Genomic DNA, 60,948 nt, shown 5'->3' with positions numbered 1-60,948 from the left:
TTCAGTAAATTAAACATTTTTAATCAGTCAATCATGGATGACAGCTTGAGAACCAATGTGCTAATGCCAAAGAAATTACACACTTAGTTCACTTTCAAATAAAATGTTCCTGATAATGTACTCACCCCCATGTCATCCAAGATGTTCATTTCTTTCTTCAATCGAAAAGAAATTAAGGTTTTTGATGAAAACATTCCAGGATTATTCTCCTTATAGTGGAATTCAATGGCCTCCAGACGGTTGAAGGTCAAAATTAGTTTCAGTGCAGCTTCACAGGGCTTTAAACGATACCAGACGAGGAATAAGGGTCTTATCTAGCAAAACGATCGTCATTTTCGAAAAAATGGAAAAAACAAACTGGCGCCACGTTCGTTCCGTAAGTTGAATAGGGAAAGCCGCGTAGGACATACAGCGCAAGCTTTTTGAAGAATACGGAAAGCGGAAGCACATGCAAGGCGATAATTTGTGGTTATAAAGCATATACATTTGTATTTTTTTTTTATTTTTTATTTTTTTAATGACCGATCGCTTCGCTAGATAAGACCTTTATTCCTCGTCTGGTATCGTTAAAAGCCCTTTGAAGCTGCACTGAAACTAATTTTGACCTTCAACCGTTTGGAAGCCATTGAAGTCCATTGTAAGAATAATCCCGGAATGTTTTCATCAAAAACCTTAATTTCTTTTCAAATGATGAAAGAAAGACATGAACAACTTGGATGACAAGGGGGTGAATAAATTATCAGGAAAAATTTTATTTGAAAGTGGACTAATACTTTAAGCTTTAACGGTTGAGAGATCTTTACATCATGCTACTTATTTTAAAATAAAATAATAATAAAAAAAGTACAAAGACCGTTGGGCTATTTAACACAATTTATTTAATGCAAATGAAAATTAAGCTGTGAAGATTAGCTGTACAGTCATCAATATATACAACAAGTTGTACTGTCTGTAAACTGAAAAATCCCATTCATCATAAAACTCAAGGAATCTTGTATTGTAATCAGATATAAATTACATTAAATCAAATAAAATACATTAAGACTGCACAACTTGTTGAATGGACTGTGTACTTCTATTAAACACACATTAACATTGACCAAAGAGATTTACAAAAAATAAAAATAAGCCAAAAATATCACAAACAAATCATTAAATAAATGCATCAAACATTCAATAGGAAAAACACTAAGTATTTTACTGAATTTGATTTTAATTTGTTATATTCACGAGTGCCATGCCCAGCAATCAACTACAGAATATGCAAATCTCAAGTTCATAAGATGCAGGTGAGAATGTTCTGCAGGCCCCTGCGAGTGGTCACAGTGCACTCCTCTTCACCTCCATCACGCTGTGTTCCAAAGTCTCCCCAGCCGCACGCAGCTCGTCTCTTCGCCGAGCAAGATTGCCACGTTCCTCTTGCAATCGCTCATGCAGCTCTATGTAGCGTCTGCTCTGCTGGTATCTTACCTCCACGTCACTGTTGCTGGAACTGGACTTCAAATCTGAAAGATGACACCTAAAATCAGTGGCCAAGGCCAAACGTTACAATCATGCATGCAAAGGTGCAGTTGCACTAGCAAATACCCAGTGAACGCAGTGCAGAGCTTCCATGTTTACGTCAGACTGTTGGCTCGTTAATGATCTCAAGGCAGTTGGGACAACAGTCACCGAGCAAACCATTGGTAGCACACTATGCTGCAATGGACTGAAATCCTGCAGTGCCCGCAAGGTCCCCCTGCTCAAGAAGGCCATCTGAAGTATGCCAATGAACATCTAAATGATTCAGAGAAGGCTTGGGAGAAAGTGCTTTGGTCAGATGAGAAAATTTAGCTATTTGGCATCAACTTGCCTTGTTTGGAGGGAGAGAAATGCTGACTTTGACCCCCAGAACATCATCCCTACAGTCAAGCATGGAGGCTAAAACATTATTTTGGGCTGAAAAACAGCTTTGGGGCTGTTTCTCTGCTAGGGGTACAGGAGGACTCACTGCATCGATGGACGGGGCCATGTACTGTAAAATTCTGGATGAGAACCTCCTTCCCTCAGCCAGAACACTGAAAATGGGTCATGGATGGGTCTTCCAGCATGACAATGACCCAAAACATACCACCAAGGCAACAAAGGAGTGGCTCAAGAAGAAGCACATTAAAGGTCATGGAGTGGCCTAGCCAGTCTCCAGACCTTAATTCTATAGAAAATCAGTAGAGAGAGCTGCGACTTCAAGACAGCCAAGAAACCTTAAAGGGAACCCTTGGTGTTAAGACTTGTATGGCTTAATATAATGTAAATGATGTCTCTTACTGAAATATGTAGTAGAAAACCCATGAAAGATTTACGTTATTTAAAAAATCCATGACATAGTTGGACAATAGGACATTTTGTTTGCGTTCTATGTTGGTGACGTCAAATGGTTGCACTCTGACACTGTCCTATTGCTATTTTTAACACAACGCAACTCAGAATACAATATACGATGCCACATTGTGCAGCTTTTGGTTGTAATTTTCAGTTGATGAGCCACAAGAAAAGCAATTTAAGTCTTTACTGCTTTAGTGATAAGAGGAGAAAAGAATGGGAAGTTGTGAAGAATGTGGACGAATAAAACTTCCTAAAGATCCGTGTTTTTGTTCTCTTCACAAGCCCTGGTGCCTTTGAGGCTTTTAGAACACCACAGCCGAAAGAGCTTACAGTTGCCGATGGATATAAGTGTATGCTTTAACCAAATGCCGTTATGGTCTGGGAGAATGCACAGTGTATGCAGGGGGTGTGGCCTCAATAGCCCTGCAGTAAGCAGGGTGCTGTGTGAATGTCAGGGTAAAAATTCAACTAAAATTGCATTAAATATGGTTGTTTTAACTAAAATTATGCTGCAAAATGTTATTTTCAACTACATTTAAGTACCCTATTATAGGCTAACCTGTAATTTTGCAAATTCCCTGTTTATTCTCATTAATTCCCATATATTCCTGCTAATTCACATATATTCCCGTTTATTTCCATGGAAAGTTTCCAGCTTTGAATATTCCTGGAATTTTGCAACCCTATTCACAACTTCCTATTCTTTTCTCCTCTTAATGCTAATAAAGCAGTAAAGACTTACATCGCTTCTCTTGTGGCTCATTGACTGAAAATTACAACCAAAAGCTGCACAATGTGGCATCGTATGTTATATTCCGAGTTGTGCATTAAAAATAGCAATAGGACAGTGTCAGTAGAGCAGTGAGTGCAACCATTTGACGTCACCGACATAGAACACAAACAAAATGCCGCCGCCCATTGTCCAAATCAGTCCAAATATGTCATGGAACGTAATTCTTTCATGGGTTTTTTACTACGTATTTCAATAAAAGACATCATTTACGTTATATTAAGCCACACAAGTCTTAACACCAGCGGTTCCCTTTAAGGATTTAGAGAGGATCTATAAAGAGGAATGTGCCAAAATCCCTCCTGAGATGTGTGCAAACCTGGTGACTAACTTCAAGAAACATCTTACCTCTGTGCTTGCCAAAATGGGTTTCTCCACCAAGTTCTAAGTTATGTTTTGCTTGGGGACCAAATACTTATTTCGCTCACTGAAATGCAAATCAATTTATAACCTTTATATAATGTGTTTTGTTTTGTCTGGATTTTTTGGTTGATTTTCTGTCTCTATCCGTTAAAATAAAACTACCATAAAATATTATAGACCTTTTGTTTCTTTGTAAGTGGCAAACTTACAAAATCAGCAGGGGGTCAAATAATTATTTCCCCCACTGTATATATATATAACTCTTATATATATAATGCTCTTGATGTCATAAGTGAAGCCACAGCACCGCTATATTGTATTCCCACACATTCTATTGAATTAATAGGAAATCCTCTGATTTTAATAAGAAAACATTACCCAACGAGTGTTTTTATATATGAAGACTCCCTGTACATCCTTATGTCGGAAATGTCCTAAAAAAAAACATGCAAAAGGTTGTTTTTGGTTTTTTTTTAATTTGGGAATTTTCCCTGCGTGGTGCTTATTAAAAGTGCAATCAAGTTATTTTTGAAATGTGTTTTTATGTGAAGTGTCTGAAAACTAATGACAACAACTTGTTCAGGTAGATATGTTACTTTCACTGCATGTGTTGCTTTATGAAACTTTCTTTGCGCTTCCAATAGAGCATCAGCAACTTAAAGCCACTGTATTGAAATATTCTCGTCTGTCTGATAGCCTACCTTCGGCAGATTCGTGTAAAACAGTGAACACTGGATCATTGGGATAGGCTCGGTTCACATCCTCCATGATCTGTTCTACTGTCGGCGGATCGGGTCGGGTCGGCAGAACCATCCGCTTCTTGCCTTTGGAACCAAAATTCATCCTGACTGGAAACGCAGCAGCTCTAGTTTTAAACACCAAGGATATGCGTTTTATAAAGAATTAAGTGTTTATATTGATGGTGAACGAAACAAACCCTTCTAGTAAATGACTGAACAACATATTTCACATGTAAACTGTTTACTATGGCACTCTCAGTGCTGACACGTCAGAGGATGTTTCAACGAAGATCTATGTGATGATTGTCGCCATCTTTTGACTCGGAGTAAAACAGCATTTGAAGAGAAGAGAGTAGAGAAGTAAAGTTCTTGCATTTTAATATTTGAAATAAAACAGTAAAAAAGCAAATGTTCATAATAATATATAGCATTGCAGGTTGAGATAATTTGCTTTGTTCAATTAGCACCATCAAAATGAACCAAATGAAAAGTTGGCCTCAAACTTTTTATTTTCCATTTCTTTAGAATAATTCACAAACGGATAATTGTCACTTAGTTTAATTTTCGATTCTACAAGTTTTTTGTTGTTGGGTCTAAGTTTGAATTTTATACAAACAACAAAAAAACACTCATTATTCTGATTTTCCATGTATGTAATTAGCATTCACAGTTGGATCATACCAGCACCACCGGGGGATGGAGTATCTATTCAGAGCATTGTAGGCCTTTATGGCCTATGGCATGTCTGACCATGCAATAATTTATCGCCTGCCCTACACTATATGTGAGACAGTGGCAACGTGCTGAGGGATGGCAAAGACAGTTTTCAGACATGAAATTCTCCTCTTTACAGTTATTTTGAGGCAGTTTCTATCGCGTTATTTAAATAACTATTGTCAAGAGCGTATTGTAGTATGGAGCCACTAAAGGGACATGGTGGCAGAAAAAATATGGGATGGGAGGAAAAAATATTTTTCAGAATTTTGCCTTCCCCCAAGAATTTTTGCATTCTCTCGCAAAACCTGATGTGATTTCGGACAAACACTTCCTGTTTAACGTCCCTCTCAGGGGCGATTCTAGGATTTTGATTTTAGGGGGGCTCAGCCCCCAATAAGGGTATGATTACAAAAATATTATTTGACTGACTGTTGCTCATTTGCAGACCTACTCCCGCACGACAAGAAAAAATGTTGTATATCCATCTACAATGAAATATAAATTATTTTAGTTTTTTAGCTTTTTATCCTTTATAATCAACAATACGGTTGGATATTCATAAAGTCACCCCATGAAAATTGATGTCATTTTAAGTATTTTAACTAACCAGCTAATGTTCATTAAGAATATAGACAAACCATGTATTAATGTAATTGTCTATTGGCAATATGATTAATCTGTTCTATATTTATTTCTATTTTTTAAAAATAACAACATGAATTATAAATTTGCCACTTCTATAAATTAAGTACAAATCTAGTATAAATAGTATAAATCAAGAAAATCAAAAATCCCTTTACTCTATGCTTACTCTAATTTATGTATCATGACACTCCTCCTGATTCATTATTACTTAATACAAAACTATATTTAATAATACAAAACAAAATAACTCCACATTCTCTCTGTGGGCCATCTAGTGCTTTCAGACAATGATGTGTCATTTCTGTGCATGGCTGCATAATGTAATGTCAAAATACATTATAATATGTCTGTAGTTGTAAAAAGTAAATTAAAATAAATCATGATCGTTTTCTGAATCTAAAGTATGTTTTCATGGGTGTTAATCACTTAGTTGTTTTTTTATTCCTACAAAATTATCACATAAGGGCTGAAGGTGAACGCAGCGAAACGTATTTGTATTGGATGAGAAACCGAGCCGTCCCGTGTGCTCCCAATGCTCCAGTAACATTACATTATGTAAACTGCAATGCATTTATGACAAAAAACTGCACCGATGCAGATGTAATATCATAGCATTAGCAATCTATCAATAACATGCACGCACACACGACACACACCTTGTGCTCTCTGATGTTCGCTCTGCTCGGCGCCCCTGCAGATTGAAAAATGCGCTAAATCCAAGCAGACTCAGATAAGGGGAGGAGCCGAAACTTGACGCAGCTTGCCGCCGTTTCAAATTAGTTTTTTTAAAGGGGACTGAAGCGATCAAAAATTTATTAATCAAATTATTTTTTAGGGGGGCTGGGCAGAAGTTTAGGGGGGCTGAAGCCCCCCTAAAAAGGGCCTAGTGACGCCCCTGGTCCCTCTGGCAGTGTTTCAGACAGCTCTGATTCTTTCATAGAGTTTTTTGAACTTGGTCTTAAGTATACACAAGTTTACAAAAAAAATGGTGCTATATAGTACTAAAAGTGGTTCTTTGACTCGTAATCATAGGGGAACCACTTTAAGCGCTGTATAGCACCAAATGTTGGTGCTTTAGTGGTTCTTCAGCGGTTCTCCACCGTTTCTTTGGGATGACTATAGCACTGTTACTGCATACAGAATCTGTTAAAGGTGATAGAGAGGATTTTTTCGTCGACTGAGAATCCAAAGACTCTTACTGAGTTTTTAAATGAGCGCATGCGTAAGAACAACCCCCCTCCTTCACAGCTCATTTCAAAGGAACGCCTCCCAAAACTCGTGCACGAGTATTGGAACACGAGTGTTTACCACCGGCATTCGCTGTGTCGTGTTTTTTGGATTCATTATGTCGGACTCACTGCAGGTAACTCATAATCTGCAGTTGTTATTCCTGTCTCCTGACAAAAACATTGCATGCAGCGCCTGTGGAGTGTGCAAAGTTACTGGAGAGTGCAGCCGCGCTCGTCTCTCACAAGGAACGTCACGGCAGTGATTGACAAGCCAGAGGGTGTTTTTAAGGCCCTACCTCGTGCACAGATGATGTATATTAATATTATTCCTTTCAGTGCACCTAATAAATAGTCTTTTATCAGTTAGTAAAGACAGTTTCAAGTAATATTGCAAAAATTTATTAAAAAAAACATCCTTTTTTTGTGAAAATGAAAATGATTTTGCTATGATTATGTAAAAAGACATTAAATCAAACTGATAAACACTGAAAGTGTTGTGGTACAACCAGTAGGAGAGAGCATTGATGTGTGAACTGAATTTGGTGATGGTACAATGTGTTACAGTAAAGTTATTGAATATTTTTCACAATAAAAAAATAATAATACATGATGCAAAAGGATGTTTTATCAAACTAAGTGTTGTAGTATGACTAGTAAGAGAAATGAACTTAATTTGGTAAAACTACAGATGTAAAATTGAAGATATTGACTTTTTTGTGTTATTGAAATTTGTTTTTGTTTTTTGTAGTAACACTTTTCAGGTTTTTCACTTTGTCTCTCAGCCGCCTGCTCAAAGAGATCAATAAGGCTCGTATTGAGGAAAATTGGGTTGTAGCTCTTCAGTTCACCAAATTCAGTTCACACATCAATGCTCTCTCCTACTGGTTGTACAACAACACTTGGTTTGATAAAATGTCTTTTTACATAATCATAGCAAAATCATTTCCACAAAATTAGTAAGTGCTGACTTGTCTCTCAGCCGCTAGACTTTTGTCCAGTGCAGACAAAGGCTTTGAGGAAAATCATGATGTAGCTCTTTGTCTACATTACTATGATTGGAAAGAGGTATCATTTGTGTTTTTAAAAAAGTTTAGCTCATAATCCAGGAACTTTACTGAACTCCTTGAGTTAAGCACTGACCGTGAGTCCAAGTTCAAAGTAAAACTCTGAACTGCTCCATTGTGAACTGCTATTTGAAACACTGCTAGCTGGACAATCACCCAAAAATGAAAATTCAATCATCATTTACTCATCCTCAAGTTGTTCTAAATCTGTATAAATATCTTTGTTCTGTTGAACACAAAGGAAGATATTTTTAAGAAAGTTTGTAACCAGGCCATTTTGGGGCACCATTGACTTCCATAGTAGGAAAACAACTCAGTTGGAACTCAGTAAGATTTGCAAGCTCCCCCTACAGGTTCCTTCAGTGAATCACACTGTCGTAAATACTCCAAGCGCAGCTCTGGACTACACCGGCTACAACACTCACCATCGCAAATGCAGTACAAGAAATCTCGAGGTGGGTAATTTTTGAAATTGTCATAATATTTTTGAAAAAGTCATAATATATACATTGTTTTTGAATTACCTTAAAGCATTTTGTCACTCTCGCGTGAACGTGAACATGAGGCGAGATTGTGTCACGTCGGCGCATCTCAACTTGCAAGTGCTGTTTTCTGCCGTAGAAGTGCCAGAGGAGGTTAGTGCATGCCTCAAACACACCACTAAAAGTCAATTAACCATCACTTTAACACATTCTTCAAAATATCTTCCTTTGTGTTCAACAGAACAAAGAAAATTAAACAGGTTTTGAACAACTTGAGGGTGAGTAAATGATGATAGAGTTTTTTGGGGGAACGCAAAATTTTGAAAAAATGTTTTTTACTCCCATCCCATATTTTTTTCTGCCACCATGTCCCTTTAACTCTCGTACTGTTGCGGGTCAATTTCACCCATTAAGATTTTTGAATTTTGGGAAACATCAGTTAACCTATGTTTTTTTTTCTTGAAATTTTGTGACTTTCTCTCATTTAGGGTCATGAACATGCATGCAAATTTTCAACACACTGATGTGTTTTGACATACACACTAAATTTTACTTTTTACTTTTACTTTTAGCCACATATGGTAAAAAATGAGCTATCATTTATTTTTTCAATCTATCTGAATTACTATATAACCTACACTGTTTTCTTGAAATTGCATACATGTTCATGACCCTAAATGAGAAATCACACAAAGTTTCAACACGCTGATGTGTTGTGAAATGTGCATACAGAAATTTTCATACTGTTCGTGGGTCAGTTTGACCCATATATACAGCCATTCAAAAGCAACTGTAAAACAGTTGAGCCCAGAATATGAACGCAATTTGTTTAATTACATGTAGTGTTTTCCTCCCATAGACAACTGTTAAGCTTAACATCGCTTAATGTAGTCTACTTATATTAAAAGTTAATGATATTAAAAGAACAAATTCTGCACAAACCAATGTTTCTGTATAGTATGCTTTATTAGTATAGTGTTTACTAAGTTTGTTCTTTTAATGTCACTGTACATTAAGCCACGTTAAGCATTTTCTTTATTGATTACATGATGTTATTCTCACAATGGCAGTAAATTATTCAGAATTCATTGATTCTTCTTATTACTTATTTTTTATCTTTTAAATTTTCCTTTCTAAAAAAGCCTACTGCTTAAATATGTTCATCATGTCTTCCAGATTTGTGGAATTGCACACTAGTCATTTGCTTCTCACTGAAAACTGAGGCCCACACAGCATTTGATCACTGCATTTATAGAAATCATTTAACTTTTTTTCTCAACATTGCAACATATCTAATCAGCTCCAAGTGAATTATTATTTGAGTTATCATTATTTGTCTTGAAATATTATTTGATGTAATGTATATGGTAAAATTTTCTGCATACTTGGATAGTTCCATTTGCAGCTTTTATGAATCATACATTTTATTTTAAACAAATTTTAATCTTTTTTATTATTAATCAAAATTTCACAGTATCTTATAATTATTTGTATATGCTTTTTCTTATGCTTGAATATGAATATGCTTTTTTCTTTTTCTTAGAAAAAAAAATAAGCATGGAGACAATGAAAATGTCTTTTTTATTATTGCACATTTGACAAGTATTTGAGTTAACCTGTTAATCTCAAAACCTAGTTGGACATATTTCAATCAGTTTCAGATTTTAATTTGAAGTCAGTGGTACACGAGAAAAAAAAAAAATCATTCCCACAATTCTGTCTTTTCAAATGCAGAATACAAAATAAAATTTACTGAAAGTTTGAAGACTTGCTTTTTTATATAATAATATTAACAATACAAAATCCCTGACAAATGCCATAAATACATAAATTATTGCTACATTACTGTAAATACAATCATTTCTGTTGAATTGTATACATTTCTACATTTACTGTAACTGCCAAAGACTTTTAGTAGACATGTATATGAACAGTGAGCAAAGAATAACTGACATAAATGTGTTCAGGACATTTACAGTTTAGAAATATAAAGAAATATACCAGATTATTAAACTATAAAGTCCAAGCACTCCTGACAATGAGTGCCTGAAAATCATGCAAATGAAGTTGAATTACAATTTATACTGAGGCCTTTATATTGAGACTATATACTGCTGTCTTGTCAAGTCAAGTCTTCAACATGATTCTGCAACTCTTGCATCATTTGTCTCCTCAGACCACTCTAACCATCTGTATTTCTGTATGTACAAATATACATATATTTAAAAAAAAAAAAAAAAAAAAAAACATACATACACACAAACAAACACAAAATAAAAACTTACCTTTTAATCAACAGTGGGTTCAGTCTATTCACAGAGACATGCAATGAGATAGTGTATAGAGAGAGAGATTAATGTGTAGAAAACCAAAGAATGGAAAAACTTGTGTTTTGGCAAATGTTGGTTTATTAGCTATATGATGACATACAGGAGCAGAAGTGGGCAGTCTTTTGGCTTCAGGATCAGCTGGGCTAATAGTCCGGTTTCTCACCAGAGTGTGAAGGACTGCAACAAAAAGATTGATGGATAGAACAAGAGAAAACAGATGAGAAAAAATATGATGAAAACATTGAACATTTATATTCATCTAGGCAAACAATGAGCTGACTTCAATCAGGGCTGACATTTAAAGACCCCCTGTGGTGAAAATCAAGTTTTTAATGTTGTTTATATGCCTATGTAGTGTTTTTAATATGCTTTAAGACAAACCATGTGCAAATTCATAAGTCAGCACCATTGCTGAGTATTTTATGTTTGAAACTGCAGTAAACCAAAGACAGTCTAAAACCCGCGGTTTGAAATCGTTGGTGTTTGTGACATCACAGACTACCCTGTAACCAATCACAACAATGTGCCGGCAGGCTTTAGCATATCATTAACTATGACTGCTCTGAAGCAGAAAAGTATCAAGAAAAGCCAGGTTATCCCAGTAAATTTTCTGTTGATATGAAAAATTTTGTAGATTTATCAATATAGCGAGTCTATTACAATGTTATGATGAACTATATGGCTTTCTCCACTGATGTTCTGAGTTGTTCAAAGCATTTGTAAGGATACTGATTGTTAGAAGGCAGCTGTCTGACTCTGAGATAAAGAACAGAAACGGTGTGTGTAACATTAGCAACACATTATTAGCTATTTGATAACGTAGTCAAGCAAAAGGCTAATTATATTAATTCATATTAATTAATGACAGAACCGTCGCAAAGCTGTGCCAAGTGTGCGAGCGCATAGGGGCTTACACCAAAGTAAAGTGACAGCTGACTTGAAGTAAAGCCAATAAAGTTCATGTTTTTGTCCTTTGAAATATTTTAATACTATAAAACATAGCTAAAACAATATTGCTCTGAGCGTGTGCGTGTGACCATGATTCATGTGTATATTCAGTCAGTGTGGAATAGCACGTCAAGTTCTGAGAGAGCTATTCAGTTTATTATAAATTCTGATTTTGGCCACCTCTGGAATGGATCAAACCGTAGATATTAGCCTACCTGATAACTTCAAGTAAATACGCTGGAAATCCGCGCTCGTTCAATGATGTGCATTTATTTCATGGACGGAAAAGGCACGGGCGTCTGCAGGATTTCATCTGAATGTTTTTTTTTTAAATCTGAACTCCAAAAAGCAATGACACTGTCATACATCCATTTGGCGCATGTTCACAGAGGAAAACGGCTGATTGTTCTCTCAATACTGTGTGTTTTACTGAGAAATCGCTTCAGGTGATTCAGAGAGAGAGCAGTCCAAATGAATGCAAGTGGATTCAGAACGTTTTGCAAAGGCGTTTTACCAATTAATCATTTAAAACACAATTATACAACTATAGCAACACTAGACTCTCTGAGCTGGTGTGAGCAAGTGGAGGGGGGGCTAATTTCCATATTCATTGATTCTTGTGTAGAGTTACATTCAAGCTATTTTAAGGCATGAATTTGTTTTCACTTGATTTTTTTTTTAATATGTAATTTTGGTGATCAAAGATGAGTTTTAAGGGATATCAAATAATTGACTACAGGGGGACTTTAATTCACCTTTACATTGGAACTGAAACTAAGTTTTGCAGTGTGAATAAATAATGCTCCATTACTCTAACATTTATAATAAAGTAATGCTTGTTAAAATGATTCCACAATTATGTTTATATTACATAATGTATTAAATGTGTCTGGGTGATGGTTTGATCCGTCTAAATTGGTTTATTTCTCCGTCTCTATATTTGGAATGTAACCTGCAGCTTGTCTACTTGTCTACTTGCTGAAATGTGACCTCACAGAATTAATCCATGTTATCTTATGAAATACAATGCTGGCCAATCACAACTGAACAGTGGCAAAAAAAGCTGTTTATATTTGATTTCAATTTATATTAAGTTTCAATGAATGTAATATTTTACTTTTTATCATTATTGTGACAGTTTTCATTAGATGTAATCGGAAAATGCAAATGTTTCACAATTATCCCATGGCTGATATCTGTGATTTTTCAGAGATCAATAGCCAATAACCATGCCATTTAGCTGATTAACAGGAGTGTTACTGTTTCCTTGTGTCAGTTCCAAAATCTGTTTATTGCTTTCAATAAAAAAATCATTTTTTATGTGTGTGAATTTAGATTATATATTGCATAATTTGTTTCATTTGAGCAATTTTGAATTTGCTGTCATTGAGTTATGTAATTTATAAGACAGTGTCAGCATTTACCTTTATAAAATATTGGTTGACTACCAATTTACTACCAGAATGTAATATTTTTCATCTTAATTTTTTTGACAGTTTATTTGAATATTAGGTGAACAGCCAAATGGCATTGTTAGCCTGTTTTGACATGAACGAATAGACTTTCAAAGTATACTCCATTTGATAGCATGTGTGAACACAAATGTTCAACACATGTGTAATAGAACTTTTCATCCTTTTCCATGTCTGTGCTATTTTTCTCCAATAGTTATGACTGATAAAAATGCCTTTTTGCAGTTGCAGGTATATTTTACCCCCTCACACAAGTGCTCGTCAACATGGGCGTCTGTTGTTGTTGCCATCAGTAGTTTGTCATTGTTCTGTCTTTTTCAACTGCAAAACAATTTTGACTGTATACGGTCTTGTCTTGGTCTCAGACTTAGAGGACTCTGGATTTTGTCTCAAGACCACAACTGCGGGGATATTACTAAATTGGCAGTGCATTTTCTGATTTGTTTGTTAACATCTGTGATTGTCAAATACAATCAATAATTTCAATAAATTTCTAATTTGATTTCTTTTGTTATCAAAAAATGAGGGATTGTGTCAAATGTCACCAAAATTAATACAAATGGCCATGAAATGCCTGCAAAAAAGTACTTGTATGAAATCATAAAACATATTATATAATTAAGCATTATCGTAAGAGCAAAAGAGCTGTTCCCTGAGATACGGAACGAGTACTGCGTATGGGGAAAGGTCTCCTTTTTCCCCGTTACTGAAGCCTTTTTCAATAACGCAGTGTAACTGCATCGTCATTGGTTCACTCATAGACAAGTTGTTGAACCAATGACGGCGCGGCATAGCTGCGCGACCTATGGCGACAGAGCGCGCGAATATGCGGGACCACTTCTGCCCTGGCTGGCAGAGCATATACGTCCGCGGGCCAAGCTGCCTCAGCGCTGCACGCCATGGCTATTCTCCAGGTGTTTCAAGCGAAGCTCCTTCGTTCTCTGGATGAGTCTGGGTCTCAGGGTCAACTTTGCCAAGAGCTCACTGCTCCCCAGCCAGCGTATAACGTTCCTGGGTGCAGTTTTCAACTCAGTCCGTATGACGGCTGTAGTATCTCCAGAGCGCGCTCTGGCCATTCAGCAGCTCGCGGCATCGGTCAGGAACAGAGCCTATTTCCCTCTGAAGTTTTTCCAGAGGATGCTAGGGCTGATGGCTTCCGCCTCCCCGGTTCTGCAGCTCGGCCTTCTTCGGATGCGGCCTCTGCAGTACTGGTTGAAGTTCCGGGTCCCTCCTCATGCCTGGCGGCACGGCCGCCTGCGTCTCAGGGTCAATCAGGCCTGTTTGGCAGCTCTGAAACCCTGGATGAACCCTGTATGGTTCAGCCAAGGAGTACCCCTACAGGCGATGTCCAGAAGGACGGTGCTCTCAACGGATGCGTCCAACACAGGTTGGGGCGCTCTTTGCGAGGGCAGACCGGCCTTCGGCTCGTGGTCTCACGAGGAATGCCATCTGCACATCAACTGCCTCGAGATGTTGGCAGTGATTCGAGCCCTTCATGCATTCCAGGAACACCTGACAGGGCGCCATGTCTTAGTCCAGTCGGACAGCATGACAGTGGTGTCATACATAAATCACCAGGGCGGTCTTTCGTCCAGCCGCTTATGCGCTCTGGCGAAGCGTCTTCTGGAATGGGCATCACCGAGGTTTCAGTCGCTCAGGGCGACTCACATACCCGGGAGAACAAACTTGGGACCAGACATGCTATCTCGGAGCAATGTCCCCTCAGACGAGTGGATGCTCCACCCCCAGACGGTTCTCATGATCTGGGAGTTCTTCGGGAAGGCAGAGGTAGACCTCTTCGCTTCAGAAGGCAACTCTCACTGCCCAATTTATTTCTCGAAGGAGGAAGATGCGCTGGCCCATGTCTGGCCCAGCACCCTCCTTTACGCTTTTCCCCCGATCGCTCTGATCCCACAGGTCATCAGACGAATCAGGGAAGACAAGCACAGAGTCCTCCTGGTGGCCCCGCTCTGGAGGAGCCAAGTTTGGTCCTCAGAGCTGTTCAGGTTTTCCACAAAAGTTCTGTGGCCGATCCCCCTGAGACGGGACCTCTTCTGTCAGGCGAACAGGACAATTTGGCATCCCCAGCCAGAACTCTGGGCTCTGCACCTCTGGTCCCTCAACGGGAGCCTGCCAACCTCCCCGGGGACGTGCTGAATACCATTTCTCAGGCGAGAGCTCCGTCCACAAGACGCCTCTACGCCCAGAAATGGTCGGTCTTTGTTGACTGGTGTTTTACACGCAACATAGACCCAGTGGAGTGTGACGTATCCCCGATACTGTCTTTTCTCCAGGAGCGTTTGAATCTGGGTCGCACCCCTTCAACGCTCAAAGTTTACGTAGCAGCCATTGCAGCGTTTCACGCTCCTATAGCTGGCCAGTGGGACGAAACAACCTCGTGGTGCGTTTCTTGAGAGGTTAAATCCTCCTCGTCCTCTCACTGTTCCCACCTGGGACCTCTCCTTGGTCCTCAGAGCTCTTAAGGGGCCTCCCTTTGAGCCACTGCGTTCAGCTGACCTCAGGCCCCTGACGCTCAAAACCGCTCTGCTACTTGCATTAGCATCAGTTAAGCGAGTTGGTGACTTGCAGGCCCTCTCCGTGAGCCCTGCATGCCTTGAGTTCGGGCCCAACGACTCCAAAGTCGTTTTGAAACCTAGGCATGGCTACGTCCCTAAGGTGCTCTCGACTCCATTCAGAGCACAGGTTATTTCCCTCTCAGCGCTTCCTCCCTCGTCGGACGAGCGAGAGTTGGAACTACTCTGCCCTGTCAGGGCATTAAGGACCTACGTTGATCGATCACAGCCTTTTCGGCAATCTGATCAGCTCTTTATCTGCTTTGGTGGCCGCACCAAGGGGTCTTCGGTCTCAAAGCAACGTCTTTCGCATTGGATAGTCGACGCTATTGCTCTTTGTTACACCTCTATGGGCCTCGACTGCCCCATAAGAGTTAGAGCTCACTCTACTAGAGGAATGGCTTCCTCTTGGGCCTGGTCTAGTGGAGTTTCGATTAAAGACATCTGTGAGGCGGCCGGCTGGTCCTCGCCGTCTACTTTTGTCAGATTTTATCATTTGGACGTTCCGACCTTACAAGCTCGGGTCCTCTCGGTATGATCCAGCGGCCTCTATCGAGCTCCGCTTCATGCCACTCTGGGAGTTAACTCACTTTTTGTAGTGTAACGAGGGTTCGACGGCTCCGGCCTTCTCACTTGTCCTCTGGTTCCCTCACGGTGCCCAAGACAAGTCCAGTCGTTCCCTGCCGTGGCACGGCGCGGTTGAATTCGTTCCCCATACACAGTACGAGTGAAGTATCGAAAGGGAACGTACTCGGTTACTAACGTAACCTCGGTTCCCTGAGATACGGAACGAGTACTGCGTTACTTGCCGTGCCACGAGGCTGCGGCTTCAGTGTCGTTGCTTCAGTCGAATGACCTGAAATCATTCATATAAGCATGGCGAAACGCCCGCTTATATAGCCCTAAACCCCGCCCATTTCGGCGGGAATATTCGCGCGCTCTGTCGCCATAGGTCGCGCAGCTATGCCGCGCCGTCATTGGTTCAACAACTTGTCTATGAGTGAACCAATGACGATGCAGTTACACTGCGTTATTGAAAAAGGCTTCAGTAACGGGGAAAAAGGAGACCTTTCCCCATACGCAGTACTCGTTCCGTATCTCAGGGAACCGGGGTTACGTTAGTAACCGAGTACGTTTTCACGAATATGGTCTGGTCTTGGTCTTGTCTTGATCTCAGCTCCTCAAAGTCTTGATCTTGGTTTAGGTGGTCTTGACTAAAACACTACTAATTATTACAGAAAAAATTAAAGTGCTTGTGTACAAAGTATGCATGGTTAAAAAATCTGGATGCACAAGTACAGTACGTGTGTACAGTGCTGAAGATGAAATTTACATCACATACAGCACCCATACCCTAGCAAACTGAAGTATACTTCAAGCTTTAGATGTCTTTCCTTTTATAAAAATTATGGAATTTAATGGTGTTTTGAAACAACTCAAAAACCTGACAGTCTTATGTTGTATACCCTCTCTAGTGACATTCTCAGCTGCTGTCATGGCCTTCCCGCTTATATCGTTGACCATCCCGTCTACTGTGGCTTCATGCTTCAGGAAAAGTGGCCGCACCACACGGCTGTACAGAATCTGAGAACCATTCCAGGAGACCGGAGCCATGCACCATAACAGGAACAGGCACTAAACATCAACAAAGACATGAAATATTGAAACCAGAAAATCAGAAAATCAATCTAAATTAGACTGGCTAAATGATGTATTAAATGATGTATTTTTTTTACAGTTTACATTTTAGAGTCTTAGTATGCTTGTCAGCAAGGGGTTAAACAAAGGGTAAGAGTAGTTAAATAAAAGTGCTGGATCCAGTTGCGAGCATTTTTGTTTAATAATGATATCAAAATTACACTTCTTCAGGTTATCTGGAAATAACTCATGAAAAAACACAAACATACAGCAAACGTGACAATGTTCACTTAAAAAATATTTTATAAACCCATATTTGCATTTAAGCAAGTAAAAAAAAAACATTTATGTTCACATTATAAAATAAACAAGCTAATTAAAATAAAATAATATAATAAATACACACACACACACACACATACATATATACATATATATATATATATATATATATATATATATATATATATATATATATATATATATATATATATATATATGTGTGTGTGTGTGTGTGTATGTGTGTATTTATTATATTATTTTATTTTTAATTAGGTATATATATATATATATATATATATATATATATATATATATATATATATATATATATACACACAATCATCTTCAGTGAGTTGTTTGTACAAATTAAAATTTAGTGATTTAGTGTACAAATACATGCGTACATAAACATTGAACAACTTATCAGCTGTAACCAGTGTTATTTTATTATTTTTTATATACTGGTAAAATATTCTTTAAAGGGGACCTATTATGCCCCTTTTTACAAGATGAATATATAAGCCTTGGGTGTCCCCAGTATGTGTCTGTGAAGTATCATCTCAAAATACAGATCATTTATTATACCATGTTGTAAATTATGGGATTAAATTCCCACCCATAGTATTGCAGTCAAGGATCAAAAAATTATAAGCATGAAACAAAAATTTCAAAACACATGTAAAAATATATTACACAACCTGAAACAATAATGCAAAATGATCAGAATAGCAAAGAACATTACCACGTATCAAAATATAATAAGCGTGAATAGAAAAATTAAAAGCGAATTAAAAAAATGAACAAGCATGAAACAAAACTTTAAACACATTAAAAATTGTACTGAACAATTATTAAACTTGTGTTTATGTGTTCTTAAAAGTTGTTTTCCTTGGTTTTATTACTCTACTTTGTGCTCTCTTACATTTTCTGCTCATATTTTACTCTTTTGTATGCTTGTGCTATTTTTCTCTTTGCTCTTCTTTCTACGTTCTGCTCTTGCTTTTCCAAATGTTGCAGTTTGAGTTTCATGTAAATTAGGGCGGGCTTAAGCATCACCATTGGTCCACTAGTTCTAGATTGATAGCTCCTCCTCTAGCCAATCAATCGAAAAGAGGGAGATGACATCACTTCAATGCGACTCATGGCTACTGATGCTCACACTCATACAGGGGAAGATAACTGTCACAGCTGGCAATTTCCGAGCTTGCATAAAATCTTTCTGTGGCAGGACACGTTATACTGTATATACCTGCAACTCAACCTGTCACTGGCATATACGTCTACCTGGACAATCTTTTATTGTTAAATTCACCATCCTAACGACAACCTGTCACAGCTGTGCCTGTCTGACGATCTATCACTGTTATATTCACCTTTAATGCACCTACCACTGGACCTAGCACCGCGAAACGCAATTGCCACTATAAAGCGGCCTCCCAATGTCATGCTTATGTGTGCCTGACTCGTCTATATCTGTTATATTACAGTTAGTATTCATACAATAATAATAATAATAATAATATGTGCTTGCTTGTTGTCTCTTCAATTCCTGTCTTTTGCACAAGAGAATATAACATATGAAGCTTATCTTACTAATATATTTGCTTGTGAATGACAGTTAAAGTAAGATATGCCATCACAATTGTTTATATCATTATATATTGCTCGTAATTGTAAAGTGCTTGCATATTTTGTCATGTATTGTTTTCCTGTAAACAGATATATAGATTTTGTCTTCCATGTACAGTATGTAATTGACAAGGGTGTTGGTTTATGAATTTTATCACATTTTAGCACTGAGATTATAAACTTATAAAGTTAAGCAATAGCCTATCACAAAGCCACAGCAGAACAGCCTCGCTCGTCTTTGAGCAACACAGCAGTGTTTTGTAACTGAATTCCCGATCTGAACGAGACGTTTGAACGAATGACTCACTCGTAAAGACAGTAATTTGCCGCGACCTACTGGCCATTTAACTTCATATTTCTATAACATGGATGGGCATTATCGGTCTTGGAGTGCAGAGTTTAGCTTCAGCCCTAATCAAACACACCTTAACCAGCTAATCAGTGCCTTCAGAATTATTAATACTATAGATGATTGAGTTTTTTAAATCTTTTATTTATTTATTTTTTTTTATCGGGGTTGGAGCTAAACTCTGCAGGACAGCGGCACTCCGGGACTGATTTTGTGTATCCCTGATCTATAATTTTGTTTTTAAAGCTATATTTAAGACATTAATCTTATAGTATTATACAATCATGTTATGTAAATAAACACAATAAGTATGTGAATAAATCACTGCATATCAAATCCACCTGGTTTCTGTAACTATCTTCTCTGTAACACTATCATAGTCAATGCAGAAATTATTCATTCGATTTTAGAATTAATTTACTAGGTTACCTATGATCGTTTAACAACAACAATTAAGAAGTACACTGTAAAAAAAATCCTGTTGTTTCTACGGAAAAATACCGGCAGCTGTGGTTACCAGAACAATACTGTAAAAATGACATCAAACCATAAACATACTTACGGAGTAACATGTGAATTTTACATTTTAAATATGTATATTTAACATTGGATTTCATTACACTGTAAAAAAAAATCCCAGTAAAATTTACGGTAAAATAACATATTTCATTAACTGATATAATGTTAATTTACCAACCTAATGAAGTACTAATATCTGTTTTGTATCTTTATAATACACTGACAGTCACCAAACACAGTGGTGATGAGAGTCACATGATGAATCAAAGTTCATCACAAGCAGCTTTTCCACAAGCTGAGGAGGACAATACTAATATATAGAAGGAGCACACAGAGCACACAGTGTCATGTCATTCATGAGCCAAGTAATATTTTAACACCAAATACCATATATTATGAACATAAAGATTACAATTCATAAAAACAGTGCACATTAAAAAGAGTATCTCATGTACCTCAAAAAGATAAATTATTTTTCCATAGTTCAGATGACTTTACAACTTCAGAGTCCTTGTAAAGTTTCAAATTAAACTGTTATCTTCCCCTGTATGAGTGTGAGCACCATGCACATTCCCAAATTTCTATATATCCTAATTATTGTTGATGTATTTCATTTTTCCAGGAGCTCATTGCTTCTACCTTAAAATTAAATGCTAACAGTATTTGTAAATTAATTGCACAAATTATTACATTATTTGCTAACTGCATTCTTCTAATATTGTTATTTTGACATACATTCTCTGTAAAGCTGCTTTGAAACGATATGTATTGTGAAAAGCGCTATACAAATAAATGTGAATTGAATTGAAGTGAATTGTGAGCATCAGTAGCCATGAGTCGCTTTGAAGTGATGTCATCTCCCTCTTTTCGATTGATTGGCTAGAGGAGGAGCTATCAATCTAGAACTAGTGGACCAATGGTAATGCTTAAGCCCGCTCTAATTTACATGAAATTTGGAAAAGCAAGAGCAGAACGGGGAAAGAAGAGCAAAGAGAAAAACAGCACAAGCATACAAAAGAGTAAAATATGAGCAGAAAATGTAAGAAAGTACAAAGTACAGAGTAATTAATCCAAGGAAAACAACTTTAAGAACACATAAACACAAGTTTAAGATTTGTGTAATATAATTTTGTAGGGCGATAGAAAATACGGTTTATACAGTATAAAAACCATTACGCCTATGGAATGTCCCACAATAAAAAACAAACAAACGTGTGTGTGCATTGGTTTAAGAGTGTGGGGTCATTAGTTATGTCATCAGCTGCTTTTATCTTTCATCAACAGGGAAAAAAATCATTCTGAAAGTGATTCCAATGATATTCTTTCTCTGTGCCATTATCGTTATAGTTGCGGTGTGGACTCTGATATTCTTTTACATTTAGAAAGATTTTTATTTTTTTATTTTATTTTCCTTGGTGTGAATGGACCTTATCTGTTGGAATCTATGCCAAAGTTGCCAAAGAGTCAGGTATTTAAACAGCATTCACCATATCCATTCATCTCCTGTTATAAAAGAAGCTTGCAAACGATTATAAATGGCAACATTTTCACAAATATTACATTAAATGATGCTTACCATATCAGTATTTGATGTAGCCTAAATACAATGCCAACAAGTTTAGATCCATATTTCCAACTGTTGCATAAATATTATAGTTTTCATGACCACAGTGGCATATTAATCGAGACTAAATGGAATATTTATATTTTTAACTGTAATTTGTTGCATATTGCCCAACCACTTTCAATTAAAGGTGCAGTATGTAGGATTTCTGTCCGCTAGAGGCCTATGCAAAACAAAGGCGTAGCTTGATGACGCCAAAATTGAGCACGGAATCTTGGGACATGTGGTCTTTACCTCAACTGACGGTGCAAAAGAATAGGGATAGGACTTAGGAAGAAATCATGTTCATGTATAAAAACCATTACGCCTATGGAATGTCCCACAATTAAAAAAAAACAAACGTGTGTGTGCATTGGTTTAAGAGTGTGGGATCATTAGTTATGCCATCAGCTGCTTTTATCTTTCATCAACAGGGAAAAAAATCATTCTGAAAGTGATTCCAATGATATTGTTTCTCTGTGCCATTATCGTTATAGTTGCGGTTTGAACTTTGATATTCTTTTATATTTAGAAAGATTTTTATTTTTTTATTTTATTTTCCTTGGTGTGAATGGACCTTAACAATAACTATAACAGATAATTCCACTAAAAAGTTTTAAAAAGACAAAAAAAAAAAGTGCATCTATATTTGATTGATGATAAAAACAATGTTAAAACTTATAAAATCGTATGCACTTGACCAAACTGGCCAATGTCTAAAGACACAGCTGTTCTAAATTAAACTTCTTGCCAAACAACTATTTAACCTCTTATATGGGGCATGGCAAAGGAAGGCAGAAGTCTTCGTGCCAATTAGCAGAAGGAAGCTGGTAATAACTGATCCTCTTAAATCGGATATTAGTCAGAGAAAGCATCTGGCATTGTTCTACCTACCTTACATACATAGTAGAAAGGAAACCAGTGGAGAAATATGTCAGAGAAGAATTCACCCACACTGAAGAAGCCATAGATTACCCAATACGTCAGCCACTGTGTGTCATCTTCCTTACCAGGACTTTCTATGGCTTTGATACTAAAAATGTAAATGGAAAAGGAATTTTAAACATATGCCAGTTAAGACAAGTTTACTGCAACCAAACTCAAATACAGCCACACTCAAAAACATAATAAAACAATCAGTTTAGGTCAAGACAACTATTGATTTGTGAAAAAACTTAAAAGGGCAGAACTCACGAGAAATATGCGGGATAAACAAAACCAATCAGATTACAGAGCAGAGAAGCGCCATATCCAAATAATAAATATGCTCCAGTCACACCTGCAGCACCTGTTGAGAGAAAAATCATAAAACGTCCACTGAACAACTGAAACAACTGAACGATGTATAAACTGCAGAATCACAAGTAACATTACTGTAATTAAGTCACTATTCAGGGGCAATTGTGTTTGAATGAGGCCTCAAATGTAATCTTTAACGCAATGTTTTAACATAGACAGCTTTTGGAACAAAACCATTATACATAACAGCTTTATGATCGATTTAGATGTTGAGGGATGAAGGTGAATTCCCAGTATAGCCTCCTGTGTGGTTAAGGAAGGTGTACATACTTAAAGAAGAAAAATGTCCACAGACTTTAGCTAGAAACGTCATACAAAATCTCCATTTGGGGAAGTTCTCATTTAGAAAAATTACAAAAATAAATAATGTTTTTTAATATATATATATATATATATATATATATATATATATATATATATATATATATATATATATATATGAAGACTTCAGATGCAAAAGCCTCTAAGTGCCGTCTGAAATGTTCTTCTAACTTAAGCATTTTTATCAAGCTTGTATGTTTAGGTTTAGTAATTCCACTTTAATGGCAATTAATAGGTCCTTTTCATTTCCATTAAAGTGAGATAACTGAAAATAAACATACAAGCTTGATAAAAATTCTCATTTTAGAAGAAAATTTCAGATGACACTTAGAGGCTTTTGCATCTTAAGTCTTCATATATATACAAAAAGTTTTCTTACAATTAAAACAAAAGGAAACAACTGCCATAAGTGCGTGTATGCCCTTAAATATTTTATCACACATTGTGTGTGATCTATTATAAAATATAGGTGACATATGCTATTTATTATTGAAGTTGTTCAAACCAACTGAATTGTTTTAGCCTTTAATTTCTCTTAGCATTTTTGGCTTTTTGTCATTTTACACGCCAACAGCGCAGCTTCAACTGACCCGTGTCCATCTGTTACATCACTATTAGTAGCCTATTGCCCCGTCACTCTATATTGCACAAAACACTTTATATTAAACAAGAAACATACTTTAGATAAAATTAGGACTTACCGAGCACTAAGTAACGTTTCTTGATGCCTGTTTTTTCTTCGATTTTATTAAGACAGTCAGTGACTAAATTCTTCTCGTTCAAAAAAGCCTCAATGCGGTCCTTTATCTTAGTAAATATGGCAAACATCGTGGAATAATAGGAAAGCGTAACGTTATGCAATTAAATGCAGGTGTATTATTGATAACATGGATGGTTGTGTCTTCTTTCGGTAGTTTCGCTGACTGAAAAGATTCAATCCGCTTACTGTCAGACTGTCAGACTAGTGACGTGTCTGTGGGGAGGATCAAGACTCCTGACTGACAGCAGGGAGACTAATGCTGCCTTCACGTGCTCTCGGAATTATCGTAAATGCAAGTTTTCTAGGTAAAAATTGCACATGAACGCTCTCCCATTTTGAAACTAGAATACGACGAGCTCGTTATTACGACTTCAGAAGGGTGAATTATCAAATTTCCGATAGCACATGAAGGCAGCAATTACATGTGATACATCATAACAAGACAGGGGTATCTTTTAAAATTTAACTAAAATTAATTTAGAATATGATATCTGTGTGAAAGTTTGGGGGAAAAAAATGAATATGCTATTAAGAGCTAATGTTTACGTTTTTTTTTTTTGGCCACTGCATGGTTATGTAACCGCTAGGGGTCGCTGCTCACCTGGCATTGTGTCAGTTAGTTCTGCAACACAAAAATCTTGTACTGGAAAAGCATAGACAGACAGACAGGTATGTGAATACCTTGAGCTGACAAGCACTAACACGTCGTTATGGTGAAACCAGGGTGATATAACCTAACGCACTAATGCCACCGCGGGAGAGTAAAAGCTGCCTTTGCTTTTCAGTGACACAGAGATAAAATGAACACCACAAGGAAGAAATCATTCAGAGCCGTGAAATACACTTTATTTGTGTGTTGCTACATCTTTTGGGTAAGAGCATGCCTTGGAATCAATGTATTTCTGTTGATTTATTGAGCGAACATGCCAGCTATAGTGTTGTTTATATGCTGACAAGGAGGTTATTATTATTGCTTACATCTATGTGAAACATATGCATATTGAATTATATTTTAACTGTGTGCTTACTGCATGTTGTTGATCAAATTTGTCCAAATCCTGTGTTTGGCTTCGTTTTATACTTATGGAATTGTGTTTGCATTGCAGATATTTTAAATGTATGAGTTTTGTTGTGTTAAAGGTGTTCAGTGCTGTCCTAATTGCTGTTGGAATCTATGCCAAAGTTGCCAAAGAGTCAGGTATTTAAGCAGCATTCACCATATCCATTCATCTCCTGTTATAAAAGAAGCTTGCAAACGATTATAAATGGCAACATTTTCACAAATATTACATTAAATGATGCTTACCGTGTCAGTATTTAATGTAGCCTAAATAAAATGCCAACAAGTGTAGATCCATATTTCCAACTGTTGCATAAATATTATAGTTTTCATGACCACAGTGGCATATTAATTGAGACTAAATGGAATATTTATATTTTTAACTGTAATTTTTTGCATATTGCCCAACCACTTTCAATTAAAGGTGCAGTATGTAGGATTTCTGTTCGCTAGAGGTCGCTAGAGGCCTATGCAAAACAAAGGCGTAGCTTGATGACGCCAAAATTGAGTGTGGAATCTTGGGACATGTGGTCTTTACCTCAACCGACAGTGCAGAAGAATAGGGATAGGACTTAGGAAGAAATCATGTTCATGGATGCGATTATTAACGTTATTGTAGTATGAAGCAGAGCAGGACCGAGTGTTGAGGGAGCTGAACGAGGCCGCTGGAGCGATTGTGCAACACACACCTCAAGAGCAGCGGAACTTTTATTATTCCACAGTCGCCGACTCTGCTTCCGCTTTTCTGGTCATGAGTATGAGGTAACGCAGCTCTGTTTATCTTATTAGATACATTTGAGTGTTGAAAATTATGTTATAACGTTACTCTTTGCGTTCGCTCGGCGGCTGCTGCGAGACACTTGTTTGAGACGTACTGCTAGAATATCATATTAAATGCTGGATGGCTTGTGTTGATAAATTGCATGCAATTAATTTTAAAATGTATTGAATGATGGAGAAAATGCTGTGTTACTGTTACTAAAAATAAAGCTGCATCTGATTATGCTGCGTTAGTTACTTCACAAAATAGTGTTTTCTCTGAGGCATGGTAAAACATAGTACTTGCAAAAAATCTAGAAAATTAGATTTAAACAATAAGACTAAACGATTTGAGCTATATAACAATAATTAGTTTTCTGTCTATAAATGTAAAAAAAAAAAAAAAAAAAAACAGTTGTTCCCTTGTCTATTAAAACATGTAATATATTAAAGCGTCTTTGGTGTTTCCATGGTTTCTACAAAATAAAACCGGAAACCGAGGGTAACGCGGGTATGACGCAATTGACAGGCGACTCCTCACACGTCCCGGAGCCTTAGTTAAAATTGCAACTTTCTCACGATTTACAAAGTAGTTGTAGTTGGAAACATTTGGAATATTGTAAGTACTCACGTGAACAAAATATATAACACTGGCCTAGTAGTTTTTTGGATATTCTACTGCAAAAATCTTACATATTGCACTATTGTATTAAATTACATTATTTATTTTTAAGGTGGAAAAGTCTTAATCCAGTGAGATTTCTGAATACTAACATGCCTATCACAATTAATGCCAAAATGAATATTTAGAAATATAAACTTCACTACTGATACAGAAAAAGATATAAATAACTGGCTTAAAACCTTTTTTTTTTTTGTGCCTAAGACTTTTGCACAGTAGTGTATGTCAACTACCATGTACATTTACATTTTGTTACTTTATATTTCTTTACGAATGCTTAACAGATGCAGTGGACACACTGATGGCAGATCCAGCGCTGTTGTTGATCATTGTGGGTTCTCTCATGTTCACCATCACTTTCTTTGGCTGTTTCGGAGCTCTGCGCAACATCTCCTTGCTGCTCAACATGGTCAGACTCAGTTCTCACATGAGGAAGTTGTCACAAAGGCTATATCTCAGTAGCTATGGAAAAATAATTTAAATATTTCTAAATATACATTGTTAAGAGTTGATAGATTTTTTTTTTTTTTTTTTTTTACAAATAAATCATATTTGTCCAGTTTGTAGGAATTTTGCTGGTCATTCTGCTGCTGCAAGTAACAGCTGCTGTTTTGAGCCTTTTGTTCTCTGAAAAGGTAAATAATTCACACAGGTACAAGCAAAAAAAACCTTTATATTTGGACCAAATCCCTTCTTGGAGAAATTAAATGATGTTTACAAGGATTACTTTCAAAACTTTTTGGTAGATTCAAGAGAGGACAGAGCAGCTGATGATGAAGGCGATTGTGCGCTATCGTGATGACCAGGACTTGGAAAATGTTATTGATTTTGTACAGAAAAAGGTAAAAGAACTTGATTTCATGTACACTACTGTTCAAAAGTTAAGATTTTTTTATGAAAGAAGCCTCTTGCTCATCAAGGCTGCATTTATTTGTAAAAAAAAAAAAAAAAAAAAACAGTAATATTGTGAAATATTGTTACAATTTCCATTGTAATATATTTTAAAACCTAATTTGTTCCTGTGATGGCAAAGCGGAATTTTCAGCATCCTTCAGAAAACATTTTCAACAATCTTTTCTAACATTTTGTCTTTACACTCCTAAAAAAAATACTAACACCAAGCTTTTGAACGGTAGTTTATGTACTTAAACATAATAGACTGGGTGCATGAAATGGCAGAGGTCAAAGATAACACACTTGATCTCTCTCTGTCCTGTAGTTCCAGTGCTGTGGGGTGGATTCCTTTTTAGACTGGTCTAAAAACATGTACTTCAACTCATCAGACCAAAATCCCAGTCTGGAGGCCTACGGAGTGCCCTTTTCCTGCTGTATAAGGCTGAAGAATGAGGTCAGATTGTCAAATCCTGAAACGTTTAATGTAGAGGTCTTTGGTGTCTATTTTTGTTTAGATCCATTTTTGTTTTTAGTAAATGCTTTTTTTTTTTACTTATGAAACTATAAACACTTGCTTGAAAATATCCCTTTGACCAATACAAAAATGTTCAGTATTTAAAATAAAATGAACAGCTGTGATGTCAATTGAAAATTTGCATTCTGAATTTTGATTGGTCTTCTTTTGTACATATATTTGCATCCTGAATTATTGGTAACACTTAATAAGGTTGACATTGGTTAATGCATTAACTAACTTTATGTAACAATAAGCTTTATACTTGCTACATCTTTGTTAATAAAAATACAACTGTTCATCGTTAGTTCATGTCAGCTTAGGTACATTAATATTAATGGATACACTTTTGATTTTAAAAATGTATTAGTAAACATTGAAATGAACATTTACTAAAATTAATAATTGCTGTAGAAGTATTGTTCATTGTTAGTTCATGTTACTAATGTAGTTAACGAATGGAACCTTATTGTAAAGTGTTACCGCATTATTAGTAGCACAGTAAATCAAAAAGCATATTTTGTATTTAATATACAGTTATGTGGAGCAGAAGCAATGAGATTTCATGCAGGACTGCCCAGTGTAGTGTAATTCATTTGTAATCATTTTTAATAAATTAGACAAATAATTGAAAAGCTGTCTGCTTTCTACACTATTTATTCATTTATGTGTAGACTGTGTTCAACTCTATGTGCGGCTATGAGACCCAGAAGATGAAGAAAAGTGCGGCCAGTCGGCTCATCTACACCACTGGTTGTCTAGATGAGATTGTCTGGTGGGGAAAACAGAACCTTCTGCTGGTCGGAGGGATGACCCTCGTCCTACTGTTCCTTGAGGTGAGGTGCACACCACACATTTATTTTTTCTTACAGAAAGTCCTTTCAACACTATTTAAATGTAGGCTTTTGGTAATTTTTCAATTCATGAAATCAGGTCTTGTTGCGTCTTGTTTAGGGCAGGCAATGGAATTTCTGCCTCCTCAAAAATGTACTGTAAATAAACATACTTAAATTGTATAATCTAAAAGCAGTTACAATGCACTGTTGTTCCTTTTCAACTAGTTAGTTTTCAGTATCTGCTTATGGTCAACGTCAAAGGTATAAAGACAGACTTAAATACATATATTCTGTACACAGACAGCTGGAGAGAATCTTTCAAACTTGGTTAAAAAAACAAGTCAAAGCCTATTCAGTAGATCCATAGATAAATAGAAATATGCCACATTGAATGAGTGGAGGATGAAGTTCTTCCACACGTTGGTGAGTAGATGTAGGCTCTCCGTTGATTTATAGTTTATATTAGTTTGTACATATCTATAACATGGCACTGTGTAATTTAATTTGTTCCATTTATTTCCAATGTTGAGTTATAGCACATCATTAATTTTCTAAATATATTAAGGAGAGATTGTAAGTGGGAGAATAAATTTCAGCAAAACATATAGATGGTAAATCTACTACTGTTATTTATTTTTAACAATAAATAGCAAATAAATCATCAATAGCAAATTTGATCAATATTATATAACATTTAATTTCTAACATATAACTATTAATTTACTATATTTAATTCCCTCACACAAAGAAATTACACAGAAACAAATTCTTATTTTTAAAATATAGATTGTATAGATATCATTATTATTTTTCCCCCTTCTAGATATGTTATGGAATTAAAAACTACAAAGAATACAGTGGACCCAAAAATCTATTCCCTCATTACAAAAAGTCAGATTTGCATGCTTCCATTGATGCTTCTTAGAACATTCATAAAATCAGGATGATTTGGATCAGTTTTTTCCCCAAATTGTGGGGTACATATAGCTTGAGTGCCTGCTGTCAGTCCAGCAAAAGGAGGACATGTCAAAAAATCCAAAAAATCATGTAACCATTTTAAAAAAATCTGCAAAATAGAAAAAATCTTTTGGATCCCACTGTATGTATAAATGTTATTTCAGTTAAAAAATAAATTGATCTCTTCATACAGGACTCAGGACTCTCTTAAACGTATTACAATTAATTAATTAATTACACATGAGTAGCCACCCAAAGTCACATCACAGTAAAACCCATATTGAGCCACTACAATACAACCATAGAAACATTATCTCTGACTTATAGCTGATAACCTGTGGGTAGGATACACTAAATGCATGTGCAGAAAGACAAAACGAACAAGCTCTTTGCATTGAGGATGATAAATGATTTGTCTGTTCTTCAGATATGTATGATGTCCCTCGCTTCAGTACAGCTCTGTCAAATCAGAACCGTTCAACAGCAGAATGGGAATTCTAAAAGGACCCAAAACCTTTGTTGCAACAGAAAGCCTTGACTGGTTTTGTACGACCACTTTTCACCACATGCTTGCATTGGAATTTAATGATGCAGAGCCATTGAAATAAACAAGTTATAACACGTTACAAGTTAGATGCAAAGAATGTGATAATTACCTTTTTATACTGTGAGCCAAAAGCTGTGATTAAATCAGCACTAACATAAAAAAATTCTATTTTTTCAGTCCCTGTCTTTGTTTATATTATATGTAATGTTATTAAAATATATTTTACAACATGCTGACCTTTACACACTGTTTACTTTTTACACAACAATTGTACAATTGATTAAATTGCTATAAAAATGACTAAATAGTAAATTGTTTTATTATTCCTAAATAATTTCTTATGTAATTACACAGTTATTGCTATGTAATTACAGATATGCAATTACACATGATATCCTAGTGTAAAGCCTAATTCTATACAAATGTGGGTCTCTGAGGTTCATAGGAGAATTTAGGACATATTTACAGGAGAACACACGTGTTAGATGGTTTGGTTTTCATCAAACCGATGCCAATGAAATTAAACTGAGCAGGGTTATAATCTGGCAGCTCGTTGATCATGGTTTGTGGAGCATTCAGGCTTTTCTCCCTAGAGGTGACTCGGTAATGTGCTTGGAAGTTACGGAGGGGGTTGTATCCAGGTTTGAGGGTGTCTGGACACTGGAAGCCTTCCTTGATGAAAGATCCGTGCTGGGACACCGCTACAAACCCGTCCTTGTGTGGCATCATCTTTATAATTGGAGAGTAGACGTACTGGATGTATAGCAAACAACCTGTAATGAAATGACCAAAGTCAAGAAACTGAATCAGATATGAAAGACATTATTAAGACATACATTTTAATTGAAGTGAATCTTCCACAAACTTTTTAGCCATAAACATTTAGGTGTCATGTACAACACTGAACAGCCCTCACCACTAGAGACATCCCAGACTTTGATGGTTTTGTCCAGGGATCCAGTGAAGACATATTTATCATTTATCGAGAAGACGGCACAAAGGACACCTTCAAAATAGAAACCCTTAAGGATGGAAAAAAACAACACATGCCCTTTTAATGTCACACAGCATTTGTTTATTGGCAGCATTATATGTCATGATAGGCTTGATACACTTAAAAAAATAACTTGGGACTAATTAGTTCTTGTTGACTTGATTTCTAATTCAAGAGGTATCACACAGGAGATCACACAGAGTAAAATAGTACACAACCACATAAAGCAAAATGACACAGAACCAAGAACAGAGGAGTACACAGGCAGAGTAATAACGGAACTAAGAACAGGTGAGGAACTATAGAAACTAATAATGACCAGGAACACAGGCAAAACAGGAACAGGGAAAACAAAACAAAACACAATGAAACTACACAGACTTAAATATAACCCTGATATATACATTCTCTGAAAACATTTCTTATTTTATTTGCTTATTGCTTCTTTCTTAAGTTTATATTGTTTTAAGGACTTTTAGATATTCTACCTGTAAAATGACAAATATTTATTAAAAACTGGAAAAATGCATTTCAGTCAAGTTAATCACAGTGCTGATTGCCCACACAATGCTGAAACACACTAACCCCTAACCTAAACCCTAATCTTTCGTTTTAAATGTGTTTGTAGCACATCCTGATCCAGAGCATTACTGTTTGTCACAGTCAGATCCATCATTGATTTGGCTAAATTCTAAACCATAAATCCATGACGTCTAAATTTTTCTTGACAGGTGACTGTGATTGAATTGATCAATTAAATTGAATGTAGGCTGCAGCTTCGCGCTCAACTGGTTTGGGGTGGGGGCTTAAAAAATTAAATAGACAATTTTAATAACTATTTGTAATAAGTATGTACTTTGAGTACAGCGTAGCAACACGATAAAAACAAATTCCAATAAAAAAAAAATGTGAATACAGCTAAAATAGACCCAACAACAGGCAAATTATAGTTGAAAAATAGTTAAATATACTATTTTACCTAGTATTAGTGAGAAGTCTCTATTTTTATGCTTAATCAAGTATCATAGCTTGCAACAGCTTTTGTTAGCTTGCAACATGCTAGCAAAAAAAATCCTATTAAAACTAATTGTGAGCAGAGCCAAAAAAGGTCAAAATACAGGCAAATTATAGTTTCATAGACTATTTGACCTAGTATTTGTCAGTAGTACGCATTTTCTAATGCTTATTCAAGTATCACATAGCCTAGCAGCATGGTAACACTAAACTATTTAAAATATTTGTTAACAGAATAAAAATAGACCCAACTATAAGCCAATTAAATGGTTTGGCTTAATTTTAAAAAGCTCAACTTATAGCAAACTGTGAACCCTCACCTTGTACTCCATGGTGTGATTCAACAAGACAGGACTCAGATTCCACAACTTCTGAACACAGTCTTGAGAGCCAATCAAAGCTTGTGCGTCCCAGTTGCTCATGGTGATGCAGGTTATGGCTGCACCGTGGTGATCCAGCTCAGCTGCCCTGGCGCTCTTAAAGTCATAGATTACAACTTCACCACCAAAGGTCCCATAGAGCAGCCTGCAGTCGGACAGCAGAGCCATGGCGGAGATTGGAGAATGCAGTAAGCACAAGGAGTACCTCTCAAATGGGCCGTCCACACAGGGGAAACTGTCCCTCGCTGTAATCTCAAACAAACAGACCGCATCCTCATATGCCACGGCCATTCTGTCCTCCCGTGGGCTGATAGCCATGCTGCGTACCATTGGTAGGCTTTCTGGAGGTGGCAGACACAGGGTTTCTAGGGCAAAGTCCAATGGGTAAATAAGGATGGTACCAGTCCGCAGTCCACAGAAGAGTAGATGTTTCTGCTGGGCTAATTCCATGCAGCACACTTCTGAGGACACGTCCTTACTGTCTGTCTGCAGACCTGTGAAACATATGAATGTGAACTTTGGCTACCCTGTAAACCCTTACCATCGTGTTGATGAGTGAAGCGTAAGCTTAGTTTGAGAACAGATAGTATTAAATGTTCTATATTGCCGTACTCATTCAGAATTTGCTATGCTATGTTAATGCTATCAAAGCATTGTGTTACCAATTAGCAAGTTATCATTTACTGAACCAGCTAGTTAAAGGGTTGGTTCACCCAAAAATGAAAATTCTGAGCATAATGAATCAGCGTATCAAATCATGATTTGGATCGCGTGTCAAACCGCCAAACTGCTGAAATCACGTGACTTTGGTGCTCTGAACTGCGGATTCCACATGCTGATTAATTATGCTCTGAAGCTTCCTGGAGAAGTGTTTTGAAATCGGCCATCACTAAATAATTTGTTATTTTGGGTTTTTTGGGCACACCAAAAATATTCTCGTCGCTTTATAATATTAATATTGAACCACTGTACTCTCATGAACTGATTTAAATATGTTTTGGTACCTTTATGGATCTTGCTCCCTATGCAGACCTCACAGAGCCATCAGATTTCAACAAAAATATCTCAATTTGCATTCCGAAGATTAACGGAGGTCTTACGGGTATGGAATGGCATGAGCGTGAGTAATAAATTACAGAATATTCATTTTTGGGTGAACTAACCCTTTAAGCTGGCCAAGTTAAATTAATGAATTAGTTTACTCAAATTTCAAGTTGTTCAAGTACAAAATAATAATCTGCCAGTTCAGCTTCCTAAAACTTTGAATTTCTTAACTAAAACATTTTGATGTAACTTGATGTTACCTCAATTTTTTGGAGTTTTGCCACCTTATGTGTAGAGTTTACAGTGTAGAGTACCTTTTTTTGGAATTTAATACTTTTAAGATCTTGAACGTAATTACAACAATGAAACCCAATATCCTCTTATTACATGTTTCACCTTCCGAACAGCTCCAGGTGAAAACTTCTGTTTCATTTCCCTCTTTGACAAAGAATACAGTATCACCGTCTTTCGACAGGACCACTAGGGGGCAGTATGCTGGGATGAAACTCTTGCTCCTGTCTTTGGTATTGTAGTCCAGCTGCCATACTTTGAGCTGGTTGGCAATAACAGAGGCAGAGATAATAGTGCGCTGATGTACAGCCAAAGTGGACACAGCAGAATCCATCACACCGATCCAGTCCAACAGGGCTCCTGTGGTTACGCTCCACACCTTGAAGAGGTCAAGAAGATCAACTTCCATTCAAGACAATGGCAGTGAGATGAAACTGTACCTGTTTGGTAAGAAAGGGATTAAACTGACCCGTATAATCCGATCCTGGGCGCTTGTGATGATTTCGCTTCCTTCACTGCTTGAGACGGCACATAGGACAGATGCATCATGGTGAAGATCCAGAACCTTCTGCATTGAAGTCAGTGTCACAAGGAATACGCACAATGTTCTGTCACATCCTTCAACAAGAAAAAAAAGGTACATCAACAAAGTGAATTTTACACAAGTGAAGAGGTTTATCGGCAAAAATTTATGTTCTGTGAAAAGATAAAATCTTATTTAACAGAAAATCATTAAATCATCAATATTTATTATAATAATGAACTCACTTAGATTACTAACAAAGTTTCTTTTTTTGGGGGGGGGGGGGTGGGGGGGGCAGGGGTGTAGAGATCAGCACCACATTGTGTGTAAACCAAAGGAGGCTCTGATAATCAAACTTAGCTATTCAACCCTGTTACCAAAAAATGATCTAACAAGCATTTCAATTTTGTTTACAAGAAGATAAATACCAAAAATATCAAAACTTCATACTAAACTAGATAGCTGAGTGATAGCTTCAATTAGGCTAAATCTGCAACACTGTTACCCATTCATTATAATATTTATTGTTTTTTTAAATTTAATTATTCAAATATATGCTAATATAAAATAAAACGGCTAATATAATGCTTATATCCAATGGACAAGCTTTAACCGATACTTGACAGGATGGAAGAGAAAAAGAGAAACTATAAACTAACAACAATCTACATAGTGATATTAATTATTATAGGGAATTCAATCCTGTTATTTTTCTGTGGAACTCAAAAAAGTGATTTGTTTTAAAAACCTTTTCATATATGTTTTCTAGAGAAGAACGGAAGGTGTATACAAAAAAAAAAAATCACAATGTGGGGAAAAAAGTTAAGTTTCTTATAAAAAAAAGGTACGAACTTTTTCAAATCTGTAACACTCTTACCCATTCTGTAATTTTATTATAACATTTATTGAATTGTATTTAGTTGTAGCTATTTTATTTTACAAATGCATGCTAATATAAAATAAAACAGTTAATACAATATTTAGTTTGATCCACTGAGGTGGACAAACAACAAATCTGGAGGGTAAGTACTTCATCTTCATCATTTTAATTTTAAAGAATCTCAAGCCCTATTTTCCGTGCTTTAAAAAAATTGCCTATACAATACAATCTGAGAAGAAATAAAGGGAGAAAAAAGGAAAAATACATATTGCCAATTACTAAATGTAATCTGAAATTTACAGGTTCAAAAATACAGAATTTAATACCTGAAATATAAAGTCATACCTTACTACAGGTGTATCTTAATTCTACATATGTGACACATGATGTGCTTCAATATATTAAAATTTAAAACAGGAAACAAAAAAAAAAAAAAAAAAAAAAAAGGTTATTACAAATATTTAAATGATACATACGTTTGAATAGAGTTTTCACAAAAGTAACTATCAGGAGGATATTCACTCCTCTACTTATACTTATAGCTAATAAAAGAAAACCACATTTCCAAATAGGTTGTAGTGCTTTTTATTACTATGGCAGCAACATTTCCATTGCCATGTGTTCTAATTGCAAATTTAACCGATTAATGTTTAATAATTGTTTAGTTTTTCCATTGTTGAATAATAGCTTTCTTGGCAAGTATTAGAGCAATATAAACTAATTTTACGTAATGTGGTTCAGCGTCAAGCTCTGAAAGTTCTCCTAATAAACAGAGAAGGGGATAATTTAGTAAGGTATTTTAATCTTAATAACAATTCAGCCATACATATCTTGATTCCCTGACAAGTGTAAACATTGTCTTTGGGCCCTGTCCTGCAGTCTTGCAGTAGGTACAAGGGCCACCCTGTGCACAAGTCTGTTAAGTCCACAAGTCCGTAGAGTGTCCCATTGGTCATTTTCGGTTTCCGAAGGGTGCTCATGAGCGCCCCTTTCGCAGCCGATACGCGCAAGCTCCGAGGCAGACTTCTACCCGAAAGTCAAACCGGCATTAAGTCATGAAAGTGTGGACTTGAATGAAGACCACCTCCATTTGAAACAGGAGGTCTCATTTGAAGGCTGCATACATCACCGAGTCAGTCTCATTTAAGAAAAGTAACTGTAATAAAACTGACTTGTTATTCCTCATGAGGAATACCATAATTTCTTTATTACTTTACAGTTACTTTTCTTAAATGAGACCGTCTCAATGACGTGTGCAGCCTTCAAATGCGACCTCCGGAGGACGCAGCCCCTGAATTGGGACACAGCTATTGGGTGCTTCTCATTTCTTATTTGTGCATCCTCGTTTCCTTTCCTTGCTTCCTTTCCACGTGTCTTAGCTCCAACACATTAGGATACGAGAGAAGGATACACCTGTGTATCATTAGGAAATGAGGAAGCATCAATTTGAGTATTGAGAAGCACCCATTGTTTAAGCGACCCAACATAGCTCAAACAATAGCTAATGGTAAAGGCTGAATAGTGGAGGAATGGGGGGGGGGGGTGTTCAGAAGCAGTTTGATGTTAGTGGTGCACGTACACTTCAAGAGTTGGGTACAATGGGGCTAAAAGCGCATTTGATTTTATTCTCCTCTAAACCACTAGAATGCACAAAAACTTGCCACAGCAGTTTCCTAAACATCTGCTTATCAAGATACACATGCAAATTTGGTTGATCCTTGACATGATCACAGGCAGCAGCGCAAAGTTGATTGTGTGCTAATTTGATCTAATATTTGTTTTTTAAAATGTTGTAGATTTAAGTAGCAAATGAGAATAGCTAAAATTATTGAATATATTTTGAGACAAAGGTCTTGTTAATGATTTTCAGTTTTGTTCAAGGTAATTAAAGAAACAGTTTTGCAATAACGGAAGAATATGTATTTGAGGTAAAAGGTGCCCCTGCTGTTGGGGAGAAAGGCACAATAATAAACAGCTGACTGACTTTTTCATTAGTTGACATGACATGGTTAGATTCAGATAGAAAATATCATATATTAAGCTGGGTGTCCACCTTAGAAATAATCACCATATTTATGATAAAACCACACTCTAAAAATGCTGGGTTAAAAACAACCCAAGTTGGGTTGAAAATGGACAAACCCAGCAATTGGGTTGTTTTAACCCAGTGGTTGGGTTAAATGTTTGCCCAACGTGCTGGGTAGTTTTATTTAACTCAACTGTTGTATAAAAATTACTGTATTCTTGCTTAAAATGAACCCAAAATATGCTGGAAATTAACATTTATTAATATGTTTAATAAATGAGCATTTATTAATAAGATAATTAATAATAAACAAACATTTATTAAATTGCTTATTAATAAATGTATACCTTTTGATTATTATTGTTGCCTCTAGTAATTATGTGTCTAATTTTTAATTTCTCACCTATTTTGGATTCATTTTAAGCCAGACATATAGTCATTTTTAATCAGCCTAATTAAACAACCCAATTGCTGGGTCTGTCCATTTTCAACCCAACTTGGGTTGTTTTTAACCAAACATTTTTTAGAGTGCATCATATTTAAAAATATGATATTAATCATATACAAAAAAATATGTTTGTAGTTACTACTGTAAAGCTATGTTCAATTATTTTATAATCTCCTTCAATGCTTTCAGAATTTTTACTTTTAAAAAAAAAAAAAAAATGTGTTTCTGTATTTTTAAGATTAACATTTTAATGACAGTATATTACTGAACAGAAAATAGTACAAACTTTGCTCAAGTGATTGTTTTGAACAAGTGTTAATTAGACATTATTAAAAACATTTTAGCTAAAGTATTTGTATAAATACTTTACACCTTTTGCTCCATGCTGGTGAGCCCCCTTTGCCACATCATACATTTATAAGATTTTGGTAACACTTTACAATAAGGTCTCGTTCGTTAACATTAGATGATGTTTTAATTTACATGAACTAACTATGTGCAATACATTTGTTACAGTATTTATTAATCTTTGGTAATGTTAGTTAATAGAAATAAAGTGGTTCATTGTTCGTTCATGTTAGTTCACAATGCATTAAATAATAGTAACAAATACAACTTAAACAAGTAAAAGTTGAGATTAATAAAAAGTTGAGATTAACTAAGAGTAATAAATAATGTAGAACAATTTTTCGTTCTTAATTCATGTTAACTAAATTAGATAACTAATGTTAACTAAAGAAACTCTATTGTAAAGATTTTTAAACAAACATAAGATTTAATTTTCACACACAATCTGTTGCTCCATCAATGTTCAATACAAACATATATATTTTTTCTGCAATCATACACTATGGGCACATTTTTCTTAAGGTGTGCCGTTAGCCCCATTGTACCCTAATTAATAAATGAGAAAAGATAACCAGACAATGACGTGTAAAGGCACCTGCAAACAGCAGTTTTTCATCCTCAGATGTTCTGAGGAACAAAGCTGGAGTAGGAAGATCAACCACAGACTCAATTCCATGGCTCCATACCTGCACACACACAAACACCTTCGAATAAAGCTGAAATTCTACATTTTGCTTGCTCTTTACTAAAACATACATACCGAATGTAGACGGCCTTCCCCAAAAGCAATGAGTATCTTGGCATATTTGGTGAGTGTCAGAGAGCAGGTGATATTATGGTGTCCAGCAGAGCAGGGTAGGGGGGTCTGGGAATTCTGCACGCCAGTGGATATGTCATAAAAACAGAGCGCCCCCTCACTGCATATGCATGCTATGGCATCCCCCACTACACCAAGAACAGAACAAACCCCTGCTGTCACCTCATACAGAGGCTCAGCAGTGTCCAAGTGCCAAGCTTTAACCTATACATGAAAGGATGGGAAGGAGAAACTATAAACAAACAGCATTCTACATAGTTATATCAATTATTAAAGGAACCCAAAAATGTAACATTAAAAGGTACTTTAAGTGATTTCTTAGAAACGCTGTTAAAAGTGATTGGGATCCAGCAACACAACACACTTGCAGCCAATCAGCAGTAGGGGGCATGTCCATTCATGATGGGGGAGGAGAGAGAGTGAGCAAGAGGGAGATTTGAAGAAACACTGTAGAAAGAGAGATAGCTGAGAGACATTACAAAAGAGAAAATGTGAGAGGAATATCACAGGAAAAAATAGTGGTTATGATCAGACATCAAGCTTTAGAACCCACAATATTAGAAAAGCTTTCCAGCACAGAGACTTTAAGAGGGAAGGCCTGAAAATGACGCAGATTGCGTTGTTTCTGCTCCATATGTGAATCAAGATAAGCTGTTTGCCTATATACTCTTATGTGCTGTATTTTCATTTTTTTGTTCTTCCTTGTTGTTCGTTCATCATTTTCGCTTTATTTTCCATAAAACATTATCTTGCTTCCCTTCAGCAATGATAAAGAGACATCAATTGCGTGTTTGTTTATTTTTGGGGTGGAGCAATGAAGGGAGGGGGGCGTTTGTTTGGGGTGATTTCAAATATCAACAGTGTTTCTCAGAAATCGCTTACTGCACCTTTAATGCAACATCAATTACGTTTTGTTTTTTTTTTAAATAACATTTTCACATCTGTTTTCTACAGAAGAATGCAATGTGTAAAAAAAATTATAATGTGGGGAAAAAAATTTCCTGAGACTATTTTCTAAAAAAAAATTAATAAATAAAAAAAATCTGTTAATTTTCTTTGGTCTTTGTTCTTCTTCAGTATTTTCATATGACTAGATCTGCATGATATGGAGCCCCTAAAGGGACATGGTGGTGGGAAAAAAAAAGACGGGATGAAAAATGAGAAGTCAATGCTTTTGCGTTCTCTCGCAAATGTTTTGCTTTTCCCCAAGAAACTTTGTGTTTACTTACAAAACCTTTTCAGCTCTTTGCAATCGAATGCAAAGTTTCTTGGGGAAACGCAAAACATTTGCAAAAGAACGCAAAACCATTGACTTCTTATTTTTCATCCCGTCTCTTATTGTTTTATTTTTCTCCTTTCCCAAAATGTTTTATTACTATTACACAGAACATCATACAGGATTGGTACGATATGATGGCAAGTAAACATCATTTTCATTATATTATAAACTGTTCCTTTAAGAAAAAAAAAAAAAAAAAAGATTTGATATAAAATTTTCATACTAGGCTGCTTGGATTGGTTATGATAATCTTCTTTTCTTCAATCAAATGGACATGTGCAGGGGTGTGTGTTTGGACAGACACTGCATCAGTGATGCAGAAAAGCTGCTGTCCACTTATCAGACACCATTTTCTCAGTGTGCCATCGAGTGCAGTAGACAGACAGTTATTGGTTTTGTCCACCATCTTCAGAGACAGCACCCCCGCTACACAGAAAAACAGAAAATAAAGAGTAGAATTTAAGACTAACTCGTATTTACAAATAAAATGATTATTATATGTTCATTTTTTTTTTTTTTTTTTTTTTTTTTTTTTTTTTAATAGTACAACACAACAGTGTAATTTACAACAGTAATATGTTTGTTTCTTTGTCTATATATTTTTGTAATTGGAGTTAAAGGATTAGTTCACTTTAAAATAAAAATTACCCCAAGCTTTACTCACCCTCAAGCCATCCTAGGTTTATGACTTTCTTCTTTCTAATGAACAGTCAGAGTTATATTAATAAATATCATTTATAGTAGCAGTAAATGGGACCAATGAATATGAAGCTCAAGAAAGTGCATCTATCCATCATAAACGTACTCCACATGGCTTTGGGTGGTTAATAAAGGCCTTCTGAAGCAAAGTGATGCATTTGTGTAAGAAAAATATCCATATTTAACAAGTAATAAAGTAAAATATCTAGCGTCTGCCAGACCACCTTCCGTATTCAACTTACGAAGAAAGTGTAACACCTCTTGCAGTTCAAAGCGCTTATGCTACATCCTACACCTTCCATGTATAACTTATGAAAAAAGAGTAACTGACGAGACCTCAGTTACACTTTTTTCTCGTAAGTCGAATATGGAAGGTGGTCTGGCAGAAGCTAGATATTTTACTTGTTAAATATGGATATTTTTCGTACACAAATGCATCACTTTGATTCAGAAGGCCTTTATTAACCCCCTGGAGCCATGTGGAGTACATTTATGATGGATGGATGCACTTTCTTCAGCTTCATACTCGTTGGTTCCGTTCACTGCCATTATAAAGCTCGGATGCGTCAGGATATTTATTAATATAACTCCAATTGTGTTTGTCAGAAAGAAGAAAGTCATATATACCTAGGATGGCTTAAGGGTGAGTAAAGCTTTGGGTAATTTTCATTTTAAAGTGAACTAATCCTTTAATAATAATAATAATAATAATAATAATAATACTAAAACACCAGTGTGAATTTGATGTGAACTATCACAATTAAACAGGTTTGAGTCCTCTTTAAAGTCCAACAAAGTCAAAATAAATTAATTAAAAAATGTTAAATATTTCATCTAATCACTTGCATAACTGACATCATGGAATCCTAAATATGGCAGTGTGTCATTAAAATTATGCTCACTTCAAGTAAAAAAGTTGAGCCCAGATCTCCTCAGGTTTTGCTTTGAATCATGTGGGTGAGGCATTTCTCCCACATCCCCTGATTTGCTACACCTCCGTTTTCTACATTGCTAAAAACCTACCTGTGTGTCCAGAAAGAGTATGAAGAGTCTGTAGATGGCTTAGACTCCAGACTATGATCAGCCCATCCTCTGAACCTGCTACCAGCAGCTCCCTCTTTGAGCATAGCACAACAGCCTTTACCCCTTCAAAAGGCAAGAAAACAAACACGATGCTATGAAATCATATTAAGCCGATAGCATTGCAATAGCATGTCTTTAAATTTCTGTTTACTTGAAATATTTTAACAAAAGCAAGATTGAGCTCCTTTATATGGTGTCACCTTTTGTGAAGCCCGTGAGGGTGCTCTTCAGTGGGCCCCCAGGGGCCTGAAAGAAGCTGCATTTGGGCACAAGCACTGGGTCAGTACAGGAACTAAACCAGTCCACGCACTGAGAACACAGCTGACCAATCATAGATGGGTAGAGATCAGCAAGACCCTGCAGCCTTGCGAAGATCTCCGTGACCAAAAGTGAGGGATCTTATAAAAGAGTGAGATAAAAGAATAGATCAAGTTAAAAGAAAAATACAGAAAGATGAGTTACATTGTTTTAAATGATGTTTTAAATATTTCTTGAGCTGCCCATAATATTTAAATGGAATGTGGAAGGATGATGAATTGGTGTGATTGGTTTTCCTGTGACTAAATAAAGGGAATATGTCTCTGAATGAAAATTCTCACACTGATATTATGGAGAATTTAAAGAGATAGTTCACCAAAAAAAAATTAATTCTGTCATCATTTTGTGTTGTTCCAAACCTGTATGAATTTCTTTCTTCTGCTGAACACAAAATAAGATATTTTAAAGAATATGGGTAACCAAACAATTGATAGGGCTCCACTGACTTCCATAGTGTGGAAAGAAAATTACTATGGAAATCAATGGGGCCCATCAACTGTTTGGTTACCGACATTCCTAAAACTATCTTCTTTTGTGCTCAGCAGAAGAAATAAATTCATATAGGTTTGGAACAACTTGAGGGTGAGTAAATGATGACAGAATTTTCATTTTTGGGTGAGCTTTAAGAGTGCTCTAAAAACGGACAAGTGAATAGCCATATTTAAACTGTGTTTAATTGATATTTTTAAATGTAGTTAACTAACAAAGTTGATCATGCAGAAGCAACCAATAAACTTTTGACTTATTCCATTTTAAGATGAAGGATGTAATGACAGTTCAGTAATGGTACAGAAATTACACACTTCACCTTCGAAGACCCTATGAAATTGCTTGAGAAGTGCAGTTTTCTTTCCTCTAGATGACCTCTAAGCTAATGTAAACTGAAAGCTACAAAACTCCAATTACAATTTCATAAAAAAACATGAAACCCAATCCTATTAGAGATAGAAATTTAAATTTCAAGCCATGGTGGATTTTAATGTTTTTAAGCAAACAAGCTTAATATTGTCTTACAAATAGATTCTTATTTCCATATATTAAATAAATATGATTAGCCTACGGAAGCCCCATACTTACCCACATGGCCATCGCTAAAATCTAATGAGGGCTTAAGCAGCAGAAATGTCTCTTTCAGCATTTGTATCTCAGGACAGTCTGTGAGGTCAGTGCAAAGCGACAGGTCCTGAATAACACAGCTCACGCCACACTGCAGAGTTTTACAACACAACCAATCCAGACTGCCTGTGAGAATAAATGCACAATTTTGTTTTCATTTATTTAAAGTTCACAAAAGCATAAAACACAATACAAAGAACAGTTGGTCATGTAGTGCGGATGGGATCACAGTATAGGGTTACTATACTGTTAACATATTCATTTCTATAGGTAAAACTGAGGGAATATACAATAGATTTGGCTTTTTTTTAAGAAAAGGATGCTAAATTTAGACAGATTACAAGCAATACTGTGATCAGATGAAAAAAGACGCCTGTGGAATTTCATATCATCTGGATGTCTGTATCTTATTACAAGTAAATTGCATACTTTATTACAAGTAAAATAAATAACTGTTCAAACAGAGCATATGATGACTTTTGTTCAAATAAAATACAGGGGCCAGTTGTTCAAAAAGTTTAAAGGGGTCATATAATGCCACTTTTATAAGATGTAAAATAAGTCTCTGATGTCCCCAGAGTGTGTATGTAAAGTTTTAGCTCAAAATACCCCACAGATCGCTTTTTATAGCATGTTAAATTTGTCACTTTTTGAGGGTAAACAAAAATGCTCCGTTTTTGTGTGTCACACAAAATGACACAAATTGCAAAAAATTCAAATGCAAATGACCTGCTGCTCTCAAGAAGAGGGCAGAGTTTCAAGAGCTCATGTTAGCAGTGCCTATTACCTCATGCAGACTCACTTAAAATGTAAGAAATTGTTCAGCCTTTCATGTTCAAAATGGAGTCGGACAATGAGAGACTCAAGAAGAAGTGACGTAGAATGCAACAGGACGTTTCTGAATGGTTAGTTGATGAATTTATGTAGCAGATGTGGAGTTAACTATCTTAAAGTCATTGCTTAGCATATTCTGTCATGATAATATATACATCACTCATGTGGGAACTGTTGTAAGATGCCTACAGAGCCAGAGAATATATGATGCATGAAGATAGAACAGATAGGGTGTAGTATAATTATGGTTATAACTTATCTTTCTTTTTTCTGATATGCTATTGTATTTGTGTGCGTGTTCTCAGCGGCAGGGTTTAAGTAAATTTTAGGGTTAGTGATGTAACCAATCTGGGAAGAAGCTAAATGTAGTCCCTACCAGCCGTTTGTTGTAGTCCTTAAACAGAAAATTCTTTAAAAGAAAATATCTCCCTTTGCTTTAAACTTTGAGCGTCCTAACTTTGCAGATGTTTATGCTTTAAAGGCAACATTACACACTAACTAAAGTTAAAAAAGTGAAATCATAATAAACCACCCCTTTAATCTGGATCAGAATGATCTGGATTTGGAAATCCCATCCCGTTTTGCTATCCAGGATCAGATAATCCATCTTTTGTGCTGTTTTTTCAAAGCAAAATTGAATCACCCTGATACAGATACATACTTTTTCAGATTACCAAATCTGGATTACTAGTGTTCTATGGAGCCCCTAAAGGGACATGGTGATCGAAAGAATCTCTCAGAAATGTTCAGCACGTTTGCTCGCAAAAAAACCTTTGACAGTTTCATCTTTTATTATTGTGCCAATGTAGTTTGCAAGTGATACAATAAAAAAAAATAATTATATATATATATATATTATATTATATTATATTATATTATATTATATTATATTATATTATATTATATTATATTATATTAGATTAGATTAGATTAATCAGTAGGTTATCGAAAGGCTAATGTATGTAGCCTAATGTCTACTTCTACTTTAACAGTTAAACTAATCAAGAGCAAAATAAAAAATGTGTGTAAGTATATTAAATTACAAAAAAGTTGTATTTTTTTTTTTTCACCAGTTTTGAGTGTTTTATTACATTTTTGTTTTATTACATTTTTTATTACATTTTTGTAATTAATCTTCTGATGGGATCAGTATAATTCTGATTTTTTGGTTCAAAGGTATTCCAGTCTTACTAAAAAGTTCTGAATACTACAAACTGATGATTTTATTTAGATCAAAACCAAGATTGGATTTTGTGATCTAATCTGATTTCAGAATCCTTGTTTCCTTTTGAACAACCCATTTTCAAGATTTGATCCAGTCCGATAGCCGAAATCCGATCAGATTACATTTGAATAACTGGCCCCATTGGATAATACACAACCCTAGCAAAACTCAAAATGTTATTATGCTGTCTTCTTTTAGTGGAACAAAGTAATTATCTGGCTCATCTTATTTATTACATGTTTATTTATTTATTTATGCAAAGTAAAGTCTACATGTTCGTCAGTGAATTGCATGTACACATCTTATTTTAGATTGGCTTATTTAAAGTTATTTAAACTATGACAACTCTGAATAGTTTTAGCATGCTTATGGATATGACAATATTAATGTATTTGGTCTCAGCAGACTAGATCTACTGCCAACAGATACACAGACATGTTGCTGTGATCATGCAAGATATGCTGCCTCTGCTTGAACAGGCATACACGCAATAAATCCTGTAGCAGATGTAGACAGGTGGAGCTGGAGGAGGTGGAGGGTTACAGAAGACCAGCTTAGAGCGAACATTGAACCAGCCTATGTAAATGTTAAGCAGGCAAGCTCATTGGCTGCAGAATCAGCAGAGGCCAATCAGTTTGTAACATGTAGTAATGTTAACAGATTGCATATAAATGTCCTATCAACCTGCGCCATCTAGAGGTTCATGAATAGAACTAGATATTAAATTAAAATATTTTTTATGATAAAAAAGCCAGTTCTGGATTTTTTTCTGGATTTTTTTCTGGAAGTGCAAAAAAAGTTTTGTAATTTTTTTTAGTAATGTTTTTCTTTTTTTCTAGCCAAATCTATAATCTACAGGAATGAATGTTTCTCTTTGGTAACCAGGATTTGTTTTCCTCCACCCCCTTGAAAAACCTATCTATTGCTATCCAAGGTAACACTACTTTTTTGATGGTCCACTTTAGACATTTGACTAACTAGAAGTAACTTTGCAACTACATGTCAACTAGCAGTCATAAAAGTATTAATAGACTGTCTGCTTAATATCTGCTAGCGCTTTTTTTGATAGTCCCCCAACAGACATTCTACTGGCTATAAGCAACTTTGCAACTATATCTCAACTTATTCTACTAACCTGAACCCTAGCACCTAACCTTTACCTAACAGTCTATGAATACTCTAATGAGAATGTTGACGTGGTTGCAAAGATACTTAGTAGAATGTCTAGTGAACTATCAAAAAAAAGTGTAAACCTATCCAAACCTCACCGAGCACTGATTCGCGTAGCTCCTCCCATTTGCCTGCATGAGCGAGGTGATAGGGCAGTTCATGAAGCTTCCGTAAATTGGCAATTTCTCCAGTAAACCACAAGGGCTGTGATGGTACCTTGAAAATATAGCATGTTTAACAAAAAAAAATTGTAAATATATAAAGTTACTTACATCTAAATGCTGATTTTGTGACCTTGAACAATACCTTTCTGTCAGCATTTAGCAGTGTGGTTAGTGAGGGCAGAAGAATAGGCCTGAGCTGCCCTCGACTCCACTGTCCTGAGAAATACTCAGCGAGGATGGCGTGCATGTCAGCTTTCATATCACGTGACAAATATCTCTTCCTTACCAGCTCTTTGAACTGCCTAAGAAAAGTAAAGGCTAAGATGAGAACACTGACAGAATGGGCATATGGAGTACTAGGATTTTTCCTAGAGGAATTCTAGAGATTGTCAAGAGGTCAAGTTTCGACTGGTTATCATGACTGGTTAGCCTCTACTGGTAGATCCAATTCAAAAGTAGCTTCATATTCGATACCTAAATATTCTCTGGGGGGGTATGGGGAGAGTGTTAATAGGTTAACAGCAAGTTCCCATACTATATACAGAGAAAAATTTATCCAACCAGACATTTCATGTAATTTCACAGTGAAATGCTGTTAATTGTACTGTTCGAGAAGTAAAAAATGTATAATTTACAGTAAAAAAAAAAGGTAAACTGACATTCCCAGCATTCCCTGTGTGACACTTGACATTTGAAGGTAATTTGTTTAAATAATCATGTTTCTTAATAGTTTTTGTACATTTGAGTTTTAAGTTACATCTTCTGTTGTTTAATGAATGTTTAACGCACCTTCTGTATACTAGTATATATACTTCTGCCTCTGGAAAAGCTACTTGTGATGAACTTCATGATTCTTCATGTGGCTTCCTCTTTTACCACCTGCATTATTATGGTGGTGGCAAACAGAAAGGTCTAAGCAAACCTTTACCTGTGAGCAAAACCCAGCAGAATAACACCACCCTCCCATCTCTCCACCAGATGAGCTCTCAGGTCATGCCGGAGACGTGACCAATGAAGACGCGGGAATCGCAGGAGTGTGTGGCTTGGAGGAAGCCAGTACTTATAGATCTCGGCCAGAACATCATTATCTAATGACAAGACATCCTGTAATTCTGCCTCTGATAGTCCATATCTGTTGAATATGTATATAAATAATTATATTTTAAAACGTAGACTTCCATTACAGCGTGAAATGTCAAAAATAAGTTAGACTTACCAATTATGAAGGCTAGTATTTGACTCATCTAAAGTGGCAAATATACCACAAATGCATTTGTGCAGACTTAATGTGGCACAAATGCTACTTAATAAAACGCTTACCATGAAAACACTTTTTAAAATGTGTTATCAATTCAATTCTGAATGGTGCACAACCTTGGTATTTACACAATGTCATCTATGACATGGCGACAAGCTCAGCGTTGATTCTCGTGCACAACCACAGAATGACTGCCTGTCATTACAACGATAGAATTTAAGGTGGTTCTGAGGCTACTTTGGCATATTTTTGTACATATTTAATGCATTTTTAGACATAATTTGGAGGGGAGACAGCACGGCAGTGCAAAGATGCCATTATACTAAACTAACATTACAAAACATCCTTATCTATCAAAAATTCTTGCTACATCAACATAACACAATATGACTTACCTTGATAACAATATGAAGCTCAAAGCATGACTAACTAGCTTCTTCCCATGATTCTCCTCAAGTGATTGCACAAACTGTGTCATCACTTCCTGTGCAGAGATGCCCAGGTGAACACTAGACATGGAGGTCCAGGAGGACCACTGCTTGGCAATGTCTAGTATGAGTTTCAGATGCAAAGGGCTTCCGCTTTGCTGGAAGCTGTGTAAGATGGTGTCAAACTGTTCTGAAGTCAGCTTGCGTCCAGCTGCGCTCATGTAGGCATCAATGACATCTTTCCCTTGATCGTCTGTGAGAAGTTCCACTCTAAAGATGTTTTGTTCTGCTGAAACCAAAGATTTACATTTCTCAACACAGTCATCAGACGTGGAGAGCACAATATGTACATTAGGTGGGATCGCTTTTGGTATCCAGTCTAGTTTATGGGGCTTGTCTGCCTCTAACAGCTGGTCCACTGAGTCTAGAATGAGCAGGAGCATGTCTCCTTGTTTTGACACGTCTTCAAGCATGGAATGGAAAAACCGGACTAGCTCTTTGTGCGTGTTGGCAATATGCGGGTGGGGGAAATTCAACCCTGAAGCTCCACACACTTGAAGACATAGACCTCTGAGAACAGAGTTAACATCCGAGCTGAGTGGAGATGTTCCCAGCAGCCTCAGCACCACAACTCCCCGATGATCAACAACGCCTCTCATTTCCTGTGCCAGTTTGCAAAGCAGAGCTGTTTTACCAACCCCTGAAGGTCCATGAACCAGAAGAGGTTCATGGCAAGCATTAGTGGACTCCCACATGGTGATGCAGATCTTTCCCAGAATGCTGTCCCTCCCTTTAAACACAGAACACTTCTCCTCGCTCAGCATGGCGTGATGGAAGAGCTCCTGTTTCAACCAAGACCATCCTAGATCTCCTGTGCTACAACCTCCTGAAGTTTGCAGAGCATTCGTGCTGATCATTTCCTTTATTTGAGATGTTACCTGCTCACACAGTTTTCCCAGGTATTCCTTGTGTTCTTTGCGGCTCGGGTCCATGGCTCCTTTGCTGAGCTCCATGCAGAGAGGTTGGAGGCGACCCGTGTTGCAGATGCGTTGCTTCAGGTCAGCCAAGAGCTCCCGGGCTTCTGTGTCAAGCAAGCCGTCAGCTGTGACGTCCAGAAGAAACTTTGCAAAGTTTTTCTTGCACTCTCTTTTACTAAGTCGAGGCAGTTCACGAATAAACAGCACAGCTGACGCATCCCTTTGAGTCTTGAGAAATCCGTGCTCCATTTCATACTCTAACACTGTGAAACATATGTAAAGAACATGATAATCATTAAAAAAAGGAAAACTAGGACAGGACTCAATAAACTTAGAAGACTCTTTCCATAAATATGGTATTGGGCCACATTTTTTTTTAATAATTAGAAGATGAAATACCATGTTTTTTTAAAAGAATTGTTAGATAAATTATAATCTAACATCTTTTACTACTCACTTTAAACTTTACATTAAGTTTATACAATGAAAATCAGTGGGACCCAGAGTTGTTTTGGAACCCAGTGACATTATTCAAAAAATTATTTTGTTGTGTGTGTTCCTCTGAAGTCAGTCAGTCATACAGGTCTGGAATGACAAAAAATGTCCCAATTCTGCACCATATTCTTGGAAAGTTTCATAATCTCTCACCAGATTTGAAAAACTTGTGCTTATGGTCAACACTGATATCCCCGTCACTCTCAGCCTGTTGGGCAGCTGTGCGGAGAGCCTGCAGCAGTCGTGACTCTGTCAGATTCCAGGATATGACATCATTATCACGCAACTGTCCGCTCTCAGAACCCCTGTCATTGTAATGAGGATAGTGAGCTGTGATTGGCTGGAGGATATATGTGGGTGGGATTGAGTTACTGTCTTTGGAGAACCATTGGTTAAGGAGCATTAAACTCTCTGAATCTTTGGAAAGTTTTGATACCAGTGACTCAAACTCCGTCTCTGGTATAAGGTGTGGGATGGGGCGATGGCCGTACTGATTACCGAGCAGAGCCTGACAAAAACAAACAGTGCAAAGCAGAGATACAGCATTACACTTAGGGATTTTAAATGAGAACCAAAACAAGCCTGATGACCTAAAGGTGTTAAACGGCAAAGACTGAACGAAATGTAATAATGTTGCTGATGACACTTACAATAAAAGTCGGTCCATCTGATATTCTCTGACAAGTTTCAATTTCTTTAATGCACAGTTCCGTTGTCAAATGATCTGCTGCAATGAGGTCACGCACTCCGCATCTGAGATCCACAAACTGCGAGAAAACCAAAAGAAAATTCACAATAACAAACCAATACATATACATACATACATTATATATATATATATAAAATGCACTTTGACCAGGTGATAGGTTTAGTAAAATAAAATGTAAAATAGTTCTAAATAAAGCATTCCCACCAGAATTAAACTAGACTACATTTTCAACACAAACCTCAAAGACGAGACCCAAACTTTGGCAGTGGGCCTGCAACTGAGAATAGGCCTTCTCCCAGAATGCATTTCTCTCATTTTTCATGTCTGTCAAATAAAATGTAGTTTATTTTGTGCCATTTAATATTGTATGTTATCTTGCTTATTACACAGTTATTACACTAATAATATTTTTACAAAACCAGTAGCATTTTGTAGTATATTGATTGCCTGGTACAATGGTCATTTGTACGGTTTTGCATCATTATTCAAAAATACAATCTTGCTTGATCAGGATTATCCTAATATTTCAGTACTACTACGAAAACAAACTTTTCCTTAATTCACAAAACATAAATGTAGAAATACTGTAGCCTAGATATAATTACTAAGCACATACATATACAGTACAGTCCAAAAGTTTGGAACCACTAAGATTTTTAATGTTTTTAAAAGAAGTTTCATCTGCTCACCAAGGCTACATTTATTTAATCAAAAATACAGTAAAAACAGTAATATTGTGAAATATTATTACAATTTAAAATAACTACTTCACAAAGTAATTTATTCCTGTGATGGCAAAGCTGAATTTTCAGCATCATTACTCCAGTCTTCAGTGTCACATGATCCTTCAGAAATCATTCTAATATGCTGATCTGCTGCTCAAGAAAGATTTAATGTGTACAATTGTACAAAATATTTGTGTACAATATTTTTTTTCAGGATTCTTTGATGAATAGAAAGTTCAAAAGAACAGTTTTTATCTGAAATCTAATTTTGTAACATTATAAATGTCTTTACTGCCACTTTTGATTGATTTAATGCATCCTTGCTGAATAAAAGTATTCATTTCTTTAATTTCTTTTCAAAAAAATAAAAATAAAAATTCTTACTGACCCCAAACTTTTGAAAGGTAGTGTATAATGCTACAGAAGCTTTGTATTTCAGATAAATGCTGTTCTTTTGAACTTTCTATTCATCAAGGAATCCTGAAAAAAAAGTACACAACTGTTTTCAACATTGAGGGCCCCATTTTAACGATCTAAACACAAAGTGTAAAGCGCACGGCAGGTGCGCTCAGGGCGTGTCCAAATCCACTTATGCTATTTTAACGACGGAAAAACGGTCCGTGCGCCGGGGCGCATTTTTGAAATGGGTTGTCCCTATTCTCTTAATGAGTAATGGGTGTAACGTTCAATAACCAATCAGAGTGTCATCTCCCATTCCCTTTAATGCTGTGTTCACACCAAACGCGAATAGAGCGTCTGGCGCGAATGATTTCAATGTTAAGTCAATGTAAAGACGCGTTTACGCGCGTCTGGAGGTCTCGCGGCGCGAATGAGGCGTTTAGCGCGGCGCGGAAGACGCGAATTCGCCTCATTCGCGCGTCTAGTTCGCGCGAATGACGCGAATTGAGCGTTTCGCGCGATACGCGCGTTACGCGCGTTACGCGCGAATGGTGCTTTTTGTGCATTTAGCGTTTGACGCGAATTCGCGTCTGACGCCCGAGTTGAAAAATTTGAACTTTGGCGTAAATTCGCGCCGCGTTAACCAATCAGGAGCCTGCTTGCTGCTGTGGCGGCAGGCCCGCTCGGAGTCACTCATTCAAAATGGAGGAACGACTGATATTATCAGTGAGCAGTCACCCAGAGATTTATGACACAAGTTCATACTTCAGACAGGAATAAAAAGGAGCTCGCTTGGAAGAGTGTCGGTGAGGAGATTGGGCTACCTGGTAAGTTGTAAATACACATTTCACTTTTAAATCACGTACACGTTTATCGACCCGCGGCCTTCCCGCGACGCTGACTCCTACGCCGCTGTTCTGCTCTCCAGAGCAAATACAAAGTGGTAGCTTTCTCGATGAACGCACGATCAACATCAGCCATCTTGCGAACAGACAACCGCCTAGCACTTGCCCCTCCCACTCGCCTCGGACGCGCGTCAATTTCGCTTCAAACTCTTGTTTTTTACGCGCGTCTATTTCGCTCTAGACGCGCGAATGCATTCAAAATGTTCAAGCGGCAAACTAGACGCGGTAGACGCGAATTTGACGCTCTATTCGCGTTTGGTGTGAACGCAGCATAAGAGCGAGATGCGCTCGCGCCATGGCGGATTGCTATTTACATGGTGGAATTTGTTGGCGGAAAAGCTGAACGCTTTTCAAGCGAAGAAATCGATCTGCTCGTGCGCGAAGTTAAACGTTTAGTTAGAAGGTAAACGAAGTTACATTTTTATATTTATGTAGCCTACACAATAATATTCTTTTACACTGTAATCCTTTTGTTTTTAATATTTGGCATGTTTGTGTGATGCGCATCCCTGTGTGTAATAAGCAAAGTCGACGCGCCCAGAGGCGCAGTTTCTACCAACGCGCTCTAACAAAAAAATATTGCGCCATTGACTTTAGACTTTAGACCAGGTTTGAGTTGGTCTATGGCGCAGTCTATTTTCAGCTCCTTAAAATAGCAATGAGCCGGCAATGCGGCTGAACACACCCCTTTTTTAGACCAGCACGCCCATGGGCGCACTAACTGGCGCAAATGCATTTACTAATTTAAGGACGTGGCGCTGAACGGGAAAACGCGAACGGCGCCGGACGCAAACTAGCAAACACACTTGCGCTGCGCCTTGCGTCGCATTGCGCCAGGTGTATTATAGGGCCCTGAAAATAGTCATAAATGTTTGAGCAGCAAATCCGCATATTAGAAATGATTTCTGAAGGATCATGTGACACTGAAGACTGGAGTAACGATGCTGAAAATTCAGCTTTGCATCACAGGAATAAATTACTTTGTCAAATATATTTAAATAGTACAGTTATTTTAAATTGTAATAATATTTCACAATATTACTGTTTTTTACTGTATTGTTAATTAAATGTAACCTTGGTGAGCAGATGAAACTTCTTTTAAAAACATTAAAAATCTTAGTGGTTCCAAACTGTACTGTACTGTATATGAGGTTTATTAATTTGTCAATACAATCTATACAACTCATATATACACATGCAAAAAAACAGTTAAGGGGACTAAAACAAGCAGTAAAACAAGCAGTGCAAGCCGTACCTGAGTGTGTGGAGCTGATGAACACCCGCACCATTCTTGAAACAGGTTGTAGAGCATCAGCACTCTGACCCCGTAGAGCCTCCAATCCAAGAGCTTTGCTCATCTCAACCACAGCCATCCTGACCAACACACTTTAATAAATCTAGAGTATGGTCGCCTGCACTCCTGTCCTCATAACCCACTTAAATCTTAGTGACCCTCCAAAAAATCTACAGCATTGAATAATGAGCTGCAGAAATACTGAGCATCACTGCTTAGTTTGAGAAGTGAAAGATCTGAAAGCCGAATATAAATTGAGCCCTTGGATGAAAAATGCGTTTTCCACAGTATTCCACTGTAAAGAAAAGAAAACGGCTCTGTTGCGAAGCACTCAGCACAATTGTTTGTTCTTCGCTGTACCGTCATTTTATCCACTGAGATCAGGAAGGCCGAGAGAGACACAGTGTTTACGACCTGCCGCCTGCAGCAGAGATCAGACCCTGGAGACCAGGAGCAGCTGCCACACGTTTAATTAACCTGACAAGTATAAATGCATTTACTGTTGCTTTTCATTTCTGATTATGAGTCAAAGATCCTTGGAATAATTTTTGCCTCTTTACAAATAAATATAATATGATTTTAAATGCCAAGTATTCATGTTAACTTGATAAACTGAGCATGCTCCCACAGGAGCAGGTGATTTTATTGCGCTGTTAACTAAACCTCTGCATCTGTTCACTGTTACTCTGTGTTGTTTGTTTCTAGACTCTCTAATGTGCTCAGAACCCTTCAGTCCCGAGAGAGAATAACCTAAGTCTACGCTCACCAAGGAATCAGGCGCCAAGTTGATGCTTTAAATCATCATCAAAACTTACTTTGCCTCAGGCAAAATTGTGCAATTTATGTAATATATTAACATGAAAAACAAAGGGACTTTATTTCTTACAAGAATTACAGTTTCAATATTACATGATCTGATATTATTTTAAGCTGCAATTTTAACCATGACCTTTAAAGAATGATACTTTATGTGTATGTGTGTATATATATATATATATATATATTTTTTTTTTTTTAATGGAGACAAATATTCTTAATATGTCTTAATTTTATTTAAGCAAAATATAATTTCTTGCTTTTATTTCTTTAGATTTTGGGGTGAAATTCATCCAATATTAACTTAGTACTTTCCTAGTGACCTGTTGTGAATCATGTAACTGGTATCCCGTATGTCACATCAGCCAAATTATCTGTTATGAGTGCACTGAAGCTGTTCCTTGGCATTTTCTACAGGGAATTCATTAACTCCATAGAAAACAGTTAAAACACAACAAGGGTGTCATTTGGAGATTTTTTTTTTGGGGGGTGGGGGGGGGGGGGGGGGGGCTGGGGCGGGGGGGGGGACAGATTTCAATACAGTTTTCAATTTTAAAACAATGCTTCAAACAGCCATAGTGAAAGCTCTTTACACAAGTGCAGGGTTGGGAGAATGTGTGATAAGTGAATGAGCTTTTAGGGTTTTTCTTAGGAGGTATCAGTCTGAGGCTTTAACGGCTTAGCCTAACATTCAGGCAGTCAGCAGGCACAGGGCGTGCCAGACTCCAGCTCAACCGTAAGTCCTTTGCTCAGGAGGAACGCATCCTGCTTTGGTTCTCTTCCCAAAAACTTCTTCAGCATGTCAGCAGCATCCTCAGAGCCTCCAGGCTTCAGAATGCACTTCCTGTAGTCCAGACCCACCTGTTTAACATGAAAACATGATTAGACATACAAAAGGCATATTTATGCACAGGACCCACAAGCACTTTAGGATAAGCTAACCTTAGGGTCCATGATGCCTTCTTGTTTAAAACGGGCAAAGAACATGTCCATGGAAAAGACTTCACTCCACAGGTAACCGTAGTACTGAGCATCATATCCTCCTGCCAAGTGACCGAAGGTTGCAGGCATGTTTGTCCCTGTAAGAGCACATAAGAAAGAAAGAAGAAAAAAAAAATAAAAAGAGGTATAGATGAGGTACTGATAATAATCACATTCAGTACTTTAGCAATGTTATTCTGCTAGTAGAGCTGACGTTTACAAATATTCATTTTATATATTTGTGCTATTTTTGCTGTAGGTCAGTGGTTCCCAGACCGTTTTAAAGTGGCGTACCCCGAGGCATTTAACATCCTTCTACGTTCCCCCTCTCTCTTCCACTTAGACTGCAGTCACACCTTTTCCATTAATTGATTAGTTCACTTTCAAATAAAATTTTCCTGATAATTTACTCACCCCAATGTCATCCAAGATGTCCATGTCCTTCTTTCTTCAGTCAAAAAGAAATGAAGGTTTTTGATGAAAACATTCCAGGATTATTCTCCTTATAGTGGACTTCAATGGCCTCCAAACGGTTGAAGCTCAAAATTACAGTTTCAGTGCAGCTTCAAAGGGCTTTAAACGATACCAGACAAGGAATAAGGGTCTTATCAGTCATCCAAGATGTCCTACGCCTTCCCTAGTCTACTTACGGAACGAAGGCAGAGCCAGTTCCATTTTTTTCCGTAAGCAGAATAGAGAAGGCGTAGGAAAATACAGCGTAAGCTTTTTGAAGAATACAAAAGTGCGGTTTTGGCGGAAGAACTTGAAAGGCGAACATTTGTTTATATAAAGAATATACATTTACATTTTTTTCGAAAATGACCGATCGCTTCGCTAGATAAGACCCTTATTCCTTGTCTGGTATCGTTTAAAGCCCTTTGAAGCTTCACTGAAACTGTATTTTTGACCTTCAACCATTTGGAGGCCATTGAAGTCCACTATAAGGAGAATAATCCTGGAATGTTTTCATCAAAAACCTTAATTTCTTTTTGACCGAAGAAAGAAAGACATGAACATCTTTGATGACATGGGGGTGTGTAAATTATCAGGAAATGTTTATATGAAAGTGAACTAATCAATATTTGCCCCCTTAAATTGATTTTCCAGTGCATTTTTCCTCTTTATAAATACATTTATAAAACAAGTAATGTTTTAAATAAATAAAAAAGAAGGTTAATAGACCAGTAGTTTGAAATGTACACTTAATATTACCCTTTTGTAATAAGTAAATACTGGTAAATCAATTTTCTGGTATGAGAAGTTAGGGTTAACATAGTACATTACCGGTATGATGCTATGTGTGAACAAAGAATAAGATTAGAGTCATGAGCACGTATGAGGGCAGGACATGCTGGTGTAAGTAGTTCGCTTTGGGCCAATCATAAAGTCCTGTGGGAGCTGTTTGCAGTAAGCTTAGCTGCTTTTGATTTTCTAAGTAAATGTGCTAGACAGATGCATCTTGAGCTTGAGACCCAGCCTTTTCTATTCATCAGGGCTGGGGCTCTGCATTCACTATTGCGTACTACAATAACTGCAGTACTACATCAACTTTTATGCATCTCATGTTTTTAAGAACGAAAACGCATTCTGTGTGATCATCCCTTTATGCCCGTCACTCAGAAGTATTGCACAGATTATTATACCAAAGTGCTTCTCATTCCAGATGGTAACTATATGTACAATTAACTAGTAATTCCTCACTTTATGCATTTAGTGAAATTATTTTTATTTTATTACAGAGACCCAAATACCTGGTGAAGCAGGAATTCCCAGGATGTCCAGGCAGAGTTTGGCATACTCCTCAGCCGGGTCAAGCCCATTCTTTGTGTGCAAAGCCTGGTCCACCTTAGCCAGAACAATCTGCCTCAAGTTAAACAACCCTGAAAAATAGGAAGGACCCTTTAATAAGCCAGACTTCTTAAAGGATTAGTTCACTTTCAAATTAAAATTTCCTGATAATTTACTCACCCCCATGTCACCCAAGATGTCCATGTCCTTCTCTCTTCAGTCAAAAAGAATTTAAGGTTTTTGATGAAAACATCCCAAGATTTTTCTCCATATAGTGGACTTCAATGGCCTCCAAATGGTTGAAGGTCAAAATTACAGTTTCATTCTGCATTCTACACGATCCCAGATGAGAAATAAGGGTCTTATCTAGAGAAACCATAGCTCATTTTCTAAACAAAAATTAAAATTTTATACATTTTAACCATAAATGGTCATCTTCAACTAGCTCTGTTCTTCTCTATTAGAATTCCGGCAGTGTAGACGGCAGGTCAAATTTTGAACCAAATTGTCATATATGCAAGTATATAACAATTAGTTCAAACTTTGACCTGTGGAGGGCAGTAATACACTTAGCAGTGTTTACACTGCCGTAATTCTAATAGAGAAGAAGAGAGCTAGTTCAAGATGAGCATTTATGATTAAAATGTATATGTTTAAAATGTTAAACATTAAAATGTTTCTCTAGATAAGACCCTTATTTCTCATCTGGGATCGTGTAGAGCTCTTTGAAGCTGCAATGAAACTGTAATTTTGACCTTTAACTGTTTGGAGGCCATTGAAGTCCACTATATGGAGAAAAATCCTGGAATGTTTTCATCAAAAGCCTTAATTTATTTTTGACTGAAGAGAGAAGGACATGGACATCTTGGATGACATGGGAGTGAGTAAATTATCAGGAAAATTTAAATTGAAAGTGAACTAATCCTTTAATAGATCTTGAAATTTGATTTTTTCACAGCAATCTGAGTTGCTGGTTGTATAGGAGGGGTTGAATAAAAAGATGTCAGCCAAAAAGGAAAACTGTTTCAGTGTTAATAAATTGTAATAAACAGCTTACAAAGACAATTTCCCTTTAGATTTACATTGACAGAATCATTCATAATAAGACTAGGAAAGTGAGTGTCAAATTAGTAATTACAGTGTAAACTTATTTCATTTTGATTTGTAGCTAGCAGATGGTAAGTTCAGGTCTTTGTTTGTGAAAATGACCACTGTCTGTTTTGTCTATGGTCACCTGTGTTAGCAAGTCTGGACTTGATGAGTTTGTCCAGAAGCTCCTCTGGAATGGGGTTTCCTGTTTTGTAGTGTTTGGACATGCGCTGCAATGGCTCCTTCTCCCAGACCCAGTTCTCCAACATCTGAGACGGAGCTTCCACAAAATCCCTCTCAACATGAGTCCCACTGAACATTGCAAAGTCAGCCTGAACAAACAAAATACAATCTTCACACACTGCAAAATAATTGCAACCTAAGAGACATTAAAAGCCTTAATTCAGACCTGAGCACAAAGCTGGTGCATCACATGTCCAAACTCATGAAAATACGTTTCCACTTCGTCGTGCTGCAGCAGGGATGGCGCGTCAGCGGTGGGCTTGCTGAAATTAGCCACCATGGCAGCCACAGACATTTGCCTGGTCCCGTCCGGGAGCAAACAGCCAGGCTGCAGGCCAAAGCATGCAGCATGGCCGTACTTACCCTCCCTACAGAGATAAGGGAGAATTAGCGATTAATCCAGCTGAACTGACATGGAGACTCTGCGCTCAGGAGATTAATAGGTTCTAGGTCTCAGAAATCCTAATCCGAAGCTACCCGTTCACCCTTAAAGGGGTACTTCACCACTGGCAAAATGGGCTTTCAATAAAACTTGGCTGCCTATACAGTAAAAAGGCAAAAAACCTTTTTTAAAATCAGTGCTACCTGACTAGAGGAAACGTCCTCCCTTTTGCCAAATAGGTAGGAAAAACTGGTTGCCATCCAAGGCCACTCCGACCAGTCTGCTTAACCAGAGTCAAATACCGCCTTACTTAGCAAACTTTTAGTCATAATGGTGTTGGCAAGAGGTTGACCGTTTCATCGGTTTTGCTGATTAATTGGCACCGATTTGAGTGGTGGAAAAATCGGTCATTGGCAAAAATCCATGCTGATTTGTTGTTCTGGGTTGCGTCCGTTGCTAGAGCTATACGAGGAGGCTGGAGCAGGTGAGAAGGGACTGCTGTCATTATGCAGAATGAGAGCGGCCTCTAGAGGTGGAATCACTGATGCCTCATGCCGTTTATTTTTACACGTGAGGTCGAGCGCTGTGCAGAGAGCGTTGACGCGCCAGATGCATTTAAAACACTGACAGCAAAACGGTATGAACACAGAACACTACAGTACAGTACAGTACATGTTGTCATATCATTATAAAGTAATTAATTTCCTGATTACACCACGTTCCAAATTATTATGCAAGTGACATATCAGTACGATTTCAATAGAATAAACGTTCTGATTTTAGTTTTTCTAAGAAAATGTCTGTTTGTTTATGTATCCATGTCTTTTTAGAACTGGTATCAATCTCAGACAAAATAATTTGCTAGATCTATGGAAACCCTACTTAGAGGTTGTTCCACATTATTAAGCAAGTCATAGTTCTCATGCAATATGGGGAAGAAAGATCTTTCTGAAGATGAAAAGTATGAAATGGTGCAATGTTGTGCAAAAGGCATGAAAACAACTAATATTGTGTGAAACTGAATGAAGATTATCAAATCATCATAAGATTTGTGAGTGATTTAGAGCACAGCAGAACTCGGTCAAATAAAAGGCTTATTAATGAAAGTTCCTGTAAAAAAAAATTAATTGTATTAAAAGGGCAGCTATAAAAAAATAAAAATAAAAAAAAAGTGTTGAGCAGAAAAGGTATTTGAAGCTGCTGGTGTCTCTGGAGTCTCAAGAAGCTCTCCATGCAGGCTGGCAGTTGTGCGTAAAAATGCATTTTAGCCACCACTAACCAAACCTCACAAAGATAAACATTTAAAGTGGGTGTAGAAGACTCATTTTTAAATAGTTTTATTCACTGACGAATGCCGTACTACAATGGATGGTCTAAATGGATGGATTTCTGGATGGTTGGTAAATGGCCGCCGCCTTCTAACAAGACCGTAACGTCAGCAGG

The 60,948-nt window shown here is 36.8% G+C and overlaps 5 protein-coding genes across 5 annotated transcripts in view; 1 reads left to right on the top strand and 4 right to left on the bottom strand.

Annotated features, from left to right (window-relative positions):
• Positions 1–747: 747 nt before the first annotated feature.
• Positions 748–4,415, bottom strand: c6h19orf25 (chromosome 6 C19orf25 homolog). The gene is made up of 2 exons (XM_067387418.1): positions 4,216–4,415; positions 748–1,505 (listed from the first exon to the last, which is right to left on the bottom strand). Exons 1-2 carry the CDS (start codon positions 4,355–4,357, stop codon positions 1,321–1,323), a joined length of 327 nt encoding a protein of 108 aa, XP_067243519.1. The 5' UTR covers positions 4,358–4,415; the 3' UTR covers positions 748–1,320.
• Positions 4,416–10,479: 6,064 nt separating this feature from the next.
• Positions 10,480–24,260, bottom strand: reep6 (receptor accessory protein 6). The gene is made up of 7 exons (XM_067387417.1): positions 24,056–24,260; positions 22,929–23,022; positions 22,629–22,767; positions 17,181–17,349; positions 10,822–10,898; positions 10,677–10,700; positions 10,480–10,589 (listed from the first exon to the last, which is right to left on the bottom strand). The coding sequence occupies exons 1-6, from the start codon at positions 24,180–24,182 to the stop codon at positions 10,680–10,682; spliced, it is 627 nt and encodes a 208-aa protein (XP_067243518.1). The 5' UTR covers positions 24,183–24,260; the 3' UTR covers positions 10,480–10,589; positions 10,677–10,679.
• A 654-nt stretch (positions 24,261–24,914) lies between these two features.
• On the top strand, positions 24,915–30,361 carry zgc:113223 (uncharacterized protein LOC541424 homolog). Its single transcript, XM_067388528.1, has 8 exons — positions 24,915–24,986; positions 25,255–25,312; positions 26,900–27,024; positions 27,176–27,250; positions 27,362–27,457; positions 27,835–27,963; positions 28,698–28,859; positions 30,244–30,361. The coding sequence occupies exons 1-8, from the start codon at positions 24,915–24,917 to the stop codon at positions 30,352–30,354; spliced, it is 828 nt and encodes a 275-aa protein (XP_067244629.1). The 3' UTR covers positions 30,355–30,361.
• A 450-nt stretch (positions 30,362–30,811) lies between these two features.
• nwd1 (NACHT and WD repeat domain containing 1) lies at positions 30,812–51,477 on the bottom strand. Its single transcript, XM_067388525.1, has 18 exons — positions 51,122–51,477; positions 50,825–50,941; positions 50,328–50,682; positions 48,670–49,942; positions 47,945–48,148; positions 47,159–47,318; positions 46,951–47,068; positions 43,585–43,749; positions 42,390–42,587; positions 42,130–42,252; positions 40,631–40,833; positions 39,072–39,332; positions 38,907–38,997; positions 34,556–34,704; positions 34,192–34,465; positions 32,692–33,245; positions 31,280–31,385; positions 30,812–31,136 (listed from the first exon to the last, which is right to left on the bottom strand). Exons 1-18 carry the CDS (start codon positions 51,203–51,205, stop codon positions 30,826–30,828), a joined length of 4,746 nt encoding a protein of 1,581 aa, XP_067244626.1. The 5' UTR covers positions 51,206–51,477; the 3' UTR covers positions 30,812–30,825.
• A 2,835-nt stretch (positions 51,478–54,312) lies between these two features.
• Positions 54,313–60,948, bottom strand: part of thop1 (thimet oligopeptidase 1) — a 15,955-nt gene continuing 9,319 nt past the window's right edge. Inside the window, exons 9-13 of the mRNA XM_067388526.1 lie at positions 59,290–59,491; positions 59,026–59,212; positions 57,755–57,883; positions 55,965–56,101; positions 54,313–55,883 (exon numbers count right to left, since the gene is read on the bottom strand). Coding sequence (XP_067244627.1) covers positions 55,722–55,883; positions 55,965–56,101; positions 57,755–57,883; positions 59,026–59,212; positions 59,290–59,491 — 817 coding nt within the window. The 3' untranslated portion in view covers positions 54,313–55,721. The remainder of the gene's footprint in view (positions 55,884–55,964; positions 56,102–57,754; positions 57,884–59,025; positions 59,213–59,289; positions 59,492–60,948) is intronic.

The sequence above is a fragment of the Chanodichthys erythropterus genome, chromosome 6, assembly GCF_024489055.1.
Source record: "Chanodichthys erythropterus isolate Z2021 chromosome 6, ASM2448905v1, whole genome shotgun sequence".
Lineage (NCBI taxonomy): Eukaryota > Metazoa > Chordata > Actinopteri > Cypriniformes > Xenocyprididae > Chanodichthys > Chanodichthys erythropterus.
The sequence above is the reverse complement of the archived record's forward strand: the minus strand, read 5'-3'. Positions and strand labels throughout refer to the sequence as shown.

Excerpts from the sequence above, each read along its gene's own strand:
- c6h19orf25 (XM_067387418.1), bottom strand. The coding sequence starts at position 4,357 with ATGAATTTTGGTTCCAAAGGCAAGAAGCGGATGGTTCTGCCGACCCGA. Across the intron at positions 1,506-4,215 it reads TTTACACGAATCTGCCGAAG|ATTTGAAGTCCAGTTCCAGC; the intron begins GTAGGCTATCAG and ends GTCATCTTTCAG.
- reep6 (XM_067387417.1), bottom strand. The coding sequence starts at position 24,182 with ATGTTTGCCATATTTACTAAGATAAAGGACCGCATTGAGGCTTTTTTG. Across the intron at positions 23,023-24,055 it reads GAAACGTTACTTAGTGCTCG|GTGCTGCAGGTGTGACTGGA; the intron begins GTAAGTCCTAAT and ends TTCTCTCAACAG. Across the intron at positions 10,899-17,180 it reads TGAGAATGTCACTAGAGAGG|TCCTTCACACTCTGGTGAGA; the intron begins GTATACAACATA and ends TTTTTGTTGCAG.
- zgc:113223 (XM_067388528.1), top strand. The coding sequence starts at position 24,915 with ATGAACACCACAAGGAAGAAATCATTCAGAGCCGTGAAATACACTTTA. Across the intron at positions 25,313-26,899 it reads CAAAGTTGCCAAAGAGTCAG|ATGCAGTGGACACACTGATG; the intron begins GTATTTAAGCAG and ends AATGCTTAACAG. Across the intron at positions 27,458-27,834 it reads TTGATTTTGTACAGAAAAAG|TTCCAGTGCTGTGGGGTGGA; the intron begins GTAAAAGAACTT and ends TCTGTCCTGTAG.
- nwd1 (XM_067388525.1), bottom strand. The coding sequence starts at position 51,205 with ATGAAAAATGAGAGAAATGCATTCTGGGAGAAGGCCTATTCTCAGTTG. Across the intron at positions 49,943-50,327 it reads GCACAAGTTTTTCAAATCTG|TGTTAGAGTATGAAATGGAG; the intron begins GTGAGAGATTAT and ends TATGTTTCACAG. Across the intron at positions 33,246-34,191 it reads CACCTGGAGCTGTTCGGAAG|GTCTGCAGACAGACAGTAAG; the intron begins GTGAAACATGTA and ends TATGTTTCACAG.